Source organism: Trichosurus vulpecula, chromosome 2, assembly GCF_011100635.1.
Source record: "Trichosurus vulpecula isolate mTriVul1 chromosome 2, mTriVul1.pri, whole genome shotgun sequence".
NCBI classification, from domain to species: domain Eukaryota; kingdom Metazoa; phylum Chordata; class Mammalia; order Diprotodontia; family Phalangeridae; genus Trichosurus; species Trichosurus vulpecula.
Window position 1 is genome coordinate 344,832,649 of NC_050574.1, and position 72,089 is coordinate 344,904,737.

General features: G+C 36.9%; 1 long non-coding RNA gene across 1 annotated transcript; it reads left to right on the plus strand.

The window, feature by feature from the left end:
* Positions 1 to 19,730: 19,730 nt before the first annotated feature.
* Positions 19,731 to 59,772, plus strand: LOC118837432. Its single transcript, XR_005009560.1, has 3 exons — positions 19,731 to 19,790; positions 46,411 to 46,473; positions 59,676 to 59,772. It is a non-coding gene; the product is annotated as an uncharacterized LOC118837432 (long non-coding RNA).
* Positions 59,773 to 72,089: the final 12,317 nt, after the last annotated feature.

Consider the following 72,089-nt stretch of genomic DNA (forward strand, 5'->3'; position numbering starts at 1 on the left):
CTGGGAGTGATTGATCATTCGCCATCCTCCCCTTTAACCCCAGAGAGGGTAGTTTCTTGCTGCCACACTTTGCACTTCATGTGTGAGAGCAACTGCAAGTATGCCTCAGCAGCTTCTTTTCCAAGCCTGAGTCCTGGACTTCAGGGTCCTGGCTCTTGTTAGACTTCCCTTGACCCTCTCTATTGTCATCTCTTGGGCCAAGGAGCTGCCCTCTCAACATGTGGCTTTGGGTCTCTGCCCAGCTGTCTTTCTAGATCTTGGCAAACAGGGAACACCATAAGTCTGTTTGCCCCCTTTATAATACCTACAAAAATGAATGCCTCAAACCCAAAACAGCCCAAGCTAACTATGCTCAGTTACTAACACTTAAGAAGATAAATTCAATTACCTCAATAAGGAACCAATGGGCATGTCTGTACCCTCTACAGGAAGACATATTTAAAGAGCCAAACTAAAACACATTTTCCTATAAGCTCAACAATTTGATAAGAAAATTTCTCTGTTCATCCTCCTGCTTCCTGCCCCTCCCCCGCCCCCCAACCCCCCCACTCAGTATCTATGAAATTGACATTCATATGTAAATGATGAAACTGGCATCCATGTGCAACCACCTATGTCAGTGGTTTGATTGGTCAGAGGAGTTCTTCTCAAATTATTACTACCCTTGTTCAGGCTCTTGGCACCTTTAGCCTCGACTATTGCAATTTCCTGCCTCAAGTTGTCTCCCCTGCACCAATCTGACCTCCACACACCCTCCAAAGTGCTTTTCTTACAGCTCAGGTCTGATCATGTCAGTCTCTACTTAATAAACTCCAGCAGCTTCCTTTTACCTTTAGGATCAAATATAAACTCTGCTGTTTGACATTTAAATCTCTTCACAGTGCTTTTGCTCTGGTTATCTCCCATGCGTGGAATGCACTTTCTCCCCTTGGAAGCCCTGGTTTCAAGACTCATCTCAAGGGACATCTTTTACATGAAACTTCTGATTTCTCAAGCTGCCTAGTGCCCTCCCTTCCCAGACTCCTTTGTCTTCACTTTATTTATATCACGTGTAGACTTTTACTTGTTCATGTTATCTACCCCTTCAGACTATGAGCTCTTTCATGACAAGGAATATTTCACTTATTGTCTTTATTTTCCCAGAGCCTAGCACATAGTAAACATTTACTAAATGCTCTTTACTTGATTGATTGATTTGTTTTTATAGGTCTCAGCTGTGAGATTTCAGGAATACTATAAAGACAGAACCTTATTGATTCATGATGAGTAATTGGTCTGGCATCCGGCTGTGAAAAGAATTCCGAAATGTTAACAGACAGTTCAGGGTATGCTGCCCTAGGATTCTTCCTCCCTGCTCTAGCACAACACTTAGTCAGTTGAAGCTGCCACCTGAAAACACAATGTCATTTAGCTGAGTCCTGGTTCACTGGAAGCATTATTTCTATGTCCATATTTCAGGTAACATTTGGTGGGTGGGAGTGTGGAAATTTGTTATTTGGGAAGATTCGTAAGTATTTACTTACTTATCTGCTGGGTTTGTTTCTTACTCTGACAGATTTTCTATACCACAGAAGTGAAGTGTATCAATAAACATCAGAGATAAAGCCACCATTTTAGGTTTTTCTCTGCCGGTGAGTCAGTTAACTGTGGTGTAAGCAGTGAAAAATATATGTCTCACCCATTTTCTTATAACATATTCTACTTCTCTACTTATACTAGAGATTTTTTTGGGGCTCTTTTCACGTTATTGAAATAAACAGCCTCTTTTGCTGCAATTTGCAGACAAATGTGTCTGAGGACATTGGAAATTTATAGCAGCAGATTTCAAAAAGTAATTCTACCTGATGGTATGAAAATAGACATGACATTTGTCCATGCTGAAACAATTGTTTTTTCCCCATCTCCTTTTCCTTCTCTGAGCTCTTGTCTTTTAGTTTTCTGTCAGCTTCCCCCTCACCTCAAGGCACTCTTGTAATTATTGGATTTAGGTACTTAGGAGGGTCAATTTGAATTTGGAAGGAATGCCAGCAGTCATCAACTCCAACTCCTTCATTTTACAGATGAGGAAACTGAGGCCCAGATAAGTTAAGTGATTTGCCTGAGGTCATGTTGTATGTAGTAAGCAGCAGAACGAGGATTCAAATCTAGGTACTCTGACATCAAATCCAGCATTCTTTCCACTGTCCTGGCCTGCTTTGCAATATATGCTCCTCAGTGACAGTGTTGATATTTTGCTTTTGGATACTCAATGAAATCATTGGAAGAGATTTTAGGAGTCATCTACTTTTTACCTGCTCCCTTTTTACCCCTCTTCTAATCAGGAATCTCTTTTATATCATAAGTAGCATATGATTATCCAACCCTTTCCAGTACGTCTTTGTCTGCCCTCTTTAATACTTCTTGTTTGCTCAGTCGTTTTTCAGTCATGTCTGACTCTTCATGACCCCATTTGGGGTTTTCTTGGAAGAGATACTGGAGTGGTTTGCTGTTTACTTCTCCTGGTCATTTTACAGATAAGGAAACTGAGTCAAACAGGGTTAAGTAACTTGCCCAGAGTCACACAGCTAGTAAGTATTGGAGGCTGGATTTGAACTCAGTTCTTCCCGACTCTCCACTGGGTACTTTATCCACTGTGCCACCTAACTGCCCTTAACCTTTAACCTCACCATCATCCATAATTATCTGATCTACAGATCTCTGATCTACAACTCTGAAATTCCTCTTGTATTGCAGTCTTCCATTGTTCCATCTCTCTCTGCCTCCTTCCTCCCAAACCCATTTACTTCATTCTCATTCTCTTACCCTCTAGTCTCTTCGCCTCTCCTTGCCATCTCAGTCCCTTGCCCTGGCTCTGGCTTCAGTTTTCCTTTCTTCACATTCTGGTTGGCGCTTTGCCCTTATCACCATTCATGTGGACCACAGAAGCTCTTCAGTCTCCATTTCATTTTGCTCATACCTGATGTGGATTGATTGAGGCTAGCCAAAAAGTTGGTAGCAAATGCAGTCCCTGTACTATAAGGAGAAATTTGACACTCCATGATCTAGCCAAATAAAGAAATGGTAAATTTTGTCACAGCATGGCAATGTTTTCACAAGCTAAAAATGAATAATTAAGTGCATTTGAGGGAAAAGAGTAAACAGACATCTAAAGTTTGCTAAAGCTTTGTCAGTGGCAGAATTTCTTGTTGCTGCAAAGGAGAAGATACCCTAGGGCACCAAAAGCAGACTGCTTCAGCAATATCCAGTCAGACTGGGTTCACCAATGGGATGCTGTCCTCAGAATCAATTTGCACAACTTCAGTGGCCCTGGGAATCAAGGTTGCAGGGGTGGGGCATCCTGTAGGCAATCTGACAAACCACCCTATAGGCAGAAGCTTCCAGTGGAAGTAGGTAGCCTGGGGCCACATCTACCAACCTTGGTAATTTGGCCAGTGCTGTGGTTTGACTGATGACTGTCTGTCTCAGCTTGTTACTGAAGAATAGGTGAATCATTTGGGGGTGATTCCAACACTAAGATGTTCTTATAGGAATCTGTGCTTGGGAATTCTGCCTCTGTATTATCTGGGTGCTCAAGTTACTCTGTGTAGGAGTCTGTGTGTCTCCCTATATGCCAGATCCATTAGGAAATGAGTCCTGTACTGGTATTAGCATGAGGGAGGGAGTGGTGTGCTAGTTTGTTTTTATCACTGAACGGAGAGAAAGAACTGGGGAATTGATCTGTTCTGGTTAGATTGCCAAGGGTGATGGCAGTAATGAGGCCTGACCTCAGACTGAACGAACTAGGCTTTTGTATAGCTGGTCTCTGAAGCTTCCCCTGTCTCTAATATTAAGTGAAGACATTTTGAAGACGAAGACAGTGTCCTCTCAGACATTTAAAAAAAAATTTGTGAATTAGTATGGACTTTAAGAAATCATCTTCGTGTGCTTGGTTTACCTTAAATGATGATCAAATCATAGATTTACAGCCAGTAGGGGCTTTAGAGTTCATTTAGTCCAATCCTTATTTTACAGATGAGGAAACTGAGGCCCAGAGAGTCTACGTCTCTGAGGTTATACAGGTAGTAAGTATAAGAAGTAGGTTTTGAATCTAGGGCCTCTTGACTCCAGATCCATTATTCACTTATTAACAGCGTGATCATTGAAAGTACACTGCGTGTGGGTTCAAATTCTGCCTTCAACACTTATTAACTATGTAATTATGGCCAAGTCATTTATGCTCACCAGTCCTCATTTGTCTCATCTGTAAGATGGGTATAATGATACCTATAGTACCAATCTCATAAATTGTTGTCAGAATTAAGTGAAAGAATGTGTCTGGAGTTCTTTGTAAATATCAAGTATTATTATTTAATGTATATTATAAAACCAATAGATAACATAATGATTCTGAGTAGCAAACCATGTGGGAAAGCATAACTAACAATAATGAGGTCTCTGGAGATTTAGATTGACATTGGTGATTATTTAGAGATTCTGTCTCTTTTATAACACGGCTTCATTTCTTTATTACTAATCACTTGATGTCATCATAACGTCCATATTGCTCTTTCCCCAAGGTTGTTTATAATATGGCCACCATAGCAAAGAAGATTGGCTCAGTCTATAGTCTGATGAATGAGCATTTAGTTTGAGCCAAATTTCACTGATTCGAAGTCTAATTTCCATGAATCAATGTTTTCCATTAGGCAAATTGCATCAACAATTATCTTTGTATTTTTTTAATCAGATAGTTTACATGACATTATGTGTGCTTGGTTGCATGTCTATATATTTTGTATTTTTTCCCTTATGTACTTACTGTTTCTATTTTATATTATTATATGTGATATTCCAGAAGTCATAGTTCAATTTCAAGATGTTAAAGTTGCATATTATAAAAATATTGCATATCTGAGCTTCCTATTAGATTGTAAATTTCTTCAGATCAGGAACTATATGTTACTCTTCTCTGAATCCTCCCATTGCCTACTATATGCCTTGTAGATAGTAGGCACTTAATAAATATTTACTGAATTGAAGCAACAAGTTAGAATAATCCCTGCTGGAGAATGCTTTATTCCTTTCAGAGAGGTAGATAAACTGCAACAGATCGGGGAATACCTCTAATTCCTATCTTCAGTTCAGGGAACCTGACTGCCTTCCACAAGTATCTGACTGGTGCTTTTTGCTGATACCTGAGCAAAGATGAGAGGCTTGCACTTACTCAAAATTTTGGCACTTCATGATTTGTGCTATACTAATGTCTACAGGGAAAAAATTGGTCCCTCAGAGTACTGAGTAAGTGACTGTCAGCTTGATTGTGTGTGAAAGCTCCTATTCTATCATGTGATTTCGTCAGGAACCCGAGATCAGCTAACCTGTGTTCTTTGGGGAACTCATTCCCACGACATACTGAATACATGGCAAGAGCATTAATATTGGCAATAAAACATTACATACGCACAAGTGAGGCTTGAAGGCTTTATTCTCTGGTTGCACGGTCTATTGTTTCATGAGCCTCCCCCAACCCATCAGGAAAAAGAAAGAATCTTCCAGTTATTGCTCTAATGAATCAGTTATTTTGTGGAGCTTTTGGAAATGTTATTTTTCAGACAGATTCCTCACTCCTACCCCTACTGTATAATTTAGTGGTATGCTTGCTGCATTCAGCTTACCTGTGAAGGTCAAGCATTTTGTGACCACTGAAAGTCTGATCTGTGTTTCCCATAGACAATTATCTAAATGTTCTCATTATTTAGAATGGATATTTTAACCATCTCAAGGTTTATTTTTACTAGCAATCTCAAGTGTTTTCATTTATTTAATAATGAATTAAACTGAACCCGCTTTTAATCATTTTTTTAAAATCTCATTTTCTTTCAAAAAATAAAGATTACATTGACATTCCAGCGTAAATGAATAGTAAACTTTTTGTTTAGATTGGTTTCAGCTTTAGCGTTTTTATAGACTCCTAGTTGGAGTTAAAAAATATTTTGACACAATTGGCCTTAGCGATTTATGCAGCCAGAGTAGATGAGATAGGATTGGATGTCACAAATGTATAATGCGATTTATTGGTTGATAATTGAAGGCTTGATAAGTTAATGAAAGCTGATTGGCAGTAGAATTTATTACAGAAACTCCAAGATGGACAATGGAAAATGATAGTCTTACTAATTAATAAGTAACATATCCCGAAGATATAGATTAATGAACTATCATTTGAAATCTTTATCCGACTTAAATTTAATTGAATAGTTAGACTGATGGAGATGTGTAATGTCGAACAATGGGAATAAGTATAAAACTGCTGAAAATAGATTGCTATTGATGAGAAGCAGATAAAAGGAGACTTAAAAAATATGCAGTCAGGATATCTGGTTAATAAGCATATTAAACTATTGACTCTACATTCTGAATAGAAAGTTTATGAAGACATGGGATTTTGAGGGATAAAAGCAGAAAAAAATACTAAAATAAATAAAAATAATATAACTGGCATTAGATTTCCATTTTGCCAGACACTGGGTGAGGGGGAATCAGTAAACAGTTGAGGGCAAAGAAATCATGAACAATGAATAAGATGAATTTATTACAAAAAAGTCATGCTCAATAAGTTTAATAACTGTTTAAAATAGAATGACAAAGTTAGTAGGGATAAGGGGAATAGATTTTTTTTAACCTCAACAAAGTGTTTGTTGTTCTCTGAAAGATCCATACACCAAAATTAATTGCTTTGGTTATGAATAGAGCTAGAAGACTATAAATGAACCTTTGGGTCAAACTGTAATGTTATAGAAAAGTTCCAGATTGTATATAGGAATAAAGGGAAAAAAGTACAAAACAAAATATATTGGATGACATAGAATTGTTAGTAGACCTAATGACATACATTTAATGGTTCAAGGGAACAGCTTGTCCCAGTTTGCATTAGAGAGGTCCATGTTGGAAAATAGGCACTATCCCTTTCTTGGTGTGGTGGCATTTTATAGTAGAAAGAACATTGGCTATCCCATGAGAGGTTTTATGTTCTGATCCCAGCTCTTCCATTTACTGCCTTTGTGATCTTGGACTAATCATTTCACCTCTGTGGGCATACGTTATGTCAACTGTAAAATAGGGGAACAGACTGGCTATATTGTAAATTCCTTTCCAGCTCTAAATCTTTGACCTGCTATTGAAATTTCATTCTCTTTTGTTATTAAAAGTAGAGACAATAAAGACAAATCTGCAGATTTTGAGAGAGGAAAAAGTAGGCACCAGGTTACTTTCAGCCCTGGGAATATGGTATGGAATGTTCTGTTTTGATTTGATTCAGACGTAATAATTTAATTTGTATGGGAAATTCCCTGGGTAGAAACTACCTCTACTGATAAAATTGGCAACTCTTTGGTATCTTAGAGAGTTGCCTGGGGGCACTGATAGGTTAAGTGATTTGCCAAGAATCCCAGAAATAGGACTTGAAACCAGTATTTTCTATATCCAAGGTTGGCCTTCTGTTTACCATTCCACAATGCCTCTGGAGATAGATAATGGACATTCTTCCAAGTGCTTTGATAAGAGAGAACATTCTAAGCTCTAGGGACTGCACGCTCCTTAGCCTGGGACTCATACAAAAAAGCGCCTTTTGTTGAATACTCAATATTTGTTGAATGAATGAATGAATAAGTTAATGCTAAAACATTTATTAGGCATCTCCTATGCACCATGTGTTCTGCTAGATGATAGGGATACAAAGAAAAAATGAAAACTTGAAACCAGTCTTTGCTCTTAAGAAGCTTATGGTCCATTAGACATTTATCAGTGAATGATTCTATAATCTTCCTTTCCATAAATTTGATCATGTAACTCCATTGATCAAAAATCGTCAGTGACTCCTTAATACCTTTCAAATAAATTTCAGACTTCTCTATCTCTTATTTATTCAAGGCCCTCTACTACCTAGCATCACCCTACGTTTTCAACCACATCTATTATTCTTCCCAGAATTCCCTCTGCATTCTAGCCAAACTGCTTCGCTTCTTGAAAATGCAGCACGAACTCATCTCTCCATGTCTTTTCTCAGACTGGACAATGTCTGGAATACTATGCCTGTCCATTGTTATCTGTTGAACCCCTCGCATATCAATTTCTATAGGAATCTTCTTATTTCCTAATATTTGGCCTTCTTATTCCTCATATTAGAGTAGACCGTAAACTCCTTGAGAGCTTGGATTATGTGTTATTTAAACTCAGTGCCTCTCCAGAAGTCTAGGACATTTGCACGCAGAAGGTACTTAATACGTGGTTGTTCATTGTAACGAATTAATGAATTCCTTATGAGGCTTATACTTGAGTATTAGTCCAGCACAGTACCTATGATAAGATGTAGGATGAGACTTAGTTTCTCATTTCTTTAGGGCCATTTATGTTTAATATTTTGAGTGTGGAAAATTTTAATGTATATGTCACTTTAGATATTCCAGTGATCAGGTTGTTACTGTCTTTATATTCTTTATTAATAGTTCTTAAATAGAGAAATGAGTGTTCTTTTATGCTAAAATTGGAGTTGTGAGATGGAACAGATCAGGAGCTTAGCAGAACAGGAAATCAGGAAGAACAAGACATAGGCCCAGGTGGGAAAGAAGAAAGAATGTATTCAATTAGTAAGTTACAGAGAGTCTGAGGACCAGGGGCCACAGATTTAGATTAAAGAATGAGAACACATTTAAAGTAATATTTCTCTTAAACTATGGAACTGAATGAGAAACGGAGTAGTATAACTATAGGATCAGAAGGCCCTAAGGGCTAGGGTTAGAAGTGGGGTTCTTGTTTTTCAGTCATTTCAATCTTGGCTGACTCTTTGTGACCCCATTTGGAGTTTTCTTGGCAAAGGTAATGGAATGATTTGCCATTTCCTTCTCCAGCTCATTTTACAGATGAGGAACTGAGTCAAACGGGGTTAAGTGACTTGCCCAGGGTCATACAGCTTAGAAAGTATCTGAGGCCATATTGGAATTCAGAAAGATGAATCTTCCTGACTCCAGGTCCAGCACTCTATCCACTGTGCCACATACCGTATGGTAGAACAAGGAAAAGAATAGAAGCTTATTTGATTGTCAAGAAGAGATGGGCTCAAATTTATAGTCATAGAGGCATAAAAAATCAAGAGTTCTCTATGATTTCTCTCCCAAGAGAGACAAAGCTAAAAAAGACAACAAACATTTATTAAATACTATGTTATAGGCACTGTGCTAATCACTGGGGATATAAATATAAGGAAGAAAAATTCTTGCTCAAGGATCTTACCTTCCATTGGCAAAAGACAATACAGAAAATGGAGCTGAAAAATGGCAGGGTGGGGGAGAGGGCATTTACCCATATGGAGCTAGGATGTTGCAGTTTGGAAAGCCAGAAGCAGAGCCAGGAGGCTTTGTGCATTTTTCAGTTTGCTCTAAAAGACTTTATAATTTACATAAAATTTGTATAACAGTGTGTTGAAATGTGGCACCAGAAATACAAAGGGGCGAGGGCTAAACTGTACATAATTTGAAAGACTAAATTCGTGAGTAAATTCCCATGAATTCTTTTTGAATTTGAACAGTGTAGTGTAGTTTGAAGCAGTGATTGTGTAGATTAAATTAAATCATTATTATTTGGAATAGATCATCCAAATGTTGTTGTTGACTTGTTTTTCAATCGTGTCTGACTCTTTGTAAATATATATTATCTTTAAATACTGAGTTTTTGTTAATCCTTTGAAAAAGACAAAAGAAATTATTCTGAAAAAGTGGTGACTATAATAATAATAGCAAATTTTGTCTTGTTATAACAGACTTTGTCATCAGTGGGTATACCTAAAAATCTAAAGTTTGGTACACTGTGTGTAAGTTCTGTGGTACAACGAGATTGCTATCATTGGGAACACTCAATCTGTCAGATAGATGGGGATGCCAAGGAAGTTTTCAAATTTCTACAGTTTTAGCCACTGTGTTAACTCTTTTGCCCTCAAATAGATGTATTTTACTTTAAATTAAATTGTAAAAATCACAGATAAGTAATTCCGTAATTGGAAGGTAATCATCTTAGAACAGTTTATATTAAGCTGCTGAAGGATCAATGACTGACCATGCCAACAAGCCATTTTATGTCGATATCTAGGTTGTTCCTTAAAATAGACAGTTACAAGATTTCTCTGCTTTATCAAAAGTGCTTCTGAGGAGGAGGTAGAAAGTGTATTTTTGTGGAGGCGTTTTGACCCTTGGAGATTTATGTGGAAGGAGAGCCCCTTCTTCAAGTACGTAAAAGTCAAATATATAAAGTCAAGTGCATAAAACTGAAGTGAAAATTTATCAGTTAAGTTATGAAAGTACTTAGTGAAATTGAGTCTGTGCAGAGTGCTTTTAATCTGTTTCTTATGTTAAGGAAATAGTGGGCTCATTTAAGATATAGAGGTATACATTAAGCCTCATCAATTTAATTGAATTCCACAAACTTTTGTGGACCTGTTGTGTACAGAGAAGGATCCTAGATACGGGAGGATACACAAACTTTAGATAAAGTAAACAGTTTAGAATCTAGTAGGATGATATAACATACGCAAATAATTAGATTCCAAAATAATTCATGACAGCCACATGAGAGTACTCTGTGGGGCTATCAATTTATTTAAAATAAATAGCTAGCTTTATTTCTGCTTCAAAATTAAAGTTTAAAGCTAAGTATCTTTTCATATAGCTCTTTCTACCGCTGAGGGAACCAAGGGTTCAAGAGAAATCTTTTTTTCCTTTAGAAAAAACTTGTAGTTATAGAGGCACTCTGCATAAATTCTGGGGACTGGGATACAAGCAAGCAATATAGTTGCTGCTCTCAAGCTGCTTATATTCTAGTAGGGGAAGACATCACCTATAGCATAACCTTAGTCAACCATAATTTATTTAATCAAAATTTTTATGCACCGATAGTGTAGGACTGGGGCAAATCATGAGAAGACAAACTCATCATTCAGTATAGTCTCCAACACCTTCTATATCTGTGGTCTGCTGGTAAATCCTCAGTTACCCAGAAGATCTAATTAATCAACATTCAAATCACTATTTAATTTAATCAGGTAAGAGTAGATTGGTTGAATTAGCATTTGCTTTTCCTTATACCAAACACCCTATCATTTTGTGGAGCCATGCATACAGAAGGAAAATAAAAATTGGAAATTTTGTGCACTCCTAATAGATACCTAATTTTTAAAACTGTATTTTTATTCTTAATTTAAACAGCTCGAAAGAAACATTTACACACGCGCGCGCGCGCACACACACACACACACACACACACACCCCCCACACACACACACACCCCAGAAAACAAAGTTTATATGTGAAACTGTGAAAATATATATGGAACTATGAATCTCCAATAAAATAAACTTTACACATAGCTATCAAAACTGTCCTGGTTGTCTGTGTTTCCTTTTGAACATCTTTCTGATCCCGTCTGCGAAATTTAAAAAATGTTAAATGACACTCTATCTTTTGGCTTCACAGTTGCAACTCCTCCCCTTCCCACCCTACACCAGCTCCTTAAAAGAAAAGGGGAAAAATTGTGACAAATAATAATAGCTAATAAGAGCTAACATTTAGATAATGCTTACTGTGTGCCAGGCACTGTGCTAAGCATTTTACAATTATTATCTCATTTGATCCTCAAAACAATCCTGGGAGGTAAGTACTATTATTATCCCCATTTTACAGATGAGGAAATTAAGGCAGGTTCATACAGCTAGTGTCTGAGGCTGAATTTGAACTCAGGTGTTCTTCATGACCACAGGCCCAGCGTTCTATGTACTGTGCCACCAAATAAGCACAGTGAAGAAAAATGATTCAACATAGTGGCCCTGACCAAAAATAGATGTCTTTTTCTCTACCTTGTGTCCATTACCTCTCTGTCACGAAGTGAGTAACATGCTTCATCATTTCAGGACATAGTTGCTCATTGTATTGATCAGAATTTTAAAGTCTTTCACAGCTGTTGTACTTTTAAAAGTTTTTATCTTATTATAAATCATTCTCTTTATTCTGTTCATTTCTCTGCCTACATTCATACTATCCAGGATTTTCTGAAACCTCTTTCATCATTTCTTATGGTGCAATGATATTCCATTACATTCATGTGCCACAATTTGTTCAGCCGTTTTACCAGTTGTTCAAGACACAACCTAAGGCACTTCCTTAGATTCTGGTTCTCTTTTTCTATTCCTTTCCCTTTTTACAGGATCAGGAAATTGTTTTGCTTATGACTATTCCTTCCCAGGTATTACCCTCCCTCTTACCTCTCTCTGCCTCCCCCAATCCTGATGTTTTCCAACAGAGTTTGATGTATTATTAGTAATCATTCAATCAATAAACATTTATTAAGCACCTACTATTTGCCTGGCACCATGCTATTTTTTGCAACGGTTCATTGATGCTTACTCACCCCACTTTTTCCTACATGTTTGTATATTTTTCTCATGCACTCCAATGATGAGAAATTGAAATTCTGCCCACTTTCTTCCTTCTTTCTACACTGGAGTATTCCTCCCTTCTCGTCCAGACTCCTAAAATTTAATTCACATATGCATATATATGTATGTATTTGGATATATATGGGTATTTAGAACCTGTTCATTGCATTTCTCACAAAATATCTTAAAGGAATTGTTTTGTATGTCTTTGTAGGAAGCACATATTTCGTACTTTATGAAATTTTAGTTGAAAAAGATTGAGTAAATAATTCAGAAATGCATTCTGTTTACCCTTTAATAATTAAGCAGGTTAGACTGTGTACTTTTTATAGTCATTGAGTTTTAATTTATTTATTTGTTGGTATGTGCTGATTTTTATGATTTTATTTAAGGTGGACTATTGGAAAAATGAGGACAAACAGAATTTAGGAGCACATAAAAAGAGTAAGTGACATGGTGATACTTTAAAAGAATTTGCTTCAAGCAACCCAGAATTTTGTTGGTGTGGATACTCCCAGCAACTACAGATTGCTTAGATTTCGTAAATTAGAAGATAACCTTTGAAAGTTTCTATGGCTAAAAAATTTGTCATCCTGAAGCCAACCTAGTGAAGAACCTCTCAGACTTAGTTAGGATGACCCTGGAATAATCGACATACAGTCCACAAGCAGAATCTACCTTGGTAGGACCTGCTAGACGTCTACTTGCTTAGCAGAGCCTTTGAGAAACCAGGATGACCTCCATGCCGTGATGTTACCATGTTGGAGGAGGAATTGAAAGAATTTAAGGGCACATGAGAATAAAACTCAAAATTAGAAAGGTTTAGATGAAATTAAAAAGAAACCAAACAAGTATGTGGGATATACTCTTGTTACATAGCTGACATGTATAGAAAGTACTCTATGTATGTTATCTTAATTGGTTCTCATAACAACTGTATGAGGTCATTGAGGTCGAGAGATATCCTAAAACTCTCTGACTGAGGCATGATTCAAACTCAGGTATTCCTGACTCCCAAGACCAGCCTCTATCCATTCCACCCAGGGATGGGAACTTCTTCCCTTCTCTATTAAGAAGAGAAAGGAGAAAGTTCAACAGCAAATATGGCTGTGCTGTTGACACATCTCTTGAGAATTTGATTTGATTTGGGTTTGTTCTGTTGTGGGTCTTAGGTTCTGATTGTGTCTAAGACTCTTTTAGAGTAGACCTAAACCCTTGAATCTATTCTAAAACTTTCTCTATTTCTATGTAATTCTCCATATTAGGTATATCTTAAAGTCAGGCTAAATGATTTACCTAGAAAACCTTGAATTTATAGCCCTGAGATTGGATCAGAACCAAACTAGTTTTATGGGTAGGGGGTTGGCATGTATTTTTGTTCACTTCTCTGCTTGGTTACCTATAAATAGAGTTATTTTTGGACATTTAGTTCAGTTTTCCATTACTTGAATTTCAATTTTAATTTTGAAAAAATGTTTAAAGAAACCCAATGTTTTAAATTGTATCTAATAAACAAGTAATGTGAATTTCACACTTGGTAGTGTATTATTGGTTTTAGAAGTTTTCACTCACCTTGCCCATATTTTTATATTAATAAGTAGCAGCAATAGAAATTGTTATCCTTAAGAGTCACCATCAAGAGAAGCAACCATGGTGTAGTATGTAGAAGGCCAACCTTAGAGGTAGGAAGACCTGGGTTCAGTTCTTTGTCATGTACTGGCTGTGTGATTCTGCTGTAATGTATTAGTTTCTCCTCTATCTCCCCCCTCTCTCCTCCCCACTCCCAGCTCCCCATACTGATGAAATTACCTCCCTCTCCCCCCAAAAAAGTCACTGTTATTGTAACATTAGGTTGACCTTTGAACTTCATGTTAAGTACCAATGATTAAAACACATTTGTTTATGCAAGAATGAACAGCATGGTCTTGTTGATGATTGAAATCTTCATCTGTTCATATGGCATGTTTTGTCTCTCTGTAATGCTACTCTCATTTAAATTGATATGTTGTAACTAATGTCTGTTTCAAGGGCATGCTTCCTACTCTACAAATATAACACAGGCACCTAAAGTTTTCAACATTTCAGCCTATGCTTTTTCTTTTGTAATTTTATTAATTATGTATGTAGTTAATAGCTATGGGGTGTCTAGATGATACTGTTACAAGTATTATGTTTCTTTTTCCTAAGACCTATTGATCCACTGCTATTTGTTTTGATATAGTCCTTAATTTTTTTTTCTGGACAAACAATTGGCTGAATGTTTTCACCAAAAACAAGGACAGATGGACATTTTCAAATGGATTTCTGAACTGCTCAGGAAGCCTAAAATTGTGACTTCTAAAGGAATTTTTCTATATAGAAAGCAAGCACCTAAGGCTTAATGTTATTTCTTTTAGATGTATTTCATGTATTCATCAAAGTTCTACTTTTGTATTAAAGCCAATCTTATAGCATAAGAGCTGCTAAAAGTAGTTATATTTCTATTTGAGCTTTTCTTAACAGGTCACGTCTGCAGCCTTACTTTGGCAGCTTCATTTTTTGTGAATGTGTGTTTTTTTAATCTTCCAGGTTCCTCCATTAAACATGGTATATTGGCACTAACCATTTAGTGCTTTATTTTTTTCTGTTCTTTTTTTTATCTAAAGGTGAACTCTGATATGGCATCAATTTCAATACGTTTGCAGCACGTGTACAGCTAGTAACTTTAAAAAAAATCATATAAAGTCATTCATTCTATTCTAATGCTGAACTCGGAATTGTTGCTTCATGACAGTATATTCTGTTTTCCTGGATAATACATGGATTTGTTAGGTGAAATATTATAATTCCATCACAAAAATGAGGAAGTGTCACTGCATTTTTATGTCCCTTACTTTGAAAGGAAAGAAGAATTTCCTCTATGATATTTTCACCCAGGTAAAATCTTCCCTTTTCCAGTTTACTGCAAAATCTCAGGAGAATCTAAGACAAACTACAATTTTCCCCAAACAAAGTAAAACACCCTTCTTAATCTGTTAGTTCAAGAGGATCAGTCTTAGCCACTTTGACCAGACCAAAGTTCACTTCATAAGCTCTATATCAATATTACTGTTAGAATTATAAATTCAGGTTATTGAAGGCTCTACCAAGGCTCCCCAGCTAGGGCAGGGAATCACTTTACATATCCAGAAGACTTACAGTTCTTCCCACTGATGACTCTCCCCATGATCTTCCTCTGAATCATACAAGGTTGCTAGATTATGTTTCCAAAAATGGAAAGTGATGCTGCAAAAATCTCAGTAGACATTCTATCCCTCAGATTTTCACTCCAATGCTGCTTCTTTACTGCTAGATTGGGGGTGGGGGTGAGGAGAAGATTAGGGAAGAGCAAAGGAGAAATGGTGTTGAGTGTTGTAGCAATGAGTTCTCCGTAGTTTGGGAGGAAGGAGGGCTAAGGTTTGGGATAAGTGTTGGGAAGTGTTTGTGAAGAAAAAAAAAGGAATGGAGGGAAAAAAACAGAAAACTGAAACTACTCTTTACATAGATATAGGTTAGACATATATTTAACACTTCTACTGTTTATCCCTTTCTTTCTCTTTTTTTTTCTGTGTCTCCAAGTCATGGAGGGCTCATCTTTAGTTACTCTCAAGAATACTAACTAATACTGGTTACTCCAGCTTCATCTAGACATTCCATCTCATGACTCTGGTCATTTTATTGGCTGTCTCTCATAGGCTGTCATAGTTCATTGGCTGTCTTTCTTCATCTCTGCCTCCTTGCTTCCTTCAAGTCCCAGCTAAAATCCCACCTTCTAAGAAGCCCTTCTCAGTCCCTATTAATGCTGTTGCCTTGCCTCCAAGTTTATTTCCAGTATATCTTTTATGTATCTCCAGTGCCTGGCACGTACTAGACACTTAAAAGATTCTTAACTGGCTGACTCACTATGTATATGTATCTATGTGTTGAAAGATAGAGATATCTATCTATATTTTCTTTGTATATACTTATCTATATATGTATTGATAATAAATATTTATGTGTATATATGTATACAGTATGGGTTTATATGTATATACACACTATAGGGTCGTAGATCTAAAGCTGGAAGGGCCTTCAGAAATCATGTATATGTATGTGCTTACATGCTGTATATGCAATGCACGTGCCTCTCCTTCATTTTTCTCCTATATAAAATGAGGAGATTAGACTGGATTCCCTTTGAAGTCTTTTCTAGCTCTAAATCTATGATTCTAAGATTCCTAAGGAAATGTAAACAAAATATGAAAATAGCCAGAAGACTAATAATAGTGACAACAAATCATTAAGCTCTTCTGCAGAGAACTGTTAGGTGCCAGTAGAGTTATGACATTTGGATAAGAGACAATCTCTACTACCATACAGCTTGTAATCTTGTATTAGGGGTATGAAACATACTCAAGAAAGAAGTATAAAATGATTACATTTCAGTAAAACAGAGAGGTTCTAGCAATAGACTCTGTAGACTCTGAGTGGATCAAGTGCTTACTAAAAGGGTAAAGACTTCCTAGAAGAACTGCCATTTCAGTTGTGCTTTAAGGATGGGTAGAAGTCCAACAGCATAAATCGTATGGGAAGGACTTTCCAGGTATAAGCCCAGAGGTAGAAAATTGTAGGGTAGGCACAAGGTATGGTGAAGAGACTACTTTGGCAGAGACATAGAATATGTGGAGGAGAGGAGCACCAGATCAGGCTAGATTCCAGAAGTAGGGGGTCAAACCAAAAGGCATTTGAACTTGTTAGGCAATATGGATATGGAGCACTTGAAGGGTTTTGAGCAGAGGTGTGATATGGCCATATCTATGCATAATCAGTCAACCAATAAACATTTATTAAGCTCTTGGCAATAGTGTGAAGTAAGGTTTGCAGGGAGAGGGTGAATATAGATCAAAGACCTGTTCAGACCATATTATTGTAGTCCAGGCAGGGAGAAGAGCCTGATAATCATGGAGTTAGAATGAAAAGAACATTGTGACTCATTGGATTTGAAAGATGAAAGAAAGGGAAGAGTTAAGGATAACACTGAAATTTCTAATGTGGAAGGTATTGTAGCTGGGAGGTATTATAGATAAAAATAGTGAAATCAGATGAAGGAATGCATTTTAGGTGACATATAATAAATATGATTTTGTGAGGGAAACATTTAAACAACTATATGCATACAAGACATATACAGAACATGTAGAAGGTTATCTCAAAGGGAAGGCTGTAGTGCAGGCTTGCACAAGCTGTTTTCCTCTACATCTTTCGGGGGCCACCCAAAATCTTTGGCGTGCCGTAAACAGTGCGTGCTGTAGGTTTTGCAGGCCTGCTCTAGTTGGAAGTGAACCAGCAAAAGCTTCTTCAAGAAGCTGGTATTTGAACTCCATCATCAAGGAATACAGGGGAGCTAAGAGGCAGAGGTGAGGAGGGAGAATACTCATGCGTGGGAGACAGCCAGCACAAAGTCATCGAGAAAGAAGAGGGAATGTTGTGTGTGAGGAACAGAGAGTCAACAAGTGTAGTTGATTTGTCGACTTCAGGGTTACACAGCTAATGAGCATCTGAGGCTGGATTTGAACTCAGATCTTCTTGACCCATGGTCCAGTACTTTGCTGGGCCACCTAACTGCCTCTGAAATAAGCAACAGAATAAGGTCCTCTGTCTCCAAAGACAGTATCTCTGCCTCTCTAACTGGAGCATAGAAGAGAGTTAGACTCAGAAGTTAAATAAAGGTGATTGTTGAATTCTTGAAGGTGAATAAGTTTAGTGAGGGAAAGAGTACATAGAGGTGAGAAGAGGAGCCAGGGTAGAACCCTGAATGACCTCAAAGTTTGGGGAAGATGAAATCCAGGAACGGAAGCTGGAGGAGGGTCGAGGGTGTCGGGGGAGTAATAGAAAAGGTATCTCAGAAGCCAAGGGAGGAGAGAGTTAATCCAGTAAGATTGTGCTGATCGGTAGGTGTTGAAGGCTTCAGAGAGGGTAAGGAGAATGAAAACAAGAAGTAAGGTCCCCAGATTTGTTGGTCACTGGTGACTTTGGAGAGAACAGTTTCAGCAGAGTGGTGGGGACAGAACCAGATTGCAAGAGGTTGAGAAGAGAGTGGGTGGTGAGCAAAAACAGTGAGATCTCAAGATTTTAATTGTGTGGATTATGTTGAAGCATATAATTTTCCTTGATTAATTTTAGTGTGGCATATTTTAAAACACTGTTATGGTAGGTTTATAAGTTTTTAACCAGCTTGTGTTTATGTATATATTTTTCTATTAGTAGAACTGATTTTTGAGAGTTCAGATTGCTTATTCTCTGTGGAGATTATTAGTACACATGATATCAAGGTCATCACTGAGATTTCATAGCAAATTTAGAGATATCCCTTTCCAAGACTACAGTGTGCCAACTTCAGTTTTTAATCTGAAAGCATTTCCTGGTTAATTCTTCTTAAATTCAAATTCTCTGAAATGTGTCTAAAAGCTGTTTATCAATAGGAAAAGCTCACTGATTCATAATAATTAGGACAAAGACTGTTCTGATTTACATACTTTAAAAAATAAATGGTCTTCATTATTTTCAAGCACATAAAATAACATGAACAAGCCTACCAGAGTGTTGCCAATTAAAAGTCCTGACGAACAAGCTTTAAGTGGAGATAAGATTCCTTCTAGACCAAGGCCTGAGAGGGCAGGAATTTTGTCAGACTCATTTTTTCTAATATCCCCTTCAGTGTCTAGCATAGTGCCTTGTACCACTACACAGGGTAAGAGATAATGGCATTGTTATTTATGTAAAAGTTGATGCTGCAAAAAGTGGTTTTTAAGGGTGCCAGAAAATTATTTTTTCAATGGTAGGGTAAACTTTCTCACTTAAAATATTGTTATAGTACTAATCTGTTAAACAAATCCTTTATTTCATAGAGAGTTAGAAAGGTACGCTTCAGGCCAACTCATCTGAATTATGATGGATTCCAAATTGGTAAAATTCAAATGAATGATGTTTTGTTGTACTGGTACGGTTTTTGTTTTTTCTTTTCTTTCTCCCTGGACAGACTACAGATGCAGTGTTCTGGATTCTAATCCTTTGTCTCTTATTTTGATGCACATTTGTTCTTCACTTAGATATGTAAATATATAGGACTTTATCATTTTCGAAGCAATTAATATGTATTTATCTATCCACAAATGGTCACTCTCTTCTCTCTTCTAGTTATAAGGTTGGTATGAAAATTCAAGGTAGTATCTCAGCAGATGGCTAAATTTAAGTTTTTTTTTTTCTTTTTACAGTTTCACAGAAAAAAGTGTTAAGAATTGTTCTTAACCACCTCAGACTCCGGAGAGTGAAGGTAATATTAATGAAATATTCTTTAGCATATATGAACGTCTTCAAATGTTGTAAGATGTTTGCGGTCCTTCATTCATTATCTCATACTGAAGAAGCCTTTGGCAAGGTACCCTCATTGACTATGTCTACTAGTCAGAATAATTATAATATCCGTTATAAAGTGTTTTAAGGCTTGCAAAGCATTCTCCATATATTATCTAATTTGAATATCTACAATCCTTAAAGGAAGACATTTTACAATTTCTTAATGTCTGAATTGAATTATTTCCTTATTTCTTCTCTTCATTGGAATAGCATTATCTTTCTTATTATATTTATTAATTTAGGACTCTTCTACATTTATATCTTATTTATATTTTCATTTAAATAGAAATGTTGGCTTAGAGCCAGGACTGTGCTGGAGCCAGCTCTAACAGGCTTACAGGCTTGTGATTGTTAAATTTTCAGTGTATGCATTTACCCCTCTGAAATCAGCAATCAGTACAAACTCAGGCTTTATTTTTTGTAGATTGTCTAGTCTTAAGAAAGTATTAATAATGAAGATTAACCTTAAAAATGTGTACATAAATTTCTTCTCTCCCCCATACCCTCCGGAAAGCTGAGTTGTTCAACATTTACTGGCTTCCCCCCTTACTGCTCCATAAACATGGCTTGAATTCAGCATGAGTGCCATAGAAAGCTCAGAGAATGAAGTCACCATAATAGTGGAGACCTGGTCACTACAAGCTAATCATAATAATAATAGATGGCATTTATATAGCACTTTAAGGTTTGCCAAGTGCTTTTACATTCATTATCTCATCTGAGCCTCTTAACACCCCTGCTTTGAGTCAAAAAGACAATACCCAACCTTCATCAAACAAGAGAGAACATTAAAACAAACCATAAGAGAGGTATAGAAGTATTCAGAAAGTGACAAAATGCCCAATTGCATCAGTTTAGATCAACTTGAATGGCTACCAGTGACCAGCAGGCCAGAATTTCAGTTAGCAGCCATGAAGGTCACAGTAGATTTCTTTGGCTGAACTGTATAGAGAGCTCACCAGGACTGAAGAAGGATCTCTAGACAAGAGGAGGATGTAATTACTTTGCTTCTTACATGCATGGTTAGACCTTCCAGCTAGAATAGCATGGAAGGGTAATTTATTATAGAGGAGTAAATCACAGATTACATTGGAGGGGGGTGGAATGGGGAGATCCAACCATCCCTTTTGTGAATATATACACATAAGCATGTGTGAAAGCTTGTTTTTAATTTCTTTACACCAGTGCACACCTCCAACATTCCGTTTAGCAGGGGAATATGCAAATTGTTCCAAATGCAGCAGCAGCAGCAGCAGCCCTTTCACCTGAATGTCAAAACTGTCAGGGAGATTTAAATCAAATCTCTAGAATAGTTTTCTAAACCAGCCAGCCCAAAGATGGAGGTACCAACCCACTGCAAAAATTTCTTCCCCCCACTTCAGAAAAGCTCCTGCATGTCAACAGGCTAATGTCAGAGTTCTAATTCATCTGCTTTCTAATTTTAACCTTTTAAGGGTTTTATTTTATTTGGCTTAATTATGGTATTTTCTACAAATTAATGATAAATGCCTTGATTAATAAAACCAAATGTCAGAGAAAATGACAACTTGATGAAAAATTAATACTCGGCAATATTTTAAGGTACAGAAGTACTAAGGATGTACACTCCAAACCCTGTCTATACCGCATCAGTTCTGTATGTAGCAGGGAAAAAGAATCTAAGTGCTCCCCATTTTCCCCCACTATATATATAGAGTCTACGCTTCCTTCTGTTGCCGTCTGTGGCAGGAATAGGACTTTCATTGAGGTAATTCTTTTGGGTAACAATGTAGCACATAGAACACCTTTCACTTTTTCATTCCTGGAAATTCAAATTAGTGTATCTTTGGAGTTTGTTTTTAAATGAGGCTATCATTCTTTGTACCATATTGGCCAGGGTTTGAAGAAAGAATCCATGACATAAAGTATAGTAATTGGTGATCAGATCTCTGACTTGTGGATTCTTCACAGTCCATTCAGATGTGCCTATTTCAGTTCTTGCATTTTAAAACTATTTAGTAAAATAATAAATCCACATGGAGAGCATAGCCTTTCACAGAAAAAGAGTTTGTTGAAATGAAAAATTTGCTATTTTTGTAAATAGTTTCTTTCAAGGTCTTGTTAAATAAACAGCCTAAGATTTGGTTGGAATACAAATATAAAGCTGTAACTTGTAGATTTTCTTGAATAATGCTTGGTAGTCAGACAAGCTAAGGTACCAATGAAATGTGTTTAATTTTTAACTGGTATGGGGGAGGAGAAGAAGAGATACCTTAGCTTAAGCACTCATTCCATCTTCACTGTTAAATACAAGGATGACTTGGGAGTTTGTATGTCTTAAAATCTGAAGACTGCTGTTTCTAAAAGATGCAGTAAAGGTTTGACAAATGCGCTGTTGACCTTGGTTGGTTTATGCTGCTTTTTGGGGGGAAATATATTTTCTGGAATACTCCAGGAAGTGTACTTAGAACAGAAATATAGTCATGATGGGTTCTTTTGTGTTTTAGTTATCATTTAGTTGTTCAGGGATAAAACGCTCATAGAATATACCATCAGTTAAATGGACTCACTTAGACCATCTGTTCACAAACTGACAGGATGGCCATACCTACCTACCTATTAACATGGTTCCTTGCCAACCAATGTTAAAATTCCTACTTCCTACAATGTGCAGAGTAATACTAGAAAGGGAATATTAGGAGTATTGCAATGTATGGTAAGATAAATAGAGAAAAGAGTTCGTCCACATCCTATAAACATGCCAATCCCAAGAAGAAATTTTTATTCATGTAGATTTGTTCTTTATGTTTAAAATTGGAGATGGATTAGGCAGAACATTCCTTTGGCTGGCTCAATATTTTACTCTTTTTCTACCTTGTTTTGTGTCCAAGCATCCAGTCTGTACTGGCATTGATGCTTTATGGGAAGAGGGCCACCCCCATTGCTGCCATGACTGCTTACATACCTGTCATGAATGATAGCACAAGGCACTAGTTAATCATTACGTTGTAACTTTGTCTTTTCCTTCACTGCTGATTACTGCCCATGTGGGTATGCATGTGGGTAACTGCACTTAGGCTTCTAACACAAAGTTCATCTTTATATCCTCATGCTAGGTTTTATGGCCATGCACATGCACATGCACATCATTCTTGTGCAGATTCTATTAAATACAGTATGTGTATCTGTGTGTTTTCTTCCTACCTATTTTGTTTATATAAAACCCCCATTGTATTACACCTCTGGAAGTAAGTCAATTCTGTGGGTTATGTATGAAAAAAAGAAATTATATAGCATGGGTAAGATGGTCATAACCTACTTAGTGCTATTGGTTTTGTAAGGTTTTTAGTTGGGATTTGGGTCATTTTGGCTAAGTATTCCAAGTGAATCTCATCCATTTGCCAAAGGCCTATGATTCTATGCAGAGGAGGAAGAAAGAATTAAATTTAAGATCTTCTCTAAGAGAATTTTGCTTGGCAATAAATTTATTGACTCCAGAAAGGAGAACTGCATCAGTTTTGCACAGCTTGAACCTTTTGTTCCAAGGAGTTGAGTTATGGTATTTCAAACCTGATGCTTGGTCTGCTCACAGACAACAATCAGCTGGTGTTCTTTGGAGAATCTGAGTCTTATTGGAAGTTAATCTGTGACTGCTGGACCCTCACATTTAAAAAGAAGAACTCCATCTCAGTCCTGTGCAAATGCTTCATTCCTTATAGTCTCAGAAATTTACTGGAAATGTTCTATTACTCTTGGGAATTAGATATTAATGAACACCTCATGATAAACATCCTACACATATTTTAGACATGTATATACAGTCATTTTGGAAATACTATATCCAGAAAGCTGACTTTTCCCTCTCCCAATTTTCCAACACTGACCAAATGTTCAGTAAATGTTTGTTGGTTTGATTTTATTCTATGAGTCACCTAAAATAACCTTGGCTGCAGGGATCTTGAGAAAGAGTTTTGGCTACTTAAAAGAGCCCTAAGTGAATTACTGTGCTTTATATGAATAACAGTTAGAAGGGTGACAAGAATAAAGTTCAAGACCAGTTTTAACTCCTACAAAGCTAACGTCATGTAGTCTTATTAAATGCCCCTCAAAATGTCTTTATTTTTCTGGAGATAAATGAGTTCAGTATTTCAACAACTAACAATTGAACCATATTCTCTCTGTATGTGGTTCCTTGGCTTAATGTCAGATACTTTCAGAAACTGTGTTAACCCTTTCATATTCCTATAGTACTACTATTCTATAAGCTGTTTATTCAGTGCATTAAATGGCTACACACTGGCTTGAAGGAACTGATTGAGATTTCAGAAGTCCTTAATGTACAATCTGAGTACCGACAGAAATTTGATTCACTATGGAGTAGCATTCATTTCCCTAAGATGATAGGGTTTTTTGTTTGTTTGTTTTTTTTTTAGCCCTGATCTGTTATTATTTTGGTGTAGCTGGTACACACCTGCAATTCCTATGTAACTTAGAATCCTAGAGACTTTTCTGAGGCCCTAAGGGGACTGAATAATGGTCACACAGCTAGTATGTGTCAGAAGCAGAACTTGAACCCATGTCTTTCATAAGCATACGCCATGAGTCGACTACTCCACTGTAAGCTGCCTTTCAGGTTTGCTTGCTATATTACTATAGTAGGCAGCTTTAGGTTAGTAGTTACATAACCTGTGCTGCTAAAAGGAAGGTTAAAACTTGTGCGAACAGTGCAGAATTTTTGTATCACTTTCCTATAGGTTACTTCCCCCCCCCCCAAATAAGCCATTCAAGCCTGTGTGTTATTTAGTGATTGCATAAATATTTCCATGCCTTTTACTTACTTTTGAGGCAGATCAAATTCTGTTTTCCTTTGCAAATAGCATTATTTTAGTGTTGCTCAGCACACCTTAATAGTGCCCAGTTAATTTGTGAATATCAGAATTAGAGAGACTCTGAATTGTGTGGAAACAATATATTTACAGGGATCAAGACAGTGTTATTAATACCTTTGTCAGATTAAACAAGAGTCAGACAAATATAAGAACAGATGGGAGAAAGACACCTATCAAAACTCAGTGTATGTGGGCTGGCCCAATGAAACAATGGCAGCACATTACAAGGCTAAAAGGAAAACATTAGAGTCAGATTTAAACTATTTTAGCTAGATTGGAGATGTTTTCTCCCTGTTAGTTTTCATGTCATATATTGTTTTACATAGTTAAGTTTCTCGTACATCTGTATCATTTGAGAATAGAAAAGAATATCTCTGTTTTTCAAAAAAGTTTAGCATTCCCAGAAAAATCTCTTGGAGGAATCAGGTAATGGGAAATGGATCATTTAGTCTAGTGTTAGATAGAGGTAAAAAAAATTTCTGAAAAGAAAGGGGGGCAATGGAAATTTTATATCTTTTCTATACTCTTTCAGTTTCCTTATGTTGACATGCAGATTTGCACATACTGTCAGTTACATTTAGAGACATATCTGATGGTCTTCAGTTTGCTTTGCTTTTATTTTCAGAGTTTTCTTTTTAGAGTGGGCAAGGGTAATTGTCAGAGTTGTGATCTGAATTTGACTTGTGACTAAAATATACTTCGTCACCTAAAGCTAGTCACTTATCTTTTCTATGTCTCAGTCTCCTCTCTTGTGAGATAGGAATAATGATGTTTCTCTCTCTCTCTCTCTCTCTCTTTCTCTCTCTCTCTCTCTCTCTGTCTCTCTCTCTTTTAACCAAAGTGTTTTGTAAATCTTGAAGCAGTATATTAAATGGGAGTTATGATAACTTCTTGTTATGTTTATCTAGTATATCCTTAGTAACTAACGATTGTCAAGCTGATTAATTTTATACTGATATAAATAAAAATAATAATGATTATTAAAGGCATGAAGAGTTAGAATAAAGGTTATCCTTTAAGTAAACAGAAGAGCTGTCTCTACAGTAATAGAGAATTCATGACCTTCCTTAGTAACTGTTCTCGAATTTTAATTGACCTAATCATCAAAACATTTTTCTAAGTATTTAAAATAAGCCTTCTTAGTTACATTTTGAATCCTTTACTCCTTTCTTTTCCCTTGTGTTTTATGCATTTACATACTCCAACATTTAAAAAGATGTGTTTTCAGGGGTACTTTTACTCCTTCCATTAATTCTGATTGTCCCCCTCTTAACTACCTCATAAATGGTCTTTCTGAATTTTAATGACCAGAAAATTAAAAAAAACAACCAAAACTCAGCATTGCCTGATGGCCAACCCACAGCCCCAGTGAGCTGCTGCCTATTGTAGGACTTTTGTTGTTGTTTATTCGTGTACAACTCTTTGTAACCCCATTTAGGGTTTTCTTGGCAAAGACATTGGAGTGATTTGCCCTTTCCTTCTCCAGCTCATTTTACAGATAAAGAAACTGAAGCAGACAGGGTTAAGTGACTTGCTCAGGATCACACAGCTGGTATGTATCTGAGACTGTATTTGAACTCAGGTCTTCCTGACTCTAGGCCTGGTGCTCTATCCACTGCATGACCTAGCTGCCCTCATAGGGATAAATGCATGCAAGCCTTTAGAGGTTGGCAAAATCTGACAGAACTTGTGTTCTATTGCCATAAGACTTTGAAAATCCAGGGTGACCTCTCTAACACCATGAGGCATTGGAGTGTGACTGTAGGTACAGTTACATATCCATTCTTAATTCTTATTCTACTGTTTATTCCTCGTGCAACACCGTATAGGTCACTTTACCTCTGTAGGTTTCACTTCTCTTACTTGTAAAGAGAAGGGGTGTGGGAGGAGAATTGGACCACATAACTTCTAAGGTCCCCTCCAGCTCTAACCCTATGGCCTTATGTTCCTATAATTGTTCCCCTCTAGTTTTAATTAGTGATTTAGATTGGACCTTTAGAAAGCAAACAAGGGCTTGGCTCTTTGGTAACGGAAAGGTTATCTCTTTGATGTTATGTCATCTTTTTGTTTGCTCTTTTGGCTATCAAACACCCCCAAATTGTGAAGAAACCTTCAAAGGCCTAGGACCTACAGATGCCTGAAGTAATGTTTGAGAACTAGCTTTAGATCTTCAGGAGAACTAAATATTAGACTTCATAGACTTAGTGTGGTAAGTTTTAGTGATAAAAAGTCCCATATCCTTCTTTTTCATGTCATCTAAATGTACATTTTCCATACTTTTCTTTTCATGCTTACCCAGAGGTGATTATATGGGAGCAAATGGCAGATCTAGCTAAGCTTTATCCTCTCTTCTCTTTGGAAGTCTCTGAAGTTACAGCCCAACCTTGGGCATCCTAGACCCACATTGCATTAGCTCTGTTGTATGAGTATGCTCTGACACAGAATTATCCTGAGAAGTCTAGCTCTGTCCGAAGATACCTTCGGTTCAGAGGATTCTGGCGCATTCAGGTGAGTTCTGGGGTCATCTGTGGCAGATGAGGGATGGCCTGATATTTGGATGACTAGGTTGACTTATGAGGTAGGTAACCAATACCTGATGATTTTGGAGAGTATGCTACAGACAAACAATAATTAAACCATCAAAAGTAGTGCCAGGCACCAAATTTCAAAATTGTGGATACTCCTAAACTTTTAGAATTATTACTAAAAGTAAAAATTTTATAAGATTAGTTTTTACCAATTTGGAGTTCAGTTTGGATTGAGGTTGCAGAAACAGAAAGGCAGCAGCAGGTGAAGGAAATTTGCATTTTCCCTTCCTGACATTGGACATGTGTGTGGAATATTTTCATCCTCTGATCAGATAGTTCATTATGTTCTTTTTTGGATTTGTGCTTTTTTGGCCTTCCAGCCTTGCATGCTCTCTCTGTGGCCTTCCAAGTCATTATGCTGGACTTCAGCCTTAGCCAGTAAAACGGCCATTCCCCACATCAGCTGTCCACTTGGACACACATCCCTTTCACTATTCAAATCATTTGTATTCATACAATGTATAATAGATGGATTTGTCACATTGCTCAGAGATAATCAGTTTTTAAAAGTTATAATTTGAGCTTTGCCCTCTAAAACTGCAGATTACAAGGTTTGACCCAGAAGGTTCATGGTATGGCACAACAGTCGTTAATTATAGTTTTTAAGGGACATTTCATCAGTGGTAAGATTTAGGTTGTTACAAAAACAATTTTAATCATTTTTCCTTTAACTTTCAGGAAAGAATCCTGAGACATATGCCTCTGTGTGTGTGTTTATTTTTTAGAAGCACATATTAAATATATTTAGAGAGACAGGTTAGAGAAATGGGAAAAATACTCATCTAGGAGCCAGGAGACAATTGTTAGGCTCTAGGTTTTGCAGTGGTTAAAACTCAGTAAGTGACCTTGGGCCAGTCACTTCAGTCTCTTAAGGGTAAAAGGAGAGGATTGGCATAGGGTGATCTCTCAGATTTCTTCTATCTCAAAAATTCTAATTCCAATATTTTTATATTTATGCATGCATTTATATAACACATATACATAAAATTAATAATTGAATACACATATTTATATCTGTATCTTTCTGTTGACTTTTACCCCCGCTTTGAGGTAAAATGCCCATTTTACTGGCTAATAAGGTAACCTGAAAATTAAAATTATGCTAAAGCCCATTCGTTTTATTTGACTCTTTTACCATTTTCATTTAAATGTTGCTTTTTTTTCTGTTGTGGCACTCATGATGCATAGGTGTGTACGGCATACCTTGTGTGCCCTGAAGTATGTGCACACAGTCACAGACACAGACACACACATATACACACACACACAAACACATACTCTCTCTGTCTCTGTCTCTCTCTGTCTCTCTGTCTCTCTCTCTCTCTCTCTTTCTTTCTTTCTCCTTTTGTTTAAAAGCATCCAAAGACTATCAGTACTGTTGTGGGAAAACGTACTCTTTCGCAGATGATTCTTCCCATGTGTGCTCAAAGATATACAAAACAGCAAAATGATAGAAAAAAAGGCCAAAGTCAGAAAAAAACACCCCTATAGTTATGGGTCCTCTGCTGGTTTTATCAGAAATTCACATGGAGGGACTTACTGAGTTTTTCATTATAGAGAAGAATGAGAGTAGGATGAAACCTGTAGATAAATGTCTGCATACATCTAAAAATAGCTCAGAGTATATAGAAAGTATTCTGTTGACACTGAATAAATGACTCATAATTTTTTGATGATTTCTTAATTTATGAAGCAGTTTTTCTCATTTTTCACTAAATTTCATTCCCTGTTGAGGGCTATATGATTGCCAAGTTCACAAGATTAAATCTAAAGCATTAAGGAGAGGCCAGCAAAGAAAAGCATCTGAATAATTCTCTTCAAAAATCTATAACCACCATTTTGTGACTCATGCCTTGAATATTTTAGAAATGGTTGAATGGGTTTTCTCCAAACTTTCCAAATTCCTCAGCAAACTGAAAGTAGCATAACACATTTTCATTCAAGAAGTCTGCTAAGTGAGGAGAAAGTCATTGAGCACTTTGGCCATAGAATGAGAGTGACTTTCCACTACTCTTAGATGGATAATTACGAAAAAGATTTCTGAAGACAACATAGGAGAGAGCATTTCCTTCCATTATTTGCAAAAGTGAGAGGCCATGGACTTTTATGGAATGGACTTTTTTGACATTGTTTTATTTTTCTGAACTGTCTTTTCTTTCTCTCTCTTTTTTATTCTTGTTTTAAAGATGTTTCTCCATGAAGTGTGAGATAGAGCTGTATTTTGGGAAATGCAAATGATATAAAAGCAAAAGATGTCAATAAAAATTGTTTTTAAAAAGATCTGATCCTTTTAGTTGTATTTTAAAGATTTTCATGGTCATTTTGCTACACAGAAGCTTCTTTGTTTAAACTTCAGGGTTACATAAAGCAATATTGTCAGCGTTAGTGCTCCAAACTGTTTTAGTGGCCTCCATAGAGGCTTTTCACCAAAAGTTAATTTTTCCAAAATTAATTTTTGTTATACCTTATCCTTCATGTCTATGTCTCATGTTTTGTTTTTCTTCTTTGTCTTCCATGTATTAATCATGCTTCCCTGTTTTCCTCTCAATGGTCCAAATTTGTGATTTCATCAGCATAGGGTAGCTAGGTGGCACAGTGGATACAGTGCCGGGTCTGGACTCATCTTTCTGAGTTCAAATCTGGCTTCAGACACTTACTAGCCGTATTATCCTGGCCAAATCATTTAACCCTGTTTGCCTCAGTTTGCTCATCTGTAAATGGACTGGAGGAGAAAATGGCAAACCACTCTCATATCTTTGCCAAGAAAACTTCAAATGTGGTCACAAAGAGTTGGATGTGACTGAAATGACTCAACAACAACAACAGTATGGGGAACTTCCTTGACAGATACGGTTCACCAATTCATCTGTAATTTATAACCTTAGCGAATTACTCCAGTCATTGAAAAATTAAGTGACTTACCTAGAGTCACATGGTTAGAATGTCTTAAAGACAGGACTTGAACTCATATTTTCCAGATCCCAATGCTGCTTCTCTATGCATTTTGCCACTTTGCTTCTCACTTTCCTTATAGCTTTATTGAAGTAGATAACACATGACATTCTACTTAAAAATTTGTGTTACACTAACATATATTTAACATTTCTCTTCAACATTTTTTTTCTCGTGACTTGTTATTTTCTCTTATTATACCATACACTTCTTTCTTGTTTTAGTCTTTACCTTCCTTTCCCATGTCTAAACTTTCCACCATCTTTTATGTAATCCCAGTTCCATTGTTTGAAATAGTTATTCTGCATAACTGCAACCTATATTTATTACTATAATAAATTACTATAATACTGTGGTAAAATGCTATAGTAAATTCCTATAATAATATCTTCCATTTATGATACTAATGATGATGATAATGATAGCTGATATCCCTGTGGTACTTTAAGTCAACAAGGATTTATTAAGCACCTACTACATACCAGGCATTGCACTAAGCAGTGAGAATATAAAGAAAGGACAAAAGAGTCTCTGTCCTTAAAGAGCTGACAATGTAATGGGGGAGACAACATACAAACAACTATATACAAACAAGATATATATGGAATAAATTAGAGATGATCTCCAAGGGAAGACACTTAACATTGAGGAGGAACAGGAAATACTTTTTGCAGAAAGCATGGACCTAATTAAAGGAAACCATGAAATCCAGGAAGTAAAAAGGAAGAGGAAGAGAATTTCAGGCATGGGGGACAGCTGGAAAATACTCACAGAGTCAGGAGATATAGTGTTTTGTGTGAAAAATAGCAAGGATATCAGGATGATCATAGAGTACATAAAGTGGGGAGGAAGGTATGAGAAACTTGGAAAGGTAGGAAGGGACCAGGTGTTGAAGGGTTTTAAGAGCTAAAAAGGTTTCCCAAATACTTATCGACATCCCACTTGATTCTTAGGACAGGTGGGTACATACAAGGTATTATTATCTACATCACTTTACAGTTTTGAAAATACATGCTTTCATTTATGTTTCTTGTTTAATCATCACAATAACTCCATGAGGTAGTTGGAGGCAAATTATATTATTATATATTATTATTATATTATATATTATTATAGATGAAGAGATTACTTGAGTTGTCCATGATCACAAGGTAAATTACTGTTAGAACTGGGACTAGAATCCCAGGTCTTCTGACTTAATTTTTAAAAAATGGAGTTCCTGCTATGTGCAGATCATTGTGCTAGACAAACTAAGGTACAAAGACATTTGTCCTTCCCTCATAAGGTACATGTAGGGTGGGGATTGTGCCATATCTAAACATTGTATCTTCCTCAATGCCTTAAATAGGATTCTTCAGACTTTAGGTGCTTAATTAATATTTGTTATTAAACTGAATATAAAAAAAGTCCTTAAATTACCAACAGCAAAAAATGACTTCATTTCAAGAAAAAACTGGATTTAAGAGAACTTTCAGTTCCTCAAAGACAGAACAACCCATTCTTCCATTCAATTCTGTACCCAGGTCATTGTTCATTTGCAGTGTTATGGGAGAGAAAGGGGGAGGATGGAGGGAAGGAGAGAAGGAGGAAGGGAGGGAGGGACAGAGAGAGAGAGAGAGAGAGAGAGAGAGAGAGAGAGAGAGAGAGAGAGAGACAGAGGTTTTACAAGGTGTTCATCAACTTGCATATCATGATATAGACCAGTGGTCTCCTGATCAGAGGTGGTATAGCCCCAGAAACCTATGGTATGAGCACTAGTAGTGTGTAATCTATTAAATGGTGGGACAGTGAGTGGCATCCCACCTTCCCCATCATAGCTAATTATACATTTGTTTCCAACACAAGTATACCATCCTTTTTTGCTCAGCATTTGCAAAGTGTTCCCCCACTATGCCCCTCCTACTGCTAGTCTCCTGTAGCTGAATTGAGTGTTGACCTATTAGTGTGATTATAACCTGGGCTCTCTCCAGGAACCTGAAGTAGCTGGGCAGGCAGAATCCCTTGCTCCTTTTCCAAATCACTTATCAGCTAGTGGGAACCAGTACTCTGCCCTTCAGAGTAATGGTCAATGAGAAAGAGTACTTCACTACCACCACCATCCCTTTCTCAATTTCATTTGAAAAGAAGTGAGTAAGTAACACAGGATGGGCGGACATGTATGGTTTATGAGTCTGCATCATTAGACTCATGATGTTATCTTTCTGCCAAAGCCCACCCTTCTTCCAGTCTTCCGTATTATTAAGAACACTATCATCCTGCAATCATCCTGTCACTGACATCAAGTCCTCCTTGACCTTGCCCCCTGTAAAACTAATCAGTTAGTGAAAGATCTTTCCTGCCCATTGAATAGGCTTCTGGTGGGACCAACAAAGGGAGACCTGATTAGAGAGAGGACCACACCCTTTTGCTAACTAGGTGTGAGGCCCCAGGCTAATTAACAAACTAGTTCCCTGGTTCCCTTCTACTTAGAGAATTCCTTATACTTCTCAATTCCGAACCATTCAGGCATACACATGGTCCTCTCTGAAGTCATGAATTTTGCCTTACTATTATACCCCCACTTATGCGATCAGTTGCCAAATATTGTTTCTACCTCCACAACCTCTCTCCCAGCTGTACCCTTTTTTCTATTCACACCTTAGTTCAGTCCAATAGTGCCTCTTGCCTCTTATTTGATGCCCCTGCCACTAGTCCCTCCCCTGTCCAATCTATTCTCCCCTCAGTTGCCAAACTTCTTAATGAATAGCTCTGAACACATAATTCCTCTGTTCAATAAACTCTAGAGTCAAATAATACTTTGTCTTTTTCTTATCTTTTTAAAATTTCTATTTCTGTGTAAATTTTATGATATACATATATGTGTATAGATTAGTACTGAAGAGGTAGAGGTTGAGGGGTGCTGGACACCCCAAAATATTGACGCACCGGGTCCTGCCGAAAGAATTCGACTCAAGCCTTCTCAGCCAAGGGAAAAGAGAAAGTTTATTAGGGATTCACCATAATGGGCTGTCTTAAGAAATCCCCCCCACCTTGTGACGCCTGTTTCCACAAGCGGGCCAGATTCAACCTACTGAATTAGATTGAATCTGAGCACCTTCATGGAGGCAAGATGGAGATTATATACACAAAGATTGTAGGAGGGATTGAAGGGTGGTCTGGGGTGACTTGAGGAGGGGTTTAGGGAGGGTCTTGAGGGGAAGTCCAAGGAGGGCAAGGTGAGGTAATGGGATTAAGGGTGGGAAGTAGCTGAACAACAAAGGGTGAGGCTAGGTAGAGATTTGGGCCTAATGATAATGTGAGGCTTGTGGCCCTAGGGGAAGGCCAGATCCAGTTGGAAGATTCAAGGACAGTTCAAGGGGGCTCCCAGAGACTGTATTCCAGATTCAAGGGGGTTCCCAGAGACTGTGCCCTCATCAGTACTCTATATGTATATAAATGACTTACAAATAAATACATATATTGTGTGCATATGCTCAAAAGCTTTTTTTGCCTAATGACAGTGATACATGATTAAAAAAAAAACACTCATCTGTCCTGGATATTCTTCATTCACTTAGTTTTTCCTGTGTAGATGGTTAGGCCAAACTCTTTTGCATGATTATTGATCTCATTTAGGAGGCTCTTCAGTGTGACAGAGTTCGATACAATCAGCACAATTAATCAACTAACAAGCATTTCTTTATTATATATTTTTTTGGAGGAGGGAAAGCAGGGCAGTTGGGGTTAAGTGACTTGTCCAAGATCACACAGCTAGTAAGTATGTTAAGTGTCTGAGGCTGGATTTGAACTCAGGTCCTCTTGACTCCAGGGCCTGTGCTCTACTCACTGCACTATCTAGCTGCCCCTAACAAGCATTTCTTAGTCAACAATTTTTTTTAATACCCACTGTGTGCTAGGTGCTGGGGATATAAATCCAAAGAATGAAAAAGTCCTGCTCTCAACATTCTGTTAGGGGAAAATGTTGTCCACTAACAGGATGTCATTCTTAAAATAAAGGCTGTCCTTTTTAATACCAATATTCTTCTGATGATGTTGCGTGTCTCTAAGTCATAGAATATTGCAGTCTCCAAAGAATGGAAGTTGAGCATCACCTAATAGGCAATGGAGAGGCACATGGTGGGTGTGAATAGACTACAACATGTTACAAACGAGATATTTTAAGAGAAGCAATGTAAAGGTAAAGAAATATATGATTGAAAAAGAAGACAGCCAGCCTGCTCACATAACAGGAGCAAGGGATAATGTCCTAATTGGTGCCTCTAGTTTCCTCCCTCTCTCTTCTATGCCCCTCATAGCTGCCAGAGTGATTTTTCTTGAGGGCAGGACTGTAGTGCAGTCCAAACTGGCCTTCTCTCTGTTCCTCACACAAAGCACTCAGTGCTCCTGTGCCTCATAAAATCCTTCACTTCCTTCAAGACTCAGCTCAAGGTCACTGTCTCTGCATGATCCCCTCAGCTACTAGTGTCCACCTTTACTAACTAACCTGTGTTTCACTACCTTATATTTATTTATTTATTCTGCAAATATTGTATGTGTCTACTTTAACTTTATCTCGGCTGACAATGTATAAGCTCCTGGCCAACATTTTTGTCTTTATGTCGCAGCTCCATTTATATTCTTGGCATTTCAAAAGAAGACAAGGACAACATTTGGTAGGACTCCTGTGGCTAACCTATAGGAGGACATTGGTAAAGGTTGTATAGAATCAGCACACATGGATGGCTTGGCACATTTTCTCCCCCTTTAGATTGAGAGCTGGGACTGTTTTCTCCTTTCTTTGTGTACATAGTGCTTAGCACAGTGCCTGCTACATAGAAAATGCTTAATAAATGTTTGTTGATTTGACTTGATTTGGGATCTATATACTGTTGAAAGAATATTTGTATTCTTGGAATCATAGATGTCTTATATTAATAAAAGGAAAAAGTGATATGTAGGTTTTAATAAGTGATGTATAAGGGGATTTGGAAAGAAGAATAATTTCCAATGTGAATTTATCAGGGCCAGGCTTCATGGAGTAAGCAGTCTTTGGGTTGAGTGTTAAAAAATGGTAGGATTTCAACACAGATGGGCGATAGCAAAATCTGTAAGTGTATATACATATAAATATACATACATACATACGTACATGCAAAAATGATTTATAGATGGAACAAGAGCATGTCATGTAACAGGAATGACATGCATGGAGGGGGCAGGGAAAGCATGAGCCATGAATCCTAGAGGTCTAAGAAATGATTAGGTAGTGATAGGTTAAGGAGGTCCGTGAATGTTAGACCAAAGAGTGTGGACTTTATTCAGTAGAGAGTAGGGAGTCATTGAAAGATTCCAAGTAGTGAAATGACCCATTCTATGCATAAAGAAAATTAATGCAGCAGCCTTGGATTCATAATACAATTCTTTTTCCACCACACCAGGCTTTCTTTTTTCTTAACCTCAGCTTCTTGAGTGAATCTTCAGAGGTTGGTTCTTTTCACTATGTACCTCAGTATCTTTTATTTGTACTATCTTCCCTTTTGATCTGAATCTCTTAACTGGTCTATAATCACCATAGGGCAGAAACTACATCTTTTATATTAACACTGTGTCTATGTGTGTCAGTATGTTTTTGTTTTCGGTATATTTACTCACTAAAATAAATATCCTTGTGTTTCTTTTAGTGCTTAAATAGTTAACTACATGGTCACATTGTTTTATTGGAATATGAGTCCATATATGCATGAGGACATGTAAATATTTGCAGTTTGTGATTTCATCATGGAATCATTTGAATCTAGTACTATATATAGGATCATAGGTAAAGACCTAGAAGGGACCTTTGAGGATATTGACAGTTCCCAAATTTAACAAGTAAGGAAATTGAGGCCACTCCAGCTGGTCTTCCAGATCCAGGTTCAGCACCCTACCTACTTACTACATTATTCTTAATGAGTAATTCATTTCTGTGCATTCTGTTCATTTTAACAAAATTATTCTATTAAATTATATTTTTTTACTGGTTTCATAGGGACATAGTATTTAGAGCTGAAAGGGCCTCTAGGGATCATTTACTCAACCTAATCATTCTGTAGATGAGGAAACTGAGGCCCATAGAGGATGAGTGACTTGCCCAGGGTCACTTGCCCATAGGTCATAAGGAGCAGAGCTAAGATTTAAACTCTGGTCTTCTGACTTTAAACAATTCTTTTTTACATGACTTGAACATATTTTATTTGAAGTGTTTTGTTAAGGGAAGAAGCTATTTATTTCTTCTTTTCATATTAATTTATGTTGTTTCAGGTCTGTCTGACTCTTTTGGACCCCATTTGGGGTTTTCTTGGCAAATATCCTGGAGTAGTTTGTCATTTTCTTTTGCAGCTCATTTCACAGATGAGGAAAATGAGGCAAACAGGGTTGAGTGACTTTCCCAAGGGTGACAGAGCTAATAAATGTTTGAGGCTGGATTTGAACTCATATCATCCTGACTCTAGGCAAGTCCAGCACTCTATCCACTGTACCACCTAGGTGCCCAGATATATTAATTTATACTCAGTATAGTTTAATAATTGCCAGCTGTTTACCCATGTAGTGCCAACAACCTATGCTAGGGCAGTGCCCAGAGATTAGCTTTGAGAGTCTCTGCAGCCCCCCTACTTCTTTCCAAAGAGGCCATTCCATTTGCCCAGCTTAGCCAGCTGTTCTGGATTTCTGCTTTTAATGGGCCTACAAGTTCCAAGTTGAGGTCAGGGACACTGTGAAGTCCTAGGCCAGATTAAGCACACGGTTCAGAGAACACTGATCTGTGCTCTAGATCAATGAGTCATCTTAAACTCAAATTTCACGTTTGTTTTGAGTTTATAGAACTCCTCTATTTGCACAAGCACTGTTTACATCTTTGTTTCCCTTTGTAAAGCTTTGTTATTCCAGTTACATGTGGTATTCTCTGAACAAAGAGACAAAGGGGCACACACACGATACACCTTGGGGGCAGGGTGCTTTGAGGTGCTGTAAGCAGCCAGGCCCAACCCATAGAGTTTAGATCCCTGATCGAGATCATCCTGCCAAGGGATACACAGGTATAATCAAACTTGATCATCACTTAGAGAGGACAAAATGTTGGATAATAGTAACAACCAGCATTTGTGTAGATTTTAAAAGTTTGCAAAGAGTCATGTTCATATGGACCATCTCATCTGATCCTCATAACCACCCCATGAAGTAGGTAGGTTCCATTGTTATTTCTGTGTTAGAGATGAGGAAACTGAGGCTAAGAAACATTAAGTGATTTGTCACACGGCAGGATTTGAGCCTCATAGTTTGTGACTCCAAGTCCAGCACTCCACTGTGCCACCAAGAGATATTAACAAGATGGCCTGTGTTTGATTTGCCCTTGGAAAAGAGTCAATTCCATGCTAAGGAACTTGTGCACTTATCTATCTCCTTCTCTGTCTATGCCATAGGACTCCTCAGCTCAACTCCAGTGTCAGTAAGACATATTTCTATGAATTGTGGAAAGGATGAGAAAGAAGCCAATGGATGAAGAAGGCCTATATAGGAATAAGTAATTTATAATGGAGAAAATTTGTTTTTAAAAGTGTATCAACATTCAGTAGATGCCTATGTTTCTAGCTTATCTTTTTTATGAAATCTGATCAACATATTAGGATAGACACATTGCTAATGTTAAAATTCAAAATGATTTGATTTACTTTGTCAGGCCCATTTAGTTTCAGATTTCAATAACTCACTAAAAAATATACTTTTCTGATCCAGGAATGATGTTCAAAGGAAAGGTCTCAGCTTAAATTAGATTCCATCTTAGAGGAAAGCACATTTCATTAGACAATTAATTAGGTAGACTTTCATACATAAATTTGAATTCTGACCAGTAAGTTCATATTCATTCCATCCACAGCCCTTAATTGTCATCTGGCCTAGGCTCTTATCCCTGTCTTTCCTTTCAGAAGAGTAAAGAAGTGTAGGTAAAGTGATACATAATGGCATCCTTTCCTGGGGGATTCTATATACATGTATAAAAATAGAATATGTGTATGTATGTGTGTGTTCAAGTATTTGGAAGTCAAACTGAAGATGTGTGCAGTGTGAGCTACGCTAATTTCTAAGGTTGCCATGATTTGAATGTCCTAATATTTCTGCTTATGTGGTATCAACCATGGTTTTCGCAATAACACCATTCTTTTTGTTTAATTTGTGTGGTCACTAAAATTATATTTAGATTTTGACCCTTCCAGAAGTGAGATCATAATTTACAAAATGGCGAAGCTTTTACAATCTTTAACAAATAACCATTGAAAGAGTGTCTAAACAGTAGAAAGTACTGTACTGATTAGGACGATAGTTTGAATTAAACAGTTTTCTTTTTAAACACATTGGTTAGTGTTTCATAGAGAGAGAAATGTTTGCTCCTGAGTTTTTTCTAAAAGTAAAAATATGGTTACAGTATACTGACCAAATACAAAATTCTCACTGAGCAGAAAAAATCCTGGAAGTAAGTCTAAACAAACTTCACATTTATTTGACAAAGCTCATTCAATCTTTTACAGACTTCTCAGAATGTGCTGGGCCATAGACTCACCACTAGTCTAATTTCAGAATAATTTCCATTAATTCACTACATTAAACTCATGGCAAAAACCGATGTGTGGAATAACTGGGCTTCCAAGGTATACTATAGTAGTCTTGAAAATAGTTCTCATAAATCATGAGACAAAAATTCAGAATATCACTACAAAAAAATTCTATTGACTCAACCTACATTTATTGATACTTCCTATGTTTCTCTAGTCCTGTTTGTGACTATTAAGTCATCTAGTAAATAGAGCAATGCACCTAGAGTCAGGAAGACCTGAGTCCGAATGTGTCCTCAGTCACTTACTAGCTGTGTGACTCTAGGCAAGTAATTCAACCCTGTTTGCCTCAGTTTCTTCGTCTCTAAAATGATCTGGAGAAGGAAATGACAAATTGCTTCTGTATCATTGCTAAGAAAACCTGAAATGGGGTCACAAAGAGTCAGACATGACTGAAATGACTGAACAACAACATCGCTATTATTATTATTACTTGTGGAATTCACCCACAAACTATTTTTTTTTGTGAAAATCAAGCTGGAAATTGAAGAGTAGAGCCAGGTATACACTAATACTTTTGCTTAGAATCACCTATTATGTACAACCCTAGCTACCTCTAAGTTATAATCCATTACCAGTGGCCTGGGTTGTTAATTTTTTTTTTTTTTTTGGTGACCTGGACCATTTTGGTAATCTGGTGAAACTTATGGATCTCTTCTTAGAACAGTGTTTTTTAAATGAATATTATAAAGGAAACCAGTTATATTGAATATTTTTTATGAAATCATGGAACCCAGGCTTACTCTCCCCCTTTTCCCCTTCCCCACCTCCCACAGCTAGGAGAAGTTCAAATGCCAGTTACATTTTAGCCTTACTCTCTGATTTCTGGTAGGTGAATGCTTATTTTCATATGTGCATTAATGAAAAACCTAAGTCCTGTTCCATACTTGACCCACAGTTTTTGAAACTCAAAATTTAAAGAGAAAAGATTGATGGTTTTTTAGTTTAAAGTTAGTTCCCATTATACAAGCAACTAACTTGCACATCCCCTTTATTCCAGCTACCACCTTAGAATAACCACTGCGGGCTGAGTGGCCCACAATTTCCTTTCCTTCCTTGACGTTACTGATATTTAGTATTTCCCTCTTTGACTCTTTTCAGTTCTCCCTGTAAGTGAGTCTGGTATAGAAAGCACCACCCAAATAATAACTCCAACTCCCTTCCCAGAAAGAAAGTTTTAAGGTTTCACTGGTTTCATGCCTTCTCCATTTAAACAGGTGGCTTGCTTGCTTTGCTCCCTAGGAACAGCTTTATAGATTAAAATGCTGTGTCTACAGTACACAGTGGCACTATTAACATACCAGAATGAGGCCAAGGGAAAACTCATATAGGAGCTACACACCTAAGTGCAGTTAGTAAACAGAGACAGTAAGTCTCATTAAGCGTAATTAAACCTAATATTGACTGTAAACTGTTACTTACCTTAAACTTCTCTGTGGAGAGAGGGGAAAGGGATTAACCTGGCAAATTGGGACATTAATTACTACCTCTTTCCCATTAAAGTTACCATCAAGAAGGTCTATATTCATAAATAAAATGTAGTAGGGATTGAGAAATGTAAAATATGTAAATTAATTGTTAAAAAAGAGAAAGAAAAAAGGTAAATCAGCTATGAGTGATGCCAGTGCAAACAAAATGGTACTGTGGCTAATTATGATGAAAATATGTAGGATGAATCATGGGAGCATAACCTTGGCTTCTCATGGATGAAGGCTGCTTCATAGGAGAGTCTGTAAGGCAACAGAGTACAGTCTTTCATAGTTAGCTTCCTTAAACTAACACAGGATGGTTTGAGTGGAAAATGGACAGGAGAACAGGAAACAGACATTTTTACCTTTTCCCCCCCAGTCATTAGTATCTTCCTTTCTTTCTGAAACTGATGATAATGACTGCTTAAGTGTTGTTTGATTTCTTAGCAGGAAGGTGTATTGCTGGTTTTTGTTCAGTGGCTAGGGTTTGCTAACTAGTCTCCTGCTACTATTTAATAATTTCCTTCTTGGGTGCAATCTGAAGGGTATGTTGTGAAGGAGATAAAAATGTCAGCTAAATTTAAGATCGACTGTTAACTTTTTATATTGTACTGCTACCCAGAGGGGGAGGAAAGATCTGGGGAAATAAGAATTTAAAGAGAAAAAGCAAAGGGATGACAATTCAGGCTTACCAATCACACTTTGCATTTCTCCCTTCAAGATCCACATCATGTTCATCACCAGTGGTCCAGTTTGCATCAATTTTGAACCTGGGAATCAAACTGTACACTTAAGATTTCTATCTGTTGGCATTTTTGCATTCCTCTTAGGCTTCTGATCAGCCCTAGTCTTGCCATGCTGATTTTTTTCTATTATTCCTATTAAATCATGTAAAATGATTGGTTATGTACATGAAATGAATGTATATCTGTACATTTCTTTGAATGTAGGTTTAATCATATTAATTTTATAGTTTTATAGGCTCTGTGTTAAGCTAACTCAGTAAGAATAATTGAGGGACATGAACCCACCTTCTGCTTCCCCCCTCCTACAAAAATTCCCAAACTGCTTGGATGACAGAGGATGAACAAAAACAGTGGGAGTAGGAGTACTTCTATCCTCTGTTCTTGTAACAATCGTGACATTACGAAATAACCATAACAATGGCACTCTTATTAATCAGACATATTTATACAGAATTAGTGTTGGCTTCTACTCTATATTACCTTTAGTTTTACATGAACTTTTATTATCTCTGCATATCAAAAGAGACATGGTGAATGAACAAAGAAGCCCTGTTATGAGACAAGTATTATTTGACATTTTGGGAAGCTCTTATTATAGGGTTTCCTCCTAAGTGAGGATAACGGGAAGGTTGTCATTAGTTGCACTGTTGCAGACACGGTGGATTCTTAAAAACAGAAATGGATCCCGCTTTTTTTCCTTTTTCCTTTTTTTGTAAAGATTTGTCACCTAAAACAATTAGAATTATTCCAAGATTTCCAATAGAACCATGCCACACTTATTTCCCTTTTGTTTTTAAAAAAATTTTATGTGAAAGATTGACTTAGGATATCTCTTAGAATTATTGTCTTCCTTTCAATTATCAGGGCTATATGTAGATTTCTTAATTAAAAAATAATTTTTGGAATACTAGCAAATGCACTGATTAGAATCAAATTCTAAAGGACTGTAGCAGAACCGTAGGTGAGATGTCTGCCTCGGAGATGTGTACCAGCCTGTGGAGGCCTTCTACTGGATCTGTAACAACCATGGATGGTGTTTATGAGTTTACACAAAGCCCTAAACACCATTGAAACTGAAGCAGTAGCAATGTATGTATTAGCATGTTTATGTATGGATTACTCTAAGTCTGTAACTATACTTGGCATGATGTCCTGCTAACCCAGGGTGTTTTCCGTTGTGTAGAGGGCTAGGTGGTACCATGGATAGAATACTGAAATTGCAGTCAGAAAGACCTGGGTTCTAATTTGAACTCAGATACTTACTGGCTAAGTGATCCTATTTAAGTCATAGGATGTCCCTGGGCCTTGTAAACTGAGAGATTTGGGCTTCATGACCCCTGCGGTCTTTTTTAGCTCTAAATCTATTATCCTCTACCATTATTTGTTTATAATCAAACCCCACCATAACATCTCCTGCCTTGATCATCTAAGATGTAAGTCAGATAAGCTGTAATAAACTGAGCTTGCCCTTGAACTCCAGCAGTGGTAATACCCCTGAGTGTATCTTTTTACCGTTGTCATGTTATTTACTACCTGCGCATGAAAATGTTCCTATGTAGCTTATTGCCTCCTCTGACATTGTGTTGCCTAACATTTTGCAATCTGGCTTCAACATGATCACTCAGTTGGAATGCTCTCTCCAAAGTTATCAATGATTTCTTAACTGCCAAATCCAATGACTTTTTCTTACCCTTGATCATTCTATAGTATCTGCCATTCCCAGATAATCTTTCCTCTTTGGGTTTTATCATGCTACCTTCTCCTCTCTGGCGGTTCTTCATTCTCTTGTAGTCTATGTCCTACCCTTTAACTCCAAATGTGGCCCCAAAGCAGACATATGAATTTCAGTTCTATAGAACAAGCCATAGACTCTTTCCTGAGCCCTGGTGCCATATCATTGTCTATTGGATTTTTTATGGTGTATATCCCATAGGAGTCTCCTGAATTCAATAAAGCCAAAACAAATCTGCTTATCTTCATTCCCAATCTTATCCCCTTCTTAACTTCACCATTTTGTGTAGAAGACCTCCCAGTTCACAAGCCCCAGTTCCCTATGTTGGTGTTGACCTTGACTCATCCCTCTTCTTCATTTCAAATTATATTTAGTTGCTAAATCTTATTGTTTCTGCCCCCGCATCCTCTCTCTCATCCATCCCTTTCTCTCTGCTTATTAACCACCACCCCAGTTCAGGCCTTCATCACCTCTCAAATGAACAATTGCAAGAGCCCAGGCTTATTACACACCATTCCCCAACACAGACTCTTTTGTCCAACCAATCACGCTTTCTCACTGTTCCTCACTCATGACGTTCCATGTCTCACCTTGCTGCCTTTGCAGCAAGACTGTACCATATGCATAAAATACATTTCCTCCTCACTACCTTTCTTTAGAATCCTTAGCTGCCTACAAAGTTCAAGTCCAACCTTGTTCCTGAGGCCTTACCTTATCTGGAAGCTGCTAATGACTCAGCCTCACCTTCTCTCGTTAGCTAGTCTTAACATTATATTTACATATATGTATATACGTATGTGCATACACACATTGTTTTACCGAAAAGAATGTAAGCACCGTGAGGGGAAGGAGGATTTCATATTCGTATTTATAGCCCTGCCGGGAAATAACACAGTATCTTGCACATAGAAAACACTTAATAAATGCTTGTTTATTGTTTGAATAGTTGATTTATTTTGTAGAATGTATTCATTTTACTCTTACAATGCCTGACCTGTTTCCAGTAGCATTTCATTGAACCTACAATTTAGCTTTTTGATAAAAGTTAAGTGTGAAGTATAAAATCATATCAATAATAGAGATGAAAACTTTCAAAGTTGTCAGGAAAACTTTAAAGTTAGTATGTCCACATCATCTCAAAATTTTCAGCATCATTTGATAATCTGCTGGTTTTTAGTTGAAGGAGGTCTAGAAGTTGTCTGAGATTTATGTATAGGACCCAAAAGACCCTGATAGCAAAGCTGAGCCTTCCCCTGATTTTGAGAATTACATATTATGAGAAATTGAGTTTTTAAATTTTTAATAGATAATACAGTTTATAAATTATGCTTCTTTGACTTTTGGGACATTTTGTATGCGACTTCTAGGTTTCCCTTTGCAGTCTTACTTTCTGCTATTGCCACTTTCTACTGGCTATTTATAAACTTACTATACCGGTTGGGGGAAAGAGTGGATGGTTAGGAGGAGCAGAATGAAATACAATTTTAACGCAGAACCCAATATAAATGTTAATGTCTGTAGACATATGTATGCAGACTGAGGTCAGTGTGGTAACTCAGGTAACTTACCCCTTATCTATCCAGTACAATTTTTTTCTAACTATAATAAGGAATTATTTTACAGAAGATGTGATTCTCTATAACAAAAAAGATGTTCTTCTTTTCCTCTTCGCCCTCCCCACTCCTGGTTTCCTTTAATAGCCTGTTATGGACCTGTCATCTAACAATTTAAACATTTCTTGAGTCTTTGTTAGCAATTGTTAGTTTATAACAACTCTTGGAATAATGAAATCTAGTAGTACAGGGTCTGTTCCCCATTATTTCAATGATATATCCTAAAGGTCATTAAGAAAGGAGAATTTAAGTGTGTGCCTAATTCATAACTTTATGGGCAATTATCGTTGCTTCTTGCCAAAGGTATACTTTTTCCAGTGTTGTTTTAAAAAAGCTTCTTTAGATTATAAAATGGAAAAATCTTGATTCAAACGTTGCTATGTGATTATTAGATTGGGAAACTCCTAGTAAGGAAATACTCTTGACCATTGAAGGTCAGCACTTTCTTATAATTTGTGATATAGAGTTATCTGGGGTACCATGAGGTAAAGTGACTTGCCCAGGGTCAAACAGCCAGTGTATGTCCAGGGCAGGACTTGAACCAGTTCTTCCTGACTAAAAGGCTAGGTCTCTAACAACATACCATTTTCTGTCTAATACCTGTGCTTAATTTGTTGTTGTTGTTCCTGTTGTTTTGGTCTTAAACTTAGCTGTTTGGTGTCTAAAGCATGCATCCTGGGCACCACACCTATTCAAAATCCTCTCAAAGAACTCAGAGAAGTTATTAGTTAAGCATTATTTTCCCTTGCAGCAATAACTGTTGCCTTTTCCTCAGTAAGTTTTTGTTTAGGGATTCAGTGCCCTTTACATATTCTGTCAGCCTCCTAGTTTGGAAACAAGACTCACAAATTTTTAGTTCCTATGATCTCCTCTGGAATTCTTCATATGAATGGGAATCATGGTCAAAATCTGTCAGTCTTCTAAGAGAAGTGTTGTAATATGAATAGTATCAGGTTACACATATTTTGACCAACAATTATTAAGTTTACCCTTTAAAACTCTTAAGGCAGGTGCTATCTAATTTTATCCAATGATTTATTGTGAGTTTGTCAGGCCTAAGAAACCCTATGTATCTGTCACTCTTTTATTTAGCATCTCTTAACTTGTTTCTGTCTCATATTTTAAAAGACAGTTAACGACAGACATTTCCATAAGTAAAGACTCCATCACAATCAATGTAATCTCTCTTCTATCTCCTTTCAGTCTTAGGTTTACCATTTGTACCAATAATCATTAAATGGTCTCATAGAGTCTGTAGCTGGCATTTTTCCCCTTAATGTAATAAGAGAATGACTTTTTTGGCTTTACAGTCTCTTGAACTATATTGAATTTTTCTTGAAATATTTTTTGGCATACTGAATTTCTACTTTCTGCCTTATTTGCCTCATTTCTCCTGTTCTCCTTTATGTAATCTTTCTTTGGAAAGATGAGTTTCCCCATGAGATAACTCTTATTTTGTTGGTTAGCCATGCCCCCTCTTTTCCCACAATGCCTGATGTTTGTGATTCTCAGCACACATTTATCCTAGGCCTCTGATATAGTGATTTTGAATAGATTTTTTTTCACCTTTAAAACTACTCCTTTCAATCTCTGCCCTCTGCACCTCAGCTGATACCTCCATTTTGTCATAGTTCTCTCTTCTAAAATTAACTGTGTGATAGATTCCTTTGGTTTTCCATCTCCTGGAATAATGGTAAACTTAATGTTCATGGAGGTGTGTGTTTCTTGCTATGCACATAGTCTCTGTCAGGCCTGAGCATTAGCAAACTGTCTGTCTTAGTCCATGTTAGAAACACTGCACATTCAGCAGTGATAACTCATGGCCTTGTGTGCCATTGTCAAGTAGTATGCTAGGAAAGCCTTGTCATTACTGTTTGCTTGCATGGAGGACCCAATTGCTGATTTATCCCGTGCTTATTCATTGCTTACCTTTGCCTACTAGGGAGACTGAGTTAACTGTTCCATTGGGGACTTTGACTGTCAAAGAAGGAAGGCAACTTAGAAGGTAAGAAAAAACTTTGTGTGTATTTTGATCTCCTCTTATTTAACCAAAATGTTCAATTATGTAGAATTACTTTGGTCCCAAGCTTCTTGGAAATGGTAACATTTACTCTGTCTGGGTGATAAATTACATTTTTATAAAACCATTCCCAGGTCATCTGTAAATTCAGGCTATTTTTTCCCTTTTAACATCAAAATGACTCCAGATAATTTTTTTCATACATAGAAAAGACATTTGATTTGTTAGCATCTTGTTCTTGAATATGAAAATATCTACACCCACATGCAGCTTCAGTGAGACATCACTTTTACCTTTCTTGATTTTTTGATGTTATTCTGCCTGCTCGGTCCTAAAGAATAGGGTGTCAGAAGAGTCCTTCCTTAGTAAGCTATTTTCACAGTCACAGAGCATAACAATTATGAGGTTTTTAAGAATATTTGATTGTAATTTTTGTAAGGCTGGGATCATGATTTCTCATATTTGTCAGACCTGTACAGTGCCTAGTCGTGTGCCATAGAGTAAGTGCTTAGTCAACATAAATTGTTGCTGAAAATTCCTAGAATGTTGCTGTAAAAAGAGGGAATTGCAGAGCAAGTGTTTTTGCAGTTTTAAGGAAAACATCAAGATCTCATCTCTGTGTATTGAAAGGCACAGACATTTGTGTGGAGACACTCAAATTTGGATAAGTCCATTTTTAGTAAACTGTGTGGGGAGTGACATGCGTGGAGCTCCATTAATAGCAATGTGTGTTGTGTTCTTTTCATTTCTTTTTGTTAGTTAATTTTGTGGCTATTACAAGTACCAGATGGAAGACTGCTGTGAAAGAAAATCCTTTGTAGATGGAAGTGCTTCAGTAATAACATCCCAGATACACATCTACAAGTATGTTTCCATCTTAGTTTGGAAAGTCACCTGCAGAAGGAATATGAGTCTCCATAGACCAGTGAACTTGTTAAATCTCACTTGTCTTAGGGATCCAGTGGTTCTCTTGTCAAAGTGCTTTTCTTTACATACTTATCCAGAGGTCACCTTCCATTTAGTGGTCTCCAGTGAGCACACTTTTAAACTGCCTTAAACTTCAGTGGGAATAGGATAGGATAACTGTTAGAAGATGAAGGGATGCTTCTTACCTAGGTTGGTTTAATTATGTTCTAGATAGATTCTAGTATCCACATGTGTGACTATTGGCTAATTTTTTGAGGACAAATTTAGGGCTTTGTACTCCCACATTGTTCCTTGAATTTTTAGGGGGGAAATGGGGACACATTTAATGTGTAAGAGGCTCAGCTACAGAGCCTGGCTGCTGCTATGTACATATATACATACATACATACATACATGGTATGTTTTTTGACTCATGCATAAATTGGATTTAAGTGAGACAGAATTGCACGAAGTCTTTAGACTCACTGTCTCCTCCAGAGTCATCACAGTGCAGTGGCAGGATAGAGTCAAGATGACTGGCTTAAGATGCAGTGGATGACCTTGGCATCTTTGATGTCTAACCCAGCTCTAAGTGTTCCACAGTATCAGCTTCAGCTGCCTTCATAGCTGTTGGAACAAATTGTTTTCATCTGCCCATTTGTAGCAACAATTTGCTAGCAGCTGCTGTAGGGGTATAAGACCCACCAACATCCAGCACACAGAAAGCTGCCAACACAGGTTCTTTTGATCTGCTTTACTAAGGAAAGCAACGTTAAGGGGTTAACAATCTTACTTTAATCCAACATACAAATATCATTCACTCAGCTCAGGGGGAAAATCCAGCACCCTGAGCTTCAGAGCAAATACAAACAAATTACAAACATCAACAAACAGACCTTGTCTGATTCAAATCTCAATTCACAGTTACCAGAGTTAACATCTGGGTTTAAAAGCTGGAGAGCTCTTAACTATAGCTGCCCAGAATCTCCACATCAGCACACCACCAAGAGTGAGAGCCCTAAGCAAATAGCTCTGTCTTCCCTTCTTATGCACTCTTTAGCCATCATCAAACATCATCTGAGCCTCCACAACTGAACCTCTTACTATTCGCTCTGGTCTTAGCAACTCCCCTTAGGACCCTGGGGGCTTCACACCCACATTGGCTTAGCACCTAGTAGCTAGGGGTTTTGGACCTACTTGGGAGGGGGGATATAATCAGACCTCCCTTCATTGGCCCCACCTTAGTTACCAATGCACCATTCCATCAGGGCAATCTTCACATGCTTGGATTAGACCCCTCCCTAGCTCACCAATGGGGTTTGAGACCCCTCATTTACTTACATATGAACTCACACAGGGCAAGTGCTCACGTGGTGGTCAGAAGAAGTGATACAAGGACGCTCTCAAAACCTCTCTTAAGAACTTTGGAATTGATTGTATGACAAGGGAGACAGTGGCACAGGGCCACCAAGCACAGCGTGCCCACATCAGAGAAGGTGTTGTGCTATATGAGCAAAGCAGACTTGAAGTAACTTAAAAGAAATGCAAGGTGCACAGATTTAGAGAATCCACCCCAAATGTTCCCACGGACTATTGTGCCTGACCTGTGGTAGAGCATTTTGAGCTCATAGTGGTCTGATCAGCCACAGTTGGACACACTATAACTTGACTCTAGCATTATGATGTCATTTTTTGATCCTCTTCAAGGATGAAGGATAACAACCAACCATAACCACATACATACATACATACACATATGTATGTATGTATGTGGTGGCAGTCAGGCCCTATATACATGTACATACATACATATGTATACTATATATGTATACATTCACACACACATATATCAACAGTGATGTATGTAAATTATTTTCCTAACCTGTGTTTTTTGATGGATTCATCATATTCATATAAGGGACTATAGAATATATATGTGTATATAGACTGGAGAATATACATGCTTGTGTATGTGTGTGTTATGAAATATTGGCCATGGCTTAGGCATGGCATTTGAGTTCTTAGAATCAAAGGTACATTCTTATTAATCAATCAAAAAGCTAAAAAGAGATGTTAATATTTTCTCTAAGAGGTGAATCACTTTGACAGCTGTTTGGAAGATAAATTGGAGAGAGGAGAGATTTATGGCAGGACAACCAATTAGGAGGGTGTTATAAATAGTCCAATCTAAAGGTGCTAAAAGATTAAACTAAGGTGATGGCTGTGTGAGCAGAGAGAAAAAGACAGATTCCAGAGAGGTCATGGAAGTAGAAACTATCAGATTTAGCAATAATTGGTTCTGTGGGTTGAGAAAGAATAAGGAGCTGAGAATGACACTGAGATAGAGAACTTAGGATATTGAAAGAATGTTGGTGTCTGAAGAAATAGAGAAGTTTGACAAAGGGTTATTTGGGAAGAAAGATAAGTTTTCTTTCAGATGTATTGAGATTGGGATGTCTGTGGAAAATTCATTTTGACTCAAGCTCAGGAGAGAGTTTAGGGCTGGATATATAGATATGAGGGTTATCTTTATGGAGACAATAATGAGGTTACTAAGTGAAGATGTATAGAGAGAGACCAGAAGAAGGCCTAAGACAGTGCACTGGGTTCCACTTGCAGTTAGGGGGAATGATATGTATTATGAACAAGTACAGGAGCCTGAGAAGAAACTGTGGTGACATGAAACTTCAGAGAAGAGTTTCCAGGTGGAGAGAATAGTAAATAATGTCAAAATATAACATAGCAAATGCCACAGAGGGGTCAAGAAGGATGAAGAGTGTAAAAAGGCCTTTTGATTTGGCAATTTAGAGGTCACTGGTAACACTAGAGAGAGCAGTTTCAGTGGAATAATGAGTTTGGAAGCCAGATTATTAGGAATTTGAGAGTAGTTATTTCAAAGTGAGCATTATTAAAGCAGAGGAGAGTCACATATTCATTTCTACTTTTTCACTGAGACCCATCTACACATGGGGCAAGGGGAAACAGAATAGGAAACGAGACATGTGTTCCGTTCCACACACACATCGTTCATTACAAATCTCAGGGAATTGAACACACTACATGTTTCAGTTCTATATCCCGTTTATGGGGCCTGAATAAAGCTTACCAAATCTCTTAATTCTTTTTACATGGGCTGGCTCAGTAACCACAACTCAGTGTATTTTCAAGTTCCACAGTTGCTGAAGCAGGTGATCTTTGCTTAATACTCTATCCCTTCTGCCTTCCTGTCATTAGCTCATGGACAGCTTGCTAACCTTCTTCTCCTATTTTCTCAAACTCAGAAGCCCCATTGGTAGACTCAGAAATATGTCTATTGAACACAACTCTCTGATATGTCTGTTTCAACAGTAATCTATGTGAATTTTTTTCCTAACCTGTGTTTTTTGATTGATTCATCATATTCATATAAGAGACCTGTATGGTTGAATAGAGTCAGGCTTTTGATGGATAGGCAAAGTTCTGTTGTGGTGACCCAATGCTAGGTGCAAAAAAATGTTCCAACTTGCAAATTGAGGACTTTAGTTTTTAGGGACTGATGTATCACAATTTCCTTCTCCATTAACTTTAGCTTAAATGCCTGGATTTTATATTCATTATCAACCACAGTAGCACTGGCTCACCATTTGGCTTTGTTTAATTACTGGGCACCTCAATTTCTTCATCTCAAATAGCTGGATATATAAATCTGTAATGTTATCAGATTATTTCCTCTAATGCTTGTTCATTCTGTATGACTCTTGTCTATATCCTCCCACTAAGCTTTGCCAAGAAGAATCTATCTTGTTTGCTTTCCTTATATTCTCTTGACACTATGAAGAAGCCAGTCAACCTGTAGGATGTCCATCAGTTATCCTCCACTCTTGTCATGTGATCAACTCATTTTATTTTTCCTTAATGCATCCCTTTGATAATATTCTTTATAAACTTCTCCTTTTAATTCCTTCTTTGTAATGCTTTGCAACCTGCTTTTATCCACTATCTGTCTATTTTTGCCATTTGAATTATCCTGTTTAAATTCTTCAGTGATTGCATCATTCTATGACTTGTAGTTGCTATATGATACCTGAGAATTATTGATATTAAAGAAATAGAAATTTGTTTCTAGGAGAAGCTTGGGGTCATTAATAAAACTTTGTACCTTCCCAAAGACAATCCAGCCTGCTCCCCTCCTGTTCAATTCTGGACCCAGTTCATCATCTATTTGCTGTATCTGTCCAGGATTAACTAGCTAGCTAGTCAGTGTACACAAACACACACACACACACACACACACACACACACACACACAGTACAGGTATCTTCAGAGCTGCAGTTAACTGTCTACAACATATCGTTTATATTTTTAAAGTATGCATTATTTAGCTATTTAACTCTTAGGGTTCTTTTTCCTATACTCATATTCCTTCACCATACCAGTAACACCACAGTGTAAGCATTTCCTTTTAGAAAAAATATACATAGATCATTGTTGAAACAGACATCATATCAGAGAGTTCTGTTCAATAGAAATTTCTGAATATACCAAGAGGGCTTCTGAGTTTGAGAGAGAATATAAGAGTGTTGAGAAGGGTTAAAAATTAGTTGTCCATGAGCTGATGATGTGAAGGCAGAAGGGATAGGGTGTTAAGCAAAGATGACCAGCTGCTTCAGCAATTATGGAATTTGAAAATACATTGAGCTGTGGTTACAGTGACAGCTCATGTTTTTAAAAGTACACACACACACACACACACACACACACACACACACATACACATACACACACACCCATCTACTAGAGCTACAGGTTATCTGTTCAACTACCTACCGTAGTCTGGACAATAGATGTTCTTCATCAACTTGGTGTTTCCTATATGAATATTTAGGCCAAAATCTTCAGAATGCTTATTCTGGGGTTGGATGTAATCAATGCACTGTCATCAACAAATAGCAGAATTTGGACAATCTTATCTACAGTGACTCCCTCCTCAACTTTAGCTCCGTGCTGGATCTCCTCCATGATAGTAGTGAACCCTTTTAGTAAGAATACCTCTCTCCATTCTTTTCCTCACCTGATATTAATGAGCAAAGGATCATTAAAAAATATTATTTTTGTTGCAGTAGGAAAGAATTAGAATAGGCATTGAGGAAACAAAACTATCACTCTTTGCAGGTAATTTGATGGTATGCTTAGAGAATCCTAGTGAATCAGCTAAAAACTACTTGAAATCATTAACAACTTCACCAAAGTTTCAGTATATAAAATAAACCCATGTAAGTTATCAGCATTTCTCTATATTACTAACAAAGTCCAGCAGCAAGACATAGAAATTTCATTTAAAATAACTGTAAAAAATATAAAACACTGGGGATCTACCTGCAAAGACAAACCCAGGAACTATATAAATACAATTACAAAACACTTTTCACACAAATAAAATCAGATCTAAAGAACTGGAGAAATATTAATTGTGCATGGGCCTACCAAACCAATATAATAAAAATGACAGTTCTACTTAAATTAATTTACTTATTCATTGCCATACCAATCAAACTACCAAAGAAGTATTTTATTGAGCTAGAAAAAATACTATCAGTTTTCATCTGGAAGAACAAAAGGTCAAGAGAATAAATGAAAAAAAAATGTGAACGAAGGTGGCCTAGCAGAACCAGATCTCAGACTATCACAAAGCAATACTCACAATCTGGTACTGGCTGAGAAATATAGTGGTGGATCAATGGAATAGATTAGGTACACAATACACAGTAGTAAATTACCGCAGTAATCTAGTGTTTGATAAATCCAAATATACAAACTTTTGGGACAAGAACTATTTGACAAAAATTGCTGGGAAAACTAGAAAGTAGTTGGGCAGAAACTAGGTATAAACCAACATCTCACACTATATACCAAGATGAGGTCAAAACAGGTGCATGATTTAGACATGAAGGGTGATAAGTAAATCAGGAGACCATGGAAAATTTTATGTCAGATCTATAGATAAGAGAAGAATTTGTGACCAAATAAAAGATAGAGAGCTTTGTGAGATATAAAATGGATAATTTTTATTATATTAAATTTAAAAGTTTTTGTATAAACAAAACTCATGCAGTTAAGATTAGAAGGAAAGCAGGAAGCTGGGGAGAATTTTTTACAGCAAGTTTCTCTGATAATTTTGATGAGAGTAAGAGTCAAGCATTGCCTGCCACACCACTCTGTTCTTTTTCCCTTCACTGAAAAGCTTTTCCTTTTGTGCCTCTTATCTGAGATCATTCTCCACTTACTTTCCTTTCCCCTTTCTCCCAGCACATCCCTCTTTGTTACCCCTTGATTTTAGTTTTTTGAAATCATCCCATCACAGTCAACTCACAGCTGTGCCAGTAGACTCCTTCTAACCACCCTAATAATGATAAAGCTCTTAGGAGTTATAAGTATCATCTTCCCAAATAAGAATGTGAACATTTTAACCTTATTGAATTTCTTATGATTTCTCTTTCTTGTTTACCTTTTTATGCTTCTCTTGTATTTGAAAGTCAGATTTTCTATTCAGCTCTGTTTTTTTTCCCAATGGGAATGCTTGAAAATCCTCTATTTCATTAAATATCTATTTTTTTTCTTGAAGGAATATACTCAGTTTTGCTGGATAGGTGAGTCTTGGTTGTAATCCTAGCTTATCTGCCTTCTGGTATATCATGTTCCAAGCTCTCTGCTCCTTTAATGTGGAAGCTACTAAATCTTATTACTTCTGACCATGGCTCCATGATATTTAAATTGTTTTTTTGGGGTGCTTGTAATATTTTTTTCCTTGACCTGGGAACTCTGGGATTTTACTATAATATCCCTGGGATTTTTCATTTGGGGATGTCTCCTAGGTGGTTATTGGTGGATTCTTTCCATTTCTATTTTACACTCATGGTTTCTCTTTTTATCCTATCTGTGTAGGATAAGATTCTTTGGTCTTTAATGTAGTGCTAATTTCCCTTTTATTTTTCACAAGTAGTATGTAAAGGAAGGAAGAGCCTCTTACCTCTGGACTGCTGTTAATCTCACTTATTCGTTATATCTTGGTGATTGAGCCATGTGATAGGGTGCTGTAGCTTTGATATGTTTGAGTACCTCTTTGATTTTCTCTGTATGAATATATTATTTTTGACTCTGCAGTCACCTGTAGGTTATGCTGTAAGCTACTTGAAATATTAGCTATGTAATTCAGCAAAGGGTTAGGCAGTAATGACTACACAGAAAAGAGAGTGACATTTATATGTTTGACATTCACTGAATCTATTCCTATTCTTCTGAGTATGCTTGTGTTAGTGGGTGTAAGACCCAGGACTTTTGTGACTATGGGGTTCAGCAAAATAAAACTTACATACACTAGCCTCATTTCTTGAACCTTTAACTAAAAATCTTATGGAAGTACTATTTGGATTGAGTGAGGAGATGCTTAATTAAGCCAAGAAAAAGGTTTCTTGGCTTATGACAAAGCAAAATTACCACTTATCAGAAGGTGAGTAGGTTGACTCCACCAGTGACTAACCATGATGGCTTTTCTGCTGTCTGAACTTGCTATTATTTTGCTACCTACATATCAGGCCCAAAGGGAGGAAACGCTAAGTTTCTTAAGCCAGTGTGAACTTGTCTTGAAGGCAGAATTATGGCTAGTTCTGATAATATAGCTTGGGTTTTGATACCACCTTCATTTATACTTTATCTCATAATTTATCTTGAGATTATGTATATTTTATTCTTCCAAATGAATGTTGTTATTGTTTTATCTAATTATAAAGAGTATTCTCTAGGTAATTGTATTTGCTATAGCACCGCATCTATCTAAGCCAAAGAGGCAACATTATATGTAGGGAGTTATACTAAAGACCTCTTCATTAAGTTCAGGGATAAAGCAAGGATGTACATTTTTACCATTACTATTTGGTATAGTCTTAGAAATTCTATGTAAAGCAATAAGGAAATAAAAAGGAGTTGTGGGAATAATCATATGATTCTTGCAGATGACAAGATAATTTGTGGAACTGTGAATAATCAACTAAAATTAATTGAAATAATTACTAATTCAGCAAATTTGTATTATATGAAATAAATCCATAAAAATTATCCACATTTTTACACAATGCATACAAAATATCTACCCAGAATTCCTACCCAGCAGAGAAGAGATATAATGAAAAATTCCATTTAAAATAACTACGGAATGTACAAAACCTACCAAGATACAAATAGGAGGTATATGAATACAACCACAAAATATTATTTATAAAAATAGACATAAACAATTGGGACAATATTAATTACTCATGAGTAGACCAAAGTGATATAATACAGTGACTGTTCTGTCTAAATTAACATACTTTTCCTGTGCCATACCAATGAAACTAGGAAAGGACAACTTTATATAACTAGAAAAAATAATAATGAATTTCACCTGGATTAACGAAATATCAGGAATATGAAGAGAAATAGTTTTTTTTTAAGTAGAAAAGAAAGGGTCTTGGCAGTACCCACAATGACACGTACAGTTTTGGACATTGCCAATGCAGAAATTTGATTTACTTGACTTTGCATATTTTTTACAAGGCCTCCCTTTTCCTCTCCCCCCTTTTTTATTTTAGGGAGAGACACATGTGAAAGAAAATAAATGCTTCTTAATTAAACTAAAATAAAATAAAAGTTAAAAAAATTAACAAGCACATTGCCTATATGCCTTTATTTAAGTCCTTGATTAAAAACACAGAACAGCACAAGGCCAAACACAGATCCCTGACCTATGATGTGAGCTAGCTAGCTGACACAGTGGATAGAGTACTGGGCCTGGAGTCTGGGAGCCCCGAGGTCAAATATGGTCTCAGAGACTTACTACTTGTGTGTTCCTGAGTCAGTCACTTAAGCTTTTCCTCACTTTCCTTAACTGTACAATGGGGACAAAAGCTGCAGTTACATCCCAGGCTCAAATGAGATAATGTCTCTAAAGAGCTTTGTACAATGCCTGTACACAGTAGGTGTTAATATAAATATCAGCTATTATTGTTATTACTACCACCACCACCACATAGTAGACATTATTTAAATGTTGGCTGCAATAATAATAATAATGATAATAATAATTGTTATTATCATGACTATCTTTCTATTGCATAATTCCTGCCAAGCAGATATTGAACCATTACTGTTTTGAATCTATTTGTATTATCATCTCATCCAGACATATGTATATTCTCCTCACAAATACTAAAAGATACTCTATCACTAAAATCTGCATCATTTCCTTGAACTACAAGTTTCATAAACACCATTGGCATAGGTTCATCTGACACAACCTGTCCATGTTGAAGCATGATGGCTCTTTGTACTTGCTACTTTTTTTAGATGTTCACTAACCCTCCCTTTAATGATTCGTTCCAGATTTTCCTAGGTATCAGGATCAAGCTCGTTGGTTTTTAGTTTGCAGACTATATTCTTTTCCCTTTTTTGAAAACTAGGATATGTATACTTTTTGAATCAAGCAGTTCTTTGCCTATTCTCCACAATAAATCAAGTATCACTGATTGTGGTTTAGCATTCTTATCTTTCCTTTTTTCAGTGTCAGAGGAAGGGATTCATCTGAGCCAGGTGACTTGACTTTCTGAAGAGCAGCTAAATAATTTCTCTTATTTAGCTTGGGTATTGAATTTCTCTTAGCCATTTTTAGAAGAAAACAAGCAAAATAAGATTTGACTACTTCTGCACTTTTTCTGTTGTTAGTTATCATCATCCCTTCCACCCTAAAATCAGTCCTGCCCTAAGTTGCAGAAATAAGAATTGTTAGAAATTGAGAGCTACCTATGGGCTTGAGAAAGGCTTTGGGCTACATTTGGGCTACATACTTAAGGTAGCCTTAGTTGTGACTGTCATAATGGTCAACTTCTTTATGTGAGGTAATGTGGGAGAGATGAATGCTACCAGTCTTCTTGAAGAATGATGTCTTCTTTCAGTGCTGTCATAGCCTTTTATCAGTATAGCCCAAGAAGTAAAATTATCAATACCAAGAACATGGCACATCTGGTCTACTTGCTCATGGGGATCTGCCAATCTGTTCTTTTCAACAAGGATTCATTTTCAACAAAGAACCATTCACATGTGGCAGTTTTCCATCTAGTCCCTTTTGATGCACTCCATTCTTATTTGATCCCTCTGGTTTCTTCTTTCTTTCCCAGGGTGATTGGCCTCCTTTGGATTTAATGCCAGTTGCCAACCATGGGCTCAACAGGCATCTGGCTTGAGAGGTCTTGAGGCTCAGCAGCAGTCTTTAAATTTTGGAGGCCATCAGTTTCAGCTTATCAGCTGCCTGACTTTGTGCCTACCATGATGAGTGCCATTACTGATTCACTTATTAGTGCATGAACCATAGTCAAATGAACAAAGTGCCAACCAGAAACATGGCAACAGAGCAAAAATAAAATGAATAGAAAAACAAAGCAAAACATACAAAATGCATTTTAGGTGGATTGCTTGAGTTATTTTATGGATACACAAGCCCATTCTATGTTTTCATAGCATCTAGACTCCTTAGGTGCTGTGAGAAAATACTGACTTCCTATTCATTAAACTCTTTATGATTTAGAAATGAATAAAATGTTGTTTTAGATTTAGGTTATTTTTTCTTTTGCAAAAATGCAAATGAAAAATGGATTTTAGGGTTGTCACCTGTGCTTCCCCAAATTTATAACACAGGCTTCTTAAGTACTAATGAGTGGGCTTTAAAAATGTTTTCTTGCTTTCTAAAGTGTTTTCTTTATACTAATTTTTAAAGTAACAAGCCTGCGTTCTAAAAGTATGATGAATGATTTGCACCTTCACAGTTAGATCAACAGAACTTCATTTCTGCAATGCTTCATTTCCAATTTGCATCTTAAAAAGGTGTGACCTCCTCCTTTTTCCAGTTTTATGCCTCTGTTGCCATGTGTTTAATCTCCAAGCGATTAGCTTTTACCAACAGTACTGCCTATGTAAAAGAAGACTAAGTACATTCGTATATTGTTCCAAAATTTTGGTAAAGTATATAATCTATTAAAACAAACAAGGCTATTTTTAAAAAATGAGCATGTGCACTTTCTTATAACCGTGATTTGATCAATGAGTTTTTTTTATTGTTTGACTCTCACATTTTCTTGCTAAATAACCTCAGAAGGCATAATGTTTCTGCCAACTGTACTTTCCTCTCCCCCTCTTCATATGAGTCAGGTTTGCATTTTTGGATCTAAATTTCTTTCCCCTTCAGGTTTTCACAGCACAAAAAAGCTTGTTACTGAAACTCATTTGGTTTTGCACAAATCAATTGAGAAAATTCATTTGAATTATGAGAAGTCCACCTCCTAGGTGAGAATTTTACAAAAATCTCAAAATCAGGCTGTCAGAGAAAACCCAAAGATATTTCCTAAAAGTATGGTAGTTAGCTTTGGTGTTGAGGAAATCTACTAATTTAGGTAATTACATGCATTCTGAGAACACAAATCATAACTGTAATTTCAGTAGAAAACTACTTTTCTCAATTTTGTGTCTTAAAATTATAATTGATGTTGTAGAGTGCTGTGAAACTCTGGCCAGGCACCAGACCTGAAATGACTGCCTTGAATGGTGGTCGAATAAATAAAAAAAATTCAAGTCAAAGTCATAAAAACATGACCTCAGTGTTCTTGTATATGTACTAGTGCCTGATGGAGTGTGGTACAGTGGTTATAAAATGCTAGATTTGGAGTCAGAGGACCTGGATTCAAAAGCCAGCTGTGCCATTACTACTACTTTTGTGACCATAGGCATGTCTCTTAAGAACTCTTGGCTTCATTTTTCTCATTTACAGAATAAAGAGATTGGACAAGATTATTTTTAAAGCCTTTTCTAGCTATGAGTCTATAATACTATGTTAATTCTATGACTTGTATAAGAATGTGTACAGGTCTATATGGTACTTATGGTGTTTCATGCAAGGCCAGAGAAGGTACCCTGAGCTATCTTTGGCTTATATGTTGCAAGGCTAAATGGACCTTTTGGGGATTATAATCTGCTACACTCCTTCAGGCCATGTTTTACTTCATTACTGAAAGGAGTTGATATTTTAAAATGAAGTTGTAAACTTTGAGTGGTCTCTTGATCTCTACCTGTCCTGTGATTGAGGGTGAGGAGGGTGAAGGAGGGAAGGGAGCTGGGTGCTATGTCTGTCCTAAGAAGCATCATCTTTCTGCTCAGTCTTCTGGCTGTGATTTACCTGTGTTATAAGTAATGCTCTCTCTGCTTTGACTTTGCCTTTCAGAGGAGCAGGCAGCCCTTGCTGCTATCTTCACATGGAGTGTGGACTCAATTCGACAAGTTTGCAGGCCTGGGCCTCTTCTACCTTTTTCCCTTTGTGTTTTCTCTTCTGAGTAAATGACTTTGATCAGACAGTGCTGAGCCAATGTGAAACATAAAATGCCTGATTTAGCAGTCTTGATGAAATGCTTTATTATCTGATTCATTTACTAGTGCATGAACCATAGTCATATTTACGAAGTGTCAGCCTCCTAGATGATTATAACTGAAGTTGTGCTGAATCCTGTTAGTACTCTTAATTCAAGCTATGATTCTTTATGTGTAGCTTTTTTTGTGTATAGGAATAAATTACCCGATCCATACCTGATTCATATCATTTATTAAGTTATTTGTTACCCTTCTCCTTTGGGGAACCCCTTAGACTTGTGAGCTATAATTTACTGTAGTTAAAACCATCTTCAGCAAATAGAACTGGTAGGCTTCATGAACCTGTGAGTGTGAAAACAAGGAGCCTCTCTTACCAGTAGCCAAGCTTTCTAGGACTGAATAGGGCCAGACTGCATAGCTGGGAATAGGACACGGAGGTTGAAGTGTTCTAGCCCTTAAGAGCTAGAGATTTCTCAATGCTAGACATTCATCTTGCTGTGATAGAATAAGAAATAGTGGAGTAATAGTGAGGTAGTATTTGTCACCAACACTAAAAGGTAATATCAGTATTTTCTCGAATTAAAGGGGAACTGTGATAGAATGAAATTGTGGCTCTGCAGAGCAGAAGTGTATGTGCAGTTATAGACTTAGGTACTAGGAAGATTTATTATTATTGTCTTTGTTAAACTGTTATTACACATATTATTAGGATTGATAATAGTAATAATATCTTTGGTTTATATGGTGCTTGTATAAAAGTGGAAAAAAATACTGGCTAAACTTGTAGGGGTGGGGCACCTTTGGCCTTGTAGGTCCTCTGGTGTGGCCTTTTGACTGACTCCAGATTTTACAGAATAAATCCTTTTATTAAGGGGATTTGTTTTGTGAAGTTTGGATTCAATCAAAAGCCCACACTTGTACTTGAGAACCTAGAGGACCACACGTGGCCTTGAGGCTGCAGTTTTCCCACAGTAAAGAACTAAGACTAACCCATGTTGAGGGAAAATAGGAAGCCCCAGTTGTTCTTGGGGCTTCAGAAGTCATTTAGATCTCCTCTTGGATTTCACTTTCTTCTCATTCTACCTAAGAAGACCTTTCTCTCTATTAATTTGTTTAGCATTCATTCTCGATGATTCTACAGATTAATTAAACTCTTCCTATAGGTTTATTAGTAATTCATATTGTTAAAAGACAGCACCTAACTTTATATCAAATTTTATATGACAGATTCATGATATATCTTGTTAATGATAGACATCAAAGAGTAATGGAAGAACCATTATATTAGAAGAGTTCCATATTCAAATATGAAATCTGTTGGTGACTTACTGGGTAATCTTGAGTAGGTTACTTGTCAATGTCTCAGACCCCTGGGATCTAAGATATATAGGGAATAAGCACATTATATAAGACCAAATGCCATTTCTTAATTGATAAGTGGTCAAAGGATATGATAAAAACAGTTCTCAAAAGAATTTCAAACTGTTATCGACTATATGAAAAATTGCTCCAGATCACTAAATCCAATTAAAACAACTCCGAGATTTCACTACACACTCAGCAAATTGGCAAAGATGAGAAAATGGGCATTATCAGTGTTGGAGGGACTTTGGAAAGTATAGGCATACTAATAAACTGACATATCTATGAATTGTTTTAAACATTCTGGAAAGTAATTTGGAATTAAGCTAAGAAAGTGGCTAAAATGTTCATATCATTTAGCTCAGAGACCCTACTGCTAAGCACATATCCCAAGGAGGTCAAAGACAGAAAAAAAGGATTCAATGTATGCTAAAATATTCATAGCAGCATTTTTTTGTAGTACCAAAGAACTAGAAACAAAGTAAATGTCCATTGATTAGGGAATGGCTAAACGAATGATGGTACATAAATATAATGGAAAATTACTATTCCATAAAAACAATGAAGTATTCAGAGAATCATAACAAGATCTAGATGAAGTACAAGCATATGAAATAAGCAGAATGAAAGGAAAGTAATACACACAATAACTACTCCAGTATAAATGGAAAGAAGGAAAATAAATGGTATATAATTATATTGGTCAGAGGCTCCCCCCAACACACACACCAAGAGATGAGAAAATGGATCTTCTTCCTTTCTTTTCAGAGACTAGGGAGTATGGTCTAGATCAGAGGTTCCCAAAGTGGGAGATACTGCCCCCTGGGGAGCACCGGAACAATAGGGAGAGTGGTAGTAGCCTCAGGTGCAGTTGCGGGGCATTGAATCAAAATAAGGGGGTGTTGGAAGCATAAGGAAAGAAGAAAAGAAAATTTTGAAAAACTGTTAGTCCGTGTTTCATCTGTTCTACAACAGAGTTAAAGTCATAGTGATTATACTGTTTTCCAAATAAACACATGAATTCAAGTTATAACTGATCAGTGATAGGTCTTAACAAACAGGTGTTGGCAACAGAGCATGTTGCACATTGTCCAGAAGTCCAGCGCGCATCAGCAGGAATATCTGTGTGATGACTTGTTTACAATAAGATATTATATGATTACATGATGCAATATTGCATCATCAAAATGTCAGTGCGGGAAAACACCCCAAAATTTACAATAAATTATTAAATTTAAGATGTATCATTTAAAATATCTATATATCTATATATGTTATATATAGATATTTTAAATGCCACAAATTTCAAAACAGCGACAATAACAACAACTGTTAAGGGGTTAAAGATTTCCAGTGGGGTGCTGAGTAATTGGTTTTTAAACAGGGATGGCAGGCCAAATCAGTTTGGTTGTGGCCTTTTGACTGAGTCCAAGTTTTACAGAACAAATCCTTTTAGAAAGGGGATTTGTTCTGTAAAGTTTGGATTCAGTCAAAGGGCTGCACTTGAGGACCTAGAAGGCCACATGTGGCCTTGAGACCATAGGTTCCCCATCCCTGGGCTAGAACATTGTGTGTATCATCAGAGGTGATTGATATGTTAGCTTTGTCAAACTGCCTTTTTATTCTTCTTTCCTTTTATGATTTTTAGTCCTATAAGGTATGGTTTTCTCAGTAGAGAAAAAGGAGAAATATATTAGAAAGTGAAAGTGACATAAAACCCAAATGATGTCAATCAGAGTTTAAAAGATAAAGAGAAAGGATGAACATGATCTATATAAAAGCTTGATTCCTTCCTTCTCATATTTTCTTCTAGGATCTCCATGATGCATCCATAGACCATCTTCATAAAATATTATGGAGATGAGAAAATTAGAATGGATCAGTGGTGGCTAATGTCTTCTCATTTGCCTTTGTGGAATGGGTGGGTGATAGCAGGTCTTTTGGAATCTTCCCCACTATAAGATAGTTTGATTGTTGATGTCTTTAAAATTGTGTCATCTCCAACACATTTTAATCTTCTATGTATTCGATTACATCCATTTATTTCCCCTGATATCATCTGTGTGAGTGTGAATTATACCCGTTGAGATATCCTATAAATAGAAGCATTGCCATAATTTCGCTTAGTGTTCTAGGTACTATGCCGATAGAACCACATGTGCTGATTCTGCTATGAGTATTGATAAGACTAGGTTATAATACTAACACCTACACAGATCTGTTTCATTTCATATGTTTGTTATCCTTTTTTCCAGGTTCACCTACAGATGCTTGGGGGATGATTGGGCTTAATTAATTTTAATATCAAGTGCTCAGCCAACTCATTTTCCTTGGCATTTCTCTTTTCTGTTTTGTACAGTGATAATAGTTCATGATTTTACATTATTGGCTCTTATTTCTAATTATTTACTTTTATTTCGTGATCCTGAATCATAATTTTCCAACATATTTTAACCATCCTCCACAATATCTGTTTTCTGATTGAAGTCACTGAGTAAAAGTATTTCTCTGCACGTACGTCCTCCACAACAAATGCTGGTGCAAAAATGATTATTGTCTTCATAGTGATCTGTTTGTTGACGGTCCCTTTTGAGCACTGCAAGGCCTGTGGGCATAGGATGCTGCCAATTCTTCCCCCTCTGTATTTATTTCTCAGATGAAGATTTGTGAACCATCTTTCTAGAACCACAGAATCTCAAAGTTGGAAGGGATCTGAGAGGTTATTTAGTCCAACCTATACCTAAAAAGGGATCTCTTCAACAACATGCTTCACCAGTGTTTATCCAGGCTGTGTTTTAAAACAAAACAAAATGTAAAACTTAAAGTGAGGAGAGCCTCCTACCTCTCAAGATACCCTGTGCACTTTTAAATAGCTTTAATTCTAAAGGTCTTAACTTTTTTTTTCCTTTTCATGGGGCCTGTTGTCAGTTTGGGGAAACTGGTGGACCCCTAATTGGAATAATGTTTTTAAATACATAAATAAAAAAGGTGTGATTAAAAAGAAATTCAATTATGTTGAAATACAGCCATCAAAAATATTAAAACAAAACCAGTTCCATGGACCCCATGTTAAAAACCCCTCCTCTGATTATTAGGAAGATAACGTTACTCCTGAACTTTCCTTTGTTCAACTTTCACTCCTCCTTGTTCTGTCCCTGGACACCAAGCAGAGTTAGTCTGGTTGCATTTCTATGTGAAAGCCATTTAATATCACTTGGTTTTTTTTTGTCTTCTATTTTCATTTATAGTGAGAATGTCAATATTATTGATACTTTGCTTTAGTACTGCATCAGCTATTTGTGTTTAGATAGATATCTTGTAATAAGAGTAACAATTTTCCTTTTTAAAATATTTTTATTGTGGACCTATAAACTTAGATATTTCAGTGTACGAAGAACAAAAAAGGAGATTGTATATGAATCTATGAAACTTTGCATAGTTTAAATTTTAAATATATATTTATTGATGTCTTTTGTGTTTACATGACCTATATTTTCTACTGTATCCCTCCTTTTACCCCTTCCATAGAATTATTCCTTACAATAAAAATTTTTTTTAAAATATTCCACCTTTTTTGATTGATTATTGGGCTCTAGTTTTCAGGGTATGTCATTTTGAATCACAGCTTGAACTCCTTTGCTATTCTGTTCCATTCTGTGTTTTCTGTAGAGTGGTAGAACAATCTTGTGTCATCCAAATTTTCTTTCCTTTACATGAAGAGCATTCTCCTGAACACTTATTTGTAATTCATCATTGTAATTGTTCAGTTTAACTATTGTTATATGGTTAATCACATAATTGTCTTGGAGGCAATCTATAGATGCTTTTAATTGATGATTTGTTTCTTTTTATATTCAGAAGTGCTAAGACAGTTATTATGTATCATTTCCTACATTGTGTTTAGGTTTTTTGATTTGTCATGTTCTTCTGAGAAACCTATGATACCTAAATTGTCTTTCTGCATCCTTTTCAAGGTCAGTGGGTTTGGCCTGTGTAAATACCATGTGTGTGTTTAAATGTTGTTTCCTTTTCTGCCAGACTTTCCTCCACTTTGATATGTTTGTGTTATTAATATCTTAATCTGTTTTTTCTTCTATGGAGACACTCTACCATAGATTTATTTTTTCTAATGTGCTAATTTCATTTTATTTTTGCATTGAGAGTTAAATTTTTATACATTTGTTAATTTCTCATTTCATAAATTAAATTTTCTTTTGAACTGTTATGGAATTTCTTGCTTTTGTTCCATGTTCTCATGGGATTCTGCTGGATTCCTTGTTTCTTCAGGCATTGGTTCACTTTCCTTCATCCTATAATCTTGTAATATTTATTAAGAAAGCTTTGTAATATCTTAACACTCAGCTTCCCTTCTCATTTTAAGATGTTCTCTATCAATTTTTGTGTGTATGTTCTGAGTTTTTATTGCATTTTCTTCCTTTTGAAATCCTTGCTGTTTTAGCCTTTAAAAACAAAACAAAACATTCCCTTGTCACTCACATTCCAACTCCTCCCCCTTTACTGGTGGGTGCCAAGCTACCATATTTAACCATTATCATAGAGGATTTGGGTTTCACCAACCTAGGCTTTTGACTTAAGTAGCATCTGAAGAGGCAGGATTGCCTTGCCTTCCCTTCCCCCACTGGATTTTGGTGCCTTTTTCTTCAGGCACTAGCTAGAGGTGGGGGTGGGGAACCTGTACCTTCAAGGCCCCATGTGGCCCTCTAGGTCCTCAAGTGAAGCCCTTTGACAGAATCCAAACTAAAGGGCCACGCTTGAGGGCCTAGAGGGCCACATGTGGCCTTGAAGGCACAGATTCCCCACCCCTGAGCTAGGCAATCATGTTGGCCCTCTACCTCAGTTCCTCTCTTAACCCTCCTTTCCTTCTCTAGTTGCACTGAATCAAGCTCTGCTGCTTTTTGCAGGTTAACAGAGGATGGGGATGGGATTCTGGCCAGAGTTTCTGTAACTTTGGTGGGTTCCTTATTTGCTGTTGGGTCCTAGGCAGAAAGAAGCACAGTTGTCACCTACTCTTCTCAATCAATTTCTGCCTTGTGGGGGAGATCCACAGGTACAGTCCCTGCAGCAGGAAGGGATCCCAGTATTGACTCCAGGCAAAAGCTAGTGGATCAGTTTGTGCCTCTTTGCCAGAAGTGGAGATAGGTGGGAGAGGAGCAAATGCTTTAAAAATTTGTTGTTGTTCAGTCATGTCTGATTCTTTGTGATCCCATTTGGGGTTTTCTTGGCAAAGATATTGGTTTGCCATTTCCTTCTCCAGCTCACTTTACAAATGAGGAAACTGAGGCAAATAAGGTTAAATGACTTGCCCAGGCTCACACAGCTAGTTAATGTCTAAGGCTGGATTTGAACTTAGAAAGTTGAGTCTTCCTGACTCCAAGCCAGGCATTCTATCCACTGTGCCACCTGGTTGCCTGCTTTAAATATTAGGATTATGTTAATTCATAATGATTTTACCTTATTGAATGTCTTTTTTCCTTCCTTCCTTCCTTCCTTCCTTCCTTCCTTCCTTCCTTCCTTCCTTCCTTCCTTCCTTTTGGGGGAGGAAGGTTGAGAGTTAGTGGAGAAAGTATCTTGTCTGACTTCATGTTTGTTTTGTGACTCAGAAGTTGTCAGTTTTTTAAAAAGTGTATATTAAATATAACTTGGTAGTTAGAAAATTATCATGTTTGTGGCCCCTTATGAATTCCAGTATGAAATTTGCATACTTTGTAAATGTTTTATTAAGACTCTCTTATTTGCATCTCTTTCACTACCTATTAATTCCCCCAAACCCCAAATAGAAGTCTTCCCTTATAACTAGCACAGTAAATCAAAACAATTTGGCTATGCCTCAAAAATATGTCTCCTGCTGCATTGCTATTCCAGCACCTTTCTTCTAAGAGATCAGTGGCATGTTTCCCTGTCTTCTTCCTTTTCCATCATTGTAGAAGTAGTAAAGAGCTCTGAGGGAATTTGGCTTTTTTATCTCTTTTATACAGTGGCCAAAACATCCATTCCCAGGTGACTGATCAGTGATGAACTTCTTCATAAATAGTTAAGCAGATCTTTTGACAATAATGGAAACCTTTCCATCTTGGTAGAACCTGCCTTTGCCTTGTTTCCACTGGCAGACTTTTTTGCAGCCAGTCACATTGGTGCCAAGATGAGGCGTTGGAGTTGGATTTTGGGGTACGTCACCTATAAAATGAGCATAGAATTACCTGTTCGGGGGACAGTTAGGTGGTGCAGTAAATAGAGCACCAGCCCTAGAGTCAGGAGGACCTGCGTTCAAATCTGGCCTCAGACACTTGACATACTTACTATCCGTGTGACCTTGGTCAAGTCACTTAACCCCAATTGCCCTGCATTCCTCCCTCAAAAAAAAAGAATTAAAAAAAAAGAAATACCTGTTGATACCAGTGCCAACAAACCTCATAGATTTGTTGTGAATGTCAAATGAAATAGTGCATGTGCAAATATATTTTTAAAGTATTAAAAAAGGTTATTCAAATGTAAGGTATTATACTTAGTATTGATAATAGTTTTCAACTAGACGTGGGGTTGCAGAATACTGTACATGTGTAAAGCACTTTTTTAGCCAAGTTGTTCTTTAGCTCACCTTATGATCAACATGCTGGCCGTTATTCCAGCCACCATTTTGGGGAACCTTTAGTCTTTGTGTCTTACAGTGGGCCAGTACTAAATGAAGTATACTTTATTCTGTGGATTTAAGGAGATCTTCAAAGAACATACCTCCAGTATCAGTCTGAGCCTTTTAGAAAATTATGTTCCTTAGTCAATATAATGGATTACCAATGAAAGAACAAAATGTCTCCAGTGAAATTCGGTAATTGGGACAGCTTAAATGCCAATACAAGTTCTCTAAGTTATCCAGCTAGGTTTAGACCATACTTTACTTCCATACTTGGTAAAGTTACAGCAGACTTAAGAGTAAATTTTACTAGTGTCAGATTTGTGTTATAAGTCTGTGATTCCGTCATTACTTTGTATAGTCTTAGAACTTAAAATGGCTATCACGAAATAATAATGTCACTAATATTTAGGTTATTGTCCTTTTAATCTGTTTTTAAATTTTCTTCCCATTCTTTCCTCATATATTTTGCTTTTATTAGTTCAAATACTTTTATTGCATATGTATATTTACTAATTTCATATCAAAATCAATAAGTATAAACAAAAAAATTCAGTGATCTCATGATAAGATATATTTTGTGAAGGCAGATTAGTATTCACTGATAATAAAGAAGGACAAGTGAAACCTTTATTGAATTGATGCTAATACAAAAGACATATCTTGGGGATGAATTGCTGAGAGGTATTACAGATAAAGAAGTAATAACAATTTAACAGAGAATCCTGAAACACTGACTACACCAAATGAGCTGTAGTAGAAAGAACTCTAGATTAGGAATCAGGAAATGTGAATTCTCTCTAGCACAGGCTCTTCTAATAACTATCTTTGTGACTTGAAATGGTCATTTGACTTTCCTCAGCTTCAGCTTTATCCTATGTAAAATGAGTAATTTCTATGATCACTTCAGTTCTGACTTTCAGTGAATGAACTTTTAACCTCCATTGATTTGATTAGTGAAACATGCCTATTTTCTTAGAGGACTTTCAATAATCTATTTTTTAACTGCACATATTAAAAATTGCACTTTCCTGTTCATGGTACATATATTTATTTTCGCTTTTCAGAAATATAGTGATAAGGAATTCATTTATGTAAAAATTTGTTATTGAATCAATTATAATACTTCAGCATTTGCAATGCTTTTTTTCTTTAAGATAGTTATAGTTTTTTGACAGGTATCATTCATTAATACTCACTACACAATGGTAAATTAACAGTGTGGGGCAGGTATTCTTATCCCTATTTTAAACATGGCTGAACTAAGGTCAGAGAGATTGTCTCCTGGAAGACTTCATAGTGAGACACTGGTAGAACCAAGAATGGAATCCAGGCCCGCTGGTTCCCTGGCAAGTGCTGTGTAAGCCTTGCCTCTCATTATATCTCGATAATTAAAATTTGAAAGGAAAAAAAATGAATCTTAAGAGCTCTGGGCTGTTAATAACTATTGTCTTTTCTATTGGTTATCACTTTTTTTCTGTGTATGATTTTCCTTTTTTTTCTTATCCTTTTCCCCTCTGTCTTTCTTCCTTGATTTCTTTATTTTTTCCCACTGTATCCTGCTCATCTGGTACTTATTAGGTAATTAAATTATGCACATCCCAATCTGTATATCCCTAAACACACATAGTTAATCAAGAATGAAGCCATTTGTTGTAAATTTACCTCTAGAATGAGTCTTTCATCCTCTAATTCAGAGTATGGATGCCCATTATAGTCTTGTAGCCCTTTATATGATGCAAATTCTAATATGTAGGTGGTTAGAGGGGGTTTGCATGTTAGGTGTTAGGTGTGAGACTTTTATTTTACTCATTTCAAGACAAAGATTTAAATGCGCTTGTTTAACATTCAACAAGCCCTTAGAGCCATGAGGCCTTGGGGGTAAGAGGTGCTTAAAACCAAATAACAGAGGAGCTGAAGAAGTAATTAGATGCAAGACAGAAAACAGGGCTGAACAAAGAGCGAGCTGATTTGGGAAAGCGAACTGAATTATGTTTCAGGTATATACAGACCAATAAATGACAAACATATTTCTTCTCATTCAAATTAAATACTATAAAAGAAATTGCATTTGATTGCTTATTGGTGTGTTTTACTTTCTTTTCTTTTATAAATTTAGGGCATTGGTCTAGGATTCTAAATAAATGAGAAATGATATTTTTAGTGAGGAATCCAGAGAAATCTTAATGTAGCACATACTGAAGTTTCAGTTAGGGTGTGTGAAAAAGGACCCTAGAACTTTATTCTTTTCCCCCATACCTTAAATAGTAATCCTCAAACCTACCTACTTAACTACCCTTTACCTCCAAAGGACAGCAGCAAAAAGAAGGAAGACAAGAAGCCTCCAAGATAGAAGGGAGGGCAGTGGGATTTGTAAAGGTCATTCATAAGTGATTTCCCCCCACTCCGTAGAGGTGGAGTGAATTTAACCTCTGAAGCTTAAAAACTCCCACAACTCTCTGGCTCCTGGGAACATGTCAGAAGTCTACATGAGTACAGCTATGGATCAGGGTTTGGTGTATTTCACAATCCAGGCTGAGAAGGAAATTTAGTGTGTCTTTTTTCCACAGCCTTTTCTTAGTCTTGAATGTGGTTCTGGGACTGTATCCCAGGATTATGGCTATGCGGAAGGTCTAGAGGAAGGTAGAGACTTTTATCTTTTTTTCTTCACTTTTGTACATGGTCCAAGGTTATTCTACATTTGACCCTTTGACATTTAATATTTGTGGCATTGCCAAATAAGGGTGGTATAAGTGGGGTCCAATACAAATATCTCAGGCTCAGTATTGGCTTGTTTCATTATTTTAAAAATTGTACACCTAATAAAACTGTATATTTTGCTGAAAGCAAAAATTGCATCAGTGAAAGGAATTGCTGACAGACTGGTCAATCTGAGTAAAGAAATAGAGGTTATTCTTAATTTAGAACTCTGAAAAGATTTTTTAAAAAATACTGAATATGAATAGTAATATAAATGTGTTCCTTTTAATGATTTTAGGAATTCCATTGAAATTTAAGCAATTTACTTGGGAAGCTCTTGGTATTGAGAATATGAACTTTACATTCAAAGTCACTACTTATAGTAAATCTTTACCATTCAAGTTATTTGTATCAGCATAGAAAGGTTATACACTAGAAGTGGAATTATGTGCTCTTTATCACACATAATCTGTTCTATTTCAGTGTTTTCTTTCCAGACAAAGCAGGACTCAGTTTGATTTGACCTATGTAATACCAAGAATGATGCTACAGATATGCTTTTGGATTTAATTAATATTGCTTTTGAATGGCTAGGTCTTGGTAGTCTTTTGCACGTATGTCTAGCTTTGCTTTCTAGACCATCAGCTTTGTCAGAGGTGAAGCTACAGAGCAAAGTAAAGTTTATATCTTTGCCCAGCTTGGCTCTAGAACAAAGAATATAATAGTTAAAGGCAAGCTGTCAACCCTTTAGCGCAGCATTGTTATAGCCTGAAACTTCTACATCCTCAAACACTTGAAGTCTTTCCTTTTTACCCTCTACCGGGATTTGGAGCTTTGGTATGAATTAGAAGATTTCTGATCTGTATATAAAGAAGGCTGAGAAATTTAAGAGTCATGACTGTACCCAAAGATTCTGTCCTTGGCCCTCTCCTAGAGGGCCTTGTAACAACAATGTGGTTTGCCGCTGCTGTGGCCATGTAAGACCAACAACAACAACACACAACAAGGCTGCTAGCATAGGTTCTTTGATCTGCTTTTCGAAGGAAAGCAACCTTAAAGGGTTAACAATCTCACTTTAATCAAACATACATATATCACTCACTTAGTTCAGGGAGAAAAGCCAGCACCTTGAACTTCAGAGCAAATACAAATAGAAATTACAAACAGAAAATATCAACAGATCAAATAACACAATTCAACAGACAGGCTTTGTCTGAATAAGACATCACATACATAGTTACCAAAAAAAAGAAGCACCAACATCTGGGTTTTCTTCAAAGCCAGGGGGCTCTTAACGATGGCTACCCAGAGTTTCCCCACCAACACTCTTCCAGCGAGTGAGAGCCCTGAAGCAAAACACTAATCTCTGAGTTTATATACCCTGTTCAGGGCCCAAAGGCTTCACACCTAATCAGCAATAGGGTGTGAGCCTGGGGCTTAGTACTGAGCAATACTTAATCAAAGGCACTTGATTACTTTAGCATTCTAAAAGAGAAAGCCATAAAAAAGTCCCACCCTGCCTAACATTACAGGCCTCTCTATACTCTCTCACCTGGGGCC